At 38.2% G+C, this 72,089-nt stretch overlaps 2 protein-coding genes and 1 long non-coding RNA gene across 6 annotated transcripts in view; 2 read left to right on the forward strand and 1 right to left on the reverse strand.

Moving 5' to 3' along the window:
* Nucleotides 1-2,220, forward strand: part of ECI2 (enoyl-CoA delta isomerase 2) — a 23,930-nt gene extending 21,710 nt beyond the window's left edge. For all 3 annotated transcript variants that reach the window (XM_058034009.1, XM_058034092.1, XM_058034176.1), the window contains 2 exons: nucleotides 730-873; nucleotides 1,680-2,220. In XM_058034009.1, coding sequence (XP_057889992.1) covers nucleotides 730-873; nucleotides 1,680-1,835 — 300 coding nt within the window. In that variant the 3' untranslated portion in view covers nucleotides 1,836-2,220. The remainder of the gene's footprint in view (nucleotides 1-729; nucleotides 874-1,679) is intronic.
* A 10,657-nt stretch (nucleotides 2,221-12,877) lies between these two features.
* PRPF4B (pre-mRNA processing factor 4B) lies at nucleotides 12,878-35,320 on the reverse strand. 2 transcript variants are annotated; one of them, XR_009115227.1, is made up of 16 exons: nucleotides 35,233-35,320; nucleotides 30,314-31,507; nucleotides 27,288-27,461; nucleotides 26,863-27,018; nucleotides 26,050-26,131; nucleotides 24,336-24,546; nucleotides 21,868-21,941; nucleotides 20,517-20,607; nucleotides 20,008-20,155; nucleotides 18,642-18,779; nucleotides 17,292-17,445; nucleotides 16,252-16,366; nucleotides 15,615-15,766; nucleotides 15,075-15,161; nucleotides 13,638-14,411; nucleotides 12,878-13,129 (listed from the first exon to the last, which is right to left on the reverse strand). XR_009115227.1 is itself a non-coding variant. In XM_058033857.1 (15 exons), the coding sequence occupies exons 1-15, from the start codon at nucleotides 35,268-35,270 to the stop codon at nucleotides 14,208-14,210; spliced, it is 3,018 nt and encodes a 1,005-aa protein (XP_057889840.1). In that variant the 5' UTR covers nucleotides 35,271-35,320; the 3' UTR covers nucleotides 12,878-14,207. The 2 variants fall into 2 exon arrangements, 1 of the variants encoding a protein (XP_057889840.1); XM_058033857.1 differs by having other exon boundaries at nucleotides 12,878-14,411.
* Nucleotides 35,321-35,737: 417 nt separating this feature from the next.
* On the forward strand, nucleotides 35,738-42,638 carry LOC131089567 (uncharacterized). Its single transcript, XR_009115256.1, has 3 exons — nucleotides 35,738-37,337; nucleotides 40,200-40,299; nucleotides 42,559-42,638. It is a non-coding gene; the product is annotated as an uncharacterized LOC131089567 (long non-coding RNA).
* The last annotated feature ends 29,451 nt before the right edge of the window (nucleotides 42,639-72,089 follow it).

Consider the following 72,089-nt stretch of genomic DNA (forward strand, 5'->3'; position numbering starts at 1 on the left):
AGGAAACTAATTTATAGTAAAAAGAAAAAAAAATTTAAAAAAAGGGAAAAAACCCTGAAAAATGAAGAGACAGCAGAATCTTTTTTTTTTTTTCCTCAGAACAGCATAAATCCTTTTTGCTTCTTTTGATATCCAACAGAAAAAAATCTGGGTAATTTTAAATACTTATCTTATATTTCATGCATTAATATAATGTATTTTTTTGAGCAGGGTTTAAATCTCTAAAGAGCAGAGCAAGTGCTTCATAGACATCCAAATACCAAGAATAGTCTGTTCAGTGAGACACAGCCTGCCAGTACATGTTCTAGAAATTTTGGAATCACTGCAAAAGTGAACAAACACATTTATGATGAGGTAATTTCAGATTGCAACCTTGGAGCTCTGCTCAAAAAGACATGCACAGTCCTAGTGAACAGTAGAAGCTGTAGGCCAGTCCCTAGTGATGGAGCCCAGGGGTTGATTCTGTGTGAAACTTGCATAACCTCTTCCTTATGGCCTGGAGGATGGGACTGAGTACCCTGCTCAAGCAGGGCCTTTGAAGTAGACAGTGTCTGGAGGTTCCTTAATAATTACAATAATAATAATAACCACCTATTCTATGTTCTTTTCAGAGGGCAGATATTAACAGGCAAGAGAGTAAAATGAATGTGATGTGGAAGCATGCAGCTTCTCTGTCAGATAATTCAAGCCTTGTGTCTTGTTGAATCACACTTTATTTTTTTTGTATAGGCAAGTGAGATGTTGCTTTTCAACAAAAAGCTGACTGCAGCAGAAGCCTGTGCCCAGGGACTTGTGACTGAAGTCTTCCCTGACAGCAGTTTTCAGAAGGAAGTTTGGGCAAGATTAGAAGATTTTGCAAGCCTCCCCAAAAATGTCAGTATTTTTAATTTTTCTCCACCTTGTAAGCCTGTAGCATTCCCATTTCTTCTGCCAAACCTATCCTGTCGCTTGGTGTCACTTCATCCTTAATGGAAATAATGAGCCTCCATATATTTTCCTTCAAGCACAGATTGGTCCCTCTGCTGCTGAGAATCAGATCCTTCTCTTCTACTCTGTCGGCATCTAACACAGTGCACTGTCCACAGAGATGCAGTGGCTGAAAAGCTTTAAAAATGTACTGATTAATCCACCTGTGCAGTGCCTCTGTGAGTGCCTTAGGTGGCTTCTTTTAGGTTTTTATTTTGGCAGTATTTTATATTTAAGAATCTTACCACTGGTTCTGCAATATTATTATAGAGTGTGCACTCTGGGTACTCAAGATGACACTGAGTGGCTTTAATTTTTTGCTGAACTCAGTGTTCCTGCTCCCTAGTTCAGGATTTCCAAGACTACTGAAGTCATGGTTCTTGTGTTTCCTTGGACAGGAGGAGACTGGTAATGTGAGTGGCATTTGGCACTGCAGACAGTTCAGTGGGTTTTGTTTCTTTGGCCCATCTACCCTGATTATGAGCACTTGTGAACAAACTGCTAGTTTGCTTCCCATGAGCCTTCTTCCACCTTATTAGCAGTCTGGGGAATTAAAAACAGCAAATATTTCCAGCAAAAAGGTTGACTAAAAGCTAAGAGATCTGATGTTAATGCATTTGGGTTAGGATTCCAGTGTGGGTTTTGTATTTGCTGAAGCATTAAAGTATAAAAAGAAAACTTACCTTCCCAATGTTCCTCTCTTTCTCCTGCAGTCCTTGGCAGTGTCCAAGCAGCTGTTACGAAGTTTGGAAAAGGAGAAGCTCCATGCAGTCAACAGCAGAGAGTGTGAAGTGCTGACAGAGAGGTGGTTGTCTGATGAATGTGTAAATGCTATTGTCAGCTTCTTCCAGAAGAAATCAAAACTCTGACCTTCACCAGTAGAGTAATTCACCATCTGGCATCACCTCATCATTGATAAACTTCCTCTTCAAATAGTAATTCTTATACCTTTCCATGTGGTATATCAGTTCTGAGTACCAGGTCAAACCTGGTTCCCAAAATTAATACACTGTTATGTGCCTTGGATCCATGATGGATGTTTAGGTTGGGGAAAAAGGTTCATTATTCTGTAGGCATCAGTGATGTTTCTGAATAATAATACTAAAGCAGGTTGTCTTCTAAAGGAAGCAAGAGATTCTGTAGCACTCTGTTTTGATAGCTCTTCAATAAATATCTTATGAATGATTCTTTTTATTTGTCTGGGGCAAAGGAAATACTGTATTAATGAAAAAATAAATAGAAATATTTAATTACCATTGTGGTGATTCTTATTCTTTCTGTGAAACATCCTGAGTGAGAGGGCAACTAGTTCCTGGGAGCCCTGTTAATGTAATAATCTTACAAAAATTCACTTGACTTCACATTCAACTCAAAAGATGTTTGTTTTGAGCTTTGTGGGTCTAATCCCCAATATATTTTTCCATTACTTGCTTCATTTAACTCCTTTTCTGTGGAAAAGTGTGATGTGTTTGCTTTCCTCATGGGAAAATGCAGCCTGTGATAACCTGTTGTTGGATGAAACAGCAGAAACAGGGATGCCTTGATCAGTAGATGCCAGCATACCTCTTACAGCAATGGAAGATAAACCACTGCTCTGTGAGTAATAAGAATAAATCAACATTACTTCTAGGGAATGGAACTCCTGTGTGGTTTTGGTTAACTTTTGGAAAAGTTAAATCAGTGTCTCAGATCACTTGGAAAGTTCATAACTTCTATGTTCACAAAATGTTTGTTTCAAATTAGCATCTTTAGTAATTTATACACATTTTATGGGTGTCTGGTATTAAGAACAATGAAGTCTGATGAATCTCTTTATTTACTCCGTACAACAAAGCAGCAACTTGGGATAATTTCTTCTGAAATGCAGTCACGTATTAATTATATCTATTATAATTAGACTGTTAGAATTATATAAGTGTTCCTGAATGTTCCCTTCCAAGGCATTACTGTTGGATGGTGCCCATTTTCCCAATTGGGGAAATTAGGAAAATTGCAATATACAATAGGATCTGGGTCCAGCTTGGCACAGTGATACACACACCTATTCTCTGCCTCTATGTTTGTATAGAATCACAGGTAAATAATCAAATGGACCACATGAATACCAGAGGCAAGATACCAGCACCAAGCTTCAGAAAATAGGGTGTTCTAAGCTTACACTGATTAGACCTGCAATATTCATTGATTATATTCTTTATAGTTACTGCTAATACATCACCTGTTTGACTAAAAGCACATTTGAGACCAGCAATTAGAAATCCAAAGTCTGTCAGAACCCATAAAACTCTGCCTATAAGTGATACACTCAGTATCTTCAGGCTGCATTATGAAGCCAGTTTTTGTGTTTCTAACATTGAATTTACAGTGAATATCCATAACAAGAGTGCTGTGTTGAAGTGCCTCTCCATTGTTCCAGCTGGATGTGAGCACTTCCATGAAGGTAATGTCATAGATCTCTGAGCTGAACAAGGTCATAAAAGGTTTTCAAACAGGTTAGAATTTATGATGAAAAACTAAGCTATGGTCATTGTTAAAAGGTTTCCTACACCTTTCCTGGTGTAGGAATTACAGACAATTATGCACATTATATAATCTTATAGAAATCAAGAAAAATGTCTACATTTGCAAGATTTTCTTTAAAAATTCTTTTTCTTGGATTTGCAAGCCAGCAAATATTAAAATGCACTCTGTATTGCCTGTAACTAGTACGTAATGTCAATATCAATTGGTATCAATACATTTTAGCCATGAGTAGGTGGTGTATGTTTAGAATGCAACATGCAAAACCTGGGGAGGAAAAAGCAAGCCCAAAACCTTTGTCCTTTCCTAAAATCCCCTAAAATCTTGTTTGTGCAGACCCAACACCTGAGGTATGTTAAAAGCCAAGTTCAGCTCACTGAAACTAAGTTACACACTAGTAGCATGTTAAAATTTTCTAGTGAAAAGATCCAAGGAAAAAGGTAAGTCAGTAATTTCTGAGAAATGTTTTCACATCCACTATTGTTCAAATTGGCTTTCTTTTTTTGCAGGACTCTTGTGGACCTTTTGCTAAATTTGAGATTATCTGAACATCAGTGTAGCATAACAGGTGAACTTTGTTGGCCAAATAAATTAGGTATCCTGTTTTATTTCATGTTACTTGTGCTTATTGTGGAACAAATTTCTGATATTTGAACAAAATTTTCCTTACTTTAGCTAAAATATCAAAAGCAATGACTGTTTTATGCCTGGAAGAAGACAAATTTTTCTGAGCAGGTAAAATAATGTTTTAATAATGATATAAAGTTAAAATGAGTAGTTCATGTCATAGGCACCCACCCAGGCTAAACGGGAGAGCAATGCATGTAAAGATGTGTTAGCACTCGAATTAAATATCAACAGGTAATCACATTCATGTACTTTCTAATTGGAGCACTCAACATGTTTTTATTAATTGATGTCAATTTCTTTTGTCATTAAAGTTAAGAAAGGGCATTTGGGAGGTAAAGACCAGTCTGTTCTAGTAAGCCTTGAGTCTTCTCTCAAGCATGTTAGTCTATTGCACCCTGAAGATGCTTGTAGACATCTAAATATACAATTCATTAACCCCATTATTAGTATAATTTCTTCAGTAGATAACCTTTATTCTCTGCCTAATTGTTGGTTTTAGTTATTGATGAAGTAGGATACAGCAGGAAGGGAGGTTTTGCTTGGTTTTTTGTCTCATTGTTACTGGGCTTTCTCTTCCAATTTAGTTAAGATCCTGGAACTGCAAGAACCATTGCAGTACTTTCAATTTCAAACAACATTTCTTGTGCACCGTGTATTCTAATTCATAGGAAATGTTTATGGAGATTGAGAACTCCAACCTGAACTTTGAATAATCACTTAACTTGTTTTCCCTGAATGTATACACAAATAATGATATATCGAATTTGTATCCCTCACAATAAATTAAGGGTATGAAATGGGTTCACCTTCATTTATATCTAGTGATGTGTACAGTTTAATGTTTTTCAACCAGTAAAATATCTATTGCAGATGTATTTTTTACCTTGTACTTTAGATAAAAGTAGTGTAACTAATTTACAGATATGAAATAAGGAATTCTTTACTTACTGATATGAATGTTAATTTTAAAATCTGTAAAATATTTGCATAGCTTAAAAAAAACAGGAATTAAAATACTTACAGAAATTCCATGGAGTTTGTAGCAACATACCTAAAAGAAGCTAAAAAAACAATTTCTGAGTTGCTGCAATTTGCAACAAAGGAATGTTTTTGCTGTCTCACAGCACTGCTGAATGTTGTTTCATTTTGACATTTAAAGTGATGACTGTAGAACATTTAAAAACTTTTTTAAAAGCATCTGAGCAACAAAAGCCAATTTCTGACATTCTGATATTGTTCCATTAGTCCTCATCTTTCGAAAATGTGTGACTTTACAGTTCTTTTGTGATACAAGTACAGAATGCCATTTTTTATCAAGGTCTGCCATTGTAAAAGAAGTAAAAGAAGCTACCAGGTAAGTACACAAAATCAGTGGAGAAATTTCTTGGTAATCTCTTAAGTAGTAATAGAATCCACAGACATAGAACAAAACATTTGGTCAAGGACAAACAGTATCAAATTGATCTAATTTCCTTCATTAGTGTGACCTGCTTGGTGTGTAAGGGTACAGCAGTGAATGTCATTAAAGTTTAGCAAGGATTTTGTGCTGTTCTGCTCTGCAATAAACAAAACCAGGAAATGGGATCTAAATTAAATCACAGTTGCAGGGTTGTAGAATTGGCTGAAACACTCAACTAAACACTAAGGTTATCAAAGTGAGAGGGCATAGATTGGGATCAGCAGGAAATACAGAACAGTGTGGGCTGGAAAGACCTTTAAAGATCATCCAGTTCCAACCTCCTGCAAGGAGCAGGGACACCTTTGACTAGATCAGGTTGCTCATAGCCCCATCTAACATCCCCTCGAATTTTCCAGATATAGGGGATCCCCCACATCTCTGGGCAACCTGTTCCAGTGTTTCACCACCCTGATTGTAAAAGACTTTGGCCTTAATATCCTGTCTGAACCTGCTTTCCCCTTCAGTTTAAAAACATTATCCCCTGCATAACACAACAGGTTCTGCTAAAAACCCAAGTGTGGTAATGGTATGTATCTTCATGTACTTCTCTACATGTACTTTTTCCTGGAAAAACACAGAGAAATAATTTGCTGCTGCTGCTTTTGCTGATTGTGTTTGGAAATTAGTTGGATGTCAGAGGAAAACATTATTTTATAAAATACGTGGCTTACACCACATTTTAACAATCATGAGATGGATTATTCATAATCAAAAGGATTAATTTCAGTGAAGAAAAGCAGCTTTCCACTCATACAACTACTGTTGTATTGTCTTTTGATGATTTTACTAACAATTAAATTATTGTTTAGCTATGGTGCAGTTAGATACTCTAAGAATTGACCTAATTGCTCTAAAATTGTTACCTCAGAACAATTTCAATAATGATTAACTTTTTAACAAACCTTGAATAGGTTTGTTTCAAATTTAGTTCTTGCTGATCTACCCATCTAGGACAAACAAATTCTGCAATATGAAGTAAGAACTCAAAAACTTCTATTAAACATTTTCCTTTCCCAAACCCTGTCCTTACCTCATAGAGTCTCATCTCTGAGACGTGCCCGCCCTTTGCTCTTGCTGGAAAACATAGAAATGTGATACTGATGGGGTGGAGAGGGGAATTGTCCCAGGTTTTGCCATTATGTGGTGTAGCTAGCGGAGAGCACATGGCCAGGTTTTGGAAGGTTGTTTTCTTTTCAATATGCTTTTGTGAGTGTTCTGCAAACTCTGTATTTTAAAAGACTTAGGAAGAATGTTTATGATATTACATTTCCTGTTACAGGACAAACTTATAACAGCTGTGCCTTCTCCTATAGTAAATCAGGAAAGCAATGGATCTATGTGTGATTGTCTCTGCTCAGTTTGAAACTGGGAGAACCCTGATGGGGGCTTCTGCCACTCTCTCCTTCCCTACTCCGTAAAGCCCTGTGGAAGTCCAATGCCTTAAGGAGTGCTAGGAAAGGCAGATAATATTTTATATCTGTGATGGATATTAAACCAAGAAACCACTAAAAAATTTTTAAACTCCTGCCCCTTGCAAAATCAGCTTAAACCAAACCATGGTTTCCCTTGTGCCCTTCAAGCTTTGTTTTCTTTAATCATTCCTATCACAGACAAAGACCCTGATAACACTTCCTTTTCTTCTGGCCAGTGTATTATCACTGGGGATTCATCACAGGCCACTGGACTGCTCATGGTTGTGGGAAAAATGAGATTGGAGCTAGAACACTTTTTAGACCAACACCACACTGTGGTTTGTGATTTTTAGTTTATTTATTTGTTTATTTTGCCTGGCATCTAGCTGTGTTATGGATGTTTGGATAGCTTTTAATTCACAACATTGCAGCACATATTCTGAACAAGACTCTGCCTCAAATTTCTGTCACTGTGTCACTGAGGGGCAGCTGGGAAACCAGAAGGAAGCCTGGGTGTTGCCTAGATGTTATTTGTGTTTTGTTATCTTGGTTTATGTGTTTGTTCTGTTCTGTGATCAGTGTACTAGAAATCAAAGAGATGATGTGAATCCAGTAGGAACAATACAGAAAAGGTCCTCAGCCTCCTCTATGAGCATGAGAAGGTAAAGTGGGTGTGCACCTTCTTGTGGGAGTCTGGAACAAATCTGGAAGTCAGTTACACAGGATTAGCTGCAGTCTTTGGAGCAGATTGTCTGTGAGATATCCTAAATTGCTCTCAATTTCACGTATTCAACTCCTATGTAATTTATTACAGGAAATGAGGATTCCTGGATTATTGAAAAAAAAAAACCCAAGGAAAAAAATGTTTTGACCTAGGCATTATTTGGGATTTTCATGTAAGCACAGCTCAGGTTTTTTATTAAGGCCTTATAAACATTTATAAATAGATTTTATTTATAAATGTTTATAAGGCCTTAATAAAAAATTACTTACTTGCAAATTACTTGCAAGTAAGAATGGATGTGGTATATTAGCCTTAATGAGCTACAAAGCAATTTGGGTCAACTTGTGAAACCACCCATTTCCTACCCTGTCAGAGAGTGCTGGATGTTCTCTGTAAAAGGAGGAACCTCTAGGCCTAAGTTTGCTCTGCCAGATTTAAGCCTCCTACAGGGAAAAAAAGGATAGGCATTCTGTCACAGACAACTTCTATGAAAAATCCTTTCCTTAGGATTTTTTCCACCTGAGAAGCTGAGAGGCCTCAGGAACAAAATGTAAATAATGATTATCTGCTGCTGTGGAATGCAACAGGTGGATCTGTGATTGGTCTCATGTGGTTGTTCGTAATTAATGGCCAATCACAGCCCAGCTGGCTTGGACACAGAGCCTGAGGCACAAACCTTTGTTATCATTCCTTTCTTTTTTATTCTTAGCTAGCCTTCTGATGAAACATTTTCTTCTATTCTTTTAGTATAGTTTTAATGTAATATATATCATAAAATAATAAATCAAGTCTTCTGAAACATGGAGTCAGATCTTCATGTCTTACCTCATCCAAGAACCCCTGTGAACACTGTCACAGGCATTCTGTGCATTTCAGGTTTAATTTAAAAACTCACAGTGACCAAACTGTCATTATTCTGTATGAAGGAGATCACCCAAAGGAACACTGGTTACAGGCAGTCCTCACGTTCAGCCATGATGCTGCATCCTCATTCCAGAAGCTGAAAGGAACACACCGTTACCAGTTTAACCCAGCTGGCCTAATCTGTCTGGATATTTTTTGAAATTATTTACAGAATTGTGTGTTGCCTTCCTAGTTGACTAGTAGATACTCAAGTAGCCATGGTGTGGAGGTCAGCTTGGCTTTAATTGAGCAAAATCTTGTTCCTTCCCATGGAAAAGCTGCAGCCCAAATGTCAGGTTGTTTTACATGGAATACCTCATCTGGATAACATTTTTCAGATGAGCTTTGTTTTAACACAGGAGAAAGATTTGTAGAATACCTGAGGTGTCCCCTTTACACAAGGAGTTTTGCTATCAGTAGTTAAGAGCTGTTTGGAAAGTGAATATGCAGAATGTCAAACCCAGACTATTAAATAACTTTTTCTTGCTAAGACAGAAGAATACTTAAGGTGGTTACCTGTCTTTTCACCAATGAATTCAACTTCATCCTCTAAAAAACTAAGCTTGTGCCTGATACTATGTCAGATTCTGTGACAGATCTGCCTCTCCAAATGCGAAGGTCTAGTGTAGCTACAGGTTTAAATTGGCTCTCAAAGCCTTGAACATGTCAGTTTCACTAAGAGTCTGTGAAAAGCTCCATTTCCTCTAACAATACAGAATTAGGGTTTTAACACTTACTGGCAATCATGAGTAGTTTCTTCTCTGCCTTCTTGTGCCCAGTAACTTTTGTTATCAACTCCTTCCTTTGCTAATTAGTCTTGCTACTATCAGTCCCTTTTTTCAGGCTGGGTGTACTTCAGGTATCCTCAGGGACCCCGTCTAGTTTCTTTTGTTGCACTCTCACTTAAAAAGTCACTTCTGAGACTAAACCATCAACGGTTTAGTCAGATACAGCCTATTCATTTATCCCTTCCCATAAAAAGCTTAAAATTATTCCTCAGCAACTTAAGCCAATCACTGAATCTTTGTAAATGTTTGTGGGTTTTCATTATTTTGTAAATAATTACCTCATACCTACTTTATAGAAATACCTAGGCCACAACCATCAAAATGGATGTTTATGAGGAAATAATTAACACTGAAGAATTCAATAGATGTATGATGGAAGGAATGCCAAGGTTTTACATTTAGAGTAAGTATTGTCACAAGTTAAAATTAAATTTTAATTATCTACATACTTAAATTAACAAAACTAAGACACAAGTGTAGAACACACATGCTAAGTCTCACTTCTGTACCCACACACAAACATACTTAAACTAATAATGTGATACATAATTTACAAGTTAATAAATGAAAACACACATTCCCTCTCACTTCACCATGCTGCTACTCCCCACCTATTTTTTCCCTTAAAAAGATTAATTTGTAAGTATATATGGCTTCCCTTCACTGCAACACAATCCAATTCTTTCAGCCCCTGACTCAATACAGGTTAACACCTTGCTATAAAAGATAAAAAAAGACACAGTAAAAATAAAAGTGAATTCACATTAAATCTTTGGTGCTGAGGGGCTTCCAAAGCTATGGGAGAGGCAACCTAACAAAAGCTCCATTTTACATGTTCAGGAAGACTTTTCCCAATGCCTCTGATACCTAAGGAGCAACCCCATTCAAAGAACTACACTTAATTTCTAGTGCATTTAAAAGTTGTTAATATATTTCACAGCTTTGCAGCAGAATATGGAGGCAGAACAGAAGACAGGATGAAGGCAAGTTTCAAGCATAGTTTATTAATTTCAAGCAATTGTCACTTCTCAACATCCTCCACCCACATTACAATTTTACACATGCTGTAGAAGATCCCTCTATCTCCAGCAGTATCACAGTCTGGTCTGCCTTCTGTATGGGGGTCAATATACACATAAAGGTTCTTCAGATGTTTAGTGCCACTTACCCTATGTATGGAGATAAAGTATTATTAAAAAGGTTTTAAAGGAATCATTATCTTTATTAAAAGCTCTTGAAACAGTAATTAATTTTTAAGCTAAATAGTATACACCAAGGTAATAAAAACATATTCTAACTCCACAGGGCTGGAATCTTGGGTTTTTTGGAAGGCTTGGAAAACTGAGTCTGTTAAATGTGAAGCTCCTTGTCACCATGAGGGAGAAGGAAACAGAAATCAGCACAGTAGATTTAGCCAAACCTTCTAGAGGTAGGACCTCTAGCAAAGACATAAATTATAAATTTGTGCTCAGGAGGAAAAGATAAGTTATCCTCCCTATTAGATAAGCTGAGAAATTGTTCACCTCAGTTGCACAGCTGTTCTGTTTGCACCCAGCCACATCCATGAATTCAGCTGCCTGTAGGGGCAGCCACAGCTACTCAGAGACCTCAGGCTACAGGGACAGGCACTGCCCAAAACTGGAGAGGGGCCTTAACTGTGTCAAAAGATCCTCAAGCCCAGAGGTGTTTGAAGCCAGAACTAAAGTTTTCTACTGTTGTCAACAAGAAGTATCAGCTGGATGGGGGACTGAAATCCACTTTTTTTTCTAAATAATCCCTGCCAGCTATTCTCTGTGTGGATAATTAAGTTTGACAGAATTGAAATAAATAATAAAACTACTGAAGTTGAAGAAAAAAGCACATCACCTGCTTAAATGTTTTCTGGTTAACACATTTACATTAACCAAATATAATGGCCTATTTTTTTTCCTAAATATAATAGAGTTTGTACTGCTCATTCTATCATTTTAATAAAACTACATTTAAACAGTAGTGCTAGTTTACCTGCATTTAATTGCAATAAAAAAAAATCTCTTCAACCAGAAACAAAACAATCTATGTAACAAATTTTAATACAGCAAGTATGTTTCAGGAATTATCAGTAATGCAGCAGTATTAATCAATTCTAAATTGAAATGCTGGAAACTAAAAGATTAAGACAGAACTAGATGAAGAGTATTTTTCATATCTTTTATAGGACAGAAACCTTTGTTCATGTCTTCTGGTAGCCTTCATCTTCTTTTGAGCTGCACCTACAACACAAAGAACAAGTAAACGAGCAACTTTATGCTTCTCCAGAGCAGCTTAAAACAATTCTGTAGGCATTAAGGGGCATCTTTTCTACTGCTTTGTTTCTGTATCACCAACTCATTTCATTGTTTCACATTCCTATTTTAATAAAGTACAAAGCAACAGAAAGAATAAGCTATTACTACATCTGTGTAAAAGTGCCCTCAGAAGTGCTGCCTCTGTCATAAAAGTGAAAGTTACAGTTGCTGTATTTAACTAGCAAGCAACTAGTGTTTCGCTAAACATGAAAGCTAACTTCTTTCATTTCCTGTATGGAAAAGATACCTCAATATGTAGAAATAGGGAGAGATTGGTTTCTATTAGGGATTTTACAATATAAATTGAGAAGAGACAGGTTGAAGGTTCCAAATAGGTATACAAAATCACCCATCTCCTGCTTGTTTTCGTAGTTAGTTCATTACACCTCCTTGGTGGGGTATTCCCCACCAGCAGAATGACCTGCTTTGTGGCATTTTTCCTCATTCTTGAGTGCACTAAGAGTGCATGACTGTTGCCATTATGTACCTAGATGGATACAAAAATCCTTCTTAGTTCAAAGTATTATAAAGTACGTGAAACCAGTGGGGTTTTCACAGCCTGTCAGAATATATTAATAAAAAAATGAAAAGATGAACTTTTAAACATTGTCAAAGAGAACATTAAAACAGCAGTATGGACCTGCAAAGGTTGTTTCTGTTTTCCTCACCCTGTATAACCAACTCAATTGTCTCAAGCTCTTTTAACTTGTTGCTAAATGTTTATCTACACATGCTGTCAGAAATAACCTTGTTAGGAAGGTGAAGTTGGTGTCTCAGCAAATCAGACCCATGGAGTAGGCGTTGAGTGGCCTGTGACTCGCTTTCCTTTTTTCTCTTTCAGCACCATCAAAAAGGAAAAGTGAGAAAAACAGCACAAACATTAGTTAAAGCCTGAATTTAATCCCATGTCCTACAGGAATAATTTCATTACAATGAAAGCAGACAGACAGTATCTGTAGGGTTTTTTTGCTTTGTTTTTAAGCAGTGATAAGTATATATCCAATTAATATAGCCTACAGTTCTCCCAAAGATCATAACATTTAATAATCCCTTTAATTAAATGATTAATAGGAAATGCAGGGGCGGGTCTTAAAATTACCTGATTTACCATCACTGAAGACAGATTCTTTTAAAAATGGCTACAAATGCCTTGTTCACAAAAGACTTTATTATCTAATGATGCATACTGAAAACATACAGAAATCTGCATGGTCCACTTTACATGCAGCAGAACAATCTTCACTTTACAATAAGTAAGTGTCAACTGTTTTATGCAAGAGACAACACTTTAAAGTCACATTTCTTAAAGAAAAGCTTCATTTACAAAAGAAATAAAAGGTAAAGAAGCAATTACCGCTTTTAAAAAGCAGCTGCTTTGTTCAAGAGTGGAAGGTTTATGCCTGTATTGAAAGACAACATGATCACAAATAATGAAAACAATGAACAAATGAAACACTTTTAGCATAAAGCAGTACACTTTCAAAATGACATACAAATAGTTAAAAATTATGTTGTCTATCTATCCTTTAGATATAAGGTCTTTCGAATGAGATCCCAACATATGTAATTACTAAATGAAAACTCTTCTGTAAGTATTGGTTCTATGTCATAGTGAACTGTATTTAACAAAATGTATACAAAGTCTATAGCAAGTTGATTAAAAAAACTAAAGTAATAAGAAACAGTACACTGAAGGCGCTCTATCCATCAAGTGCGCTCTCTCCCAGTTTTAAATGTGATGAACAGAACAGAAGTTGTAACTATGCCACGGTTGCAATGCCAGAAAATAAAACAAGATCATTTCTCAAACATGCAGGGAATTCTGCCACAATGCTATTGTCTCTCATTTGTCAGTTGTTCCAGTAAAATAACAGCTTAAACACCGGTGATGTTGATGGGTTAGCTTACCTTCAGTGTACTGAAAGTTGTACACAACCTGCTTTAAAAGAGGAGACCATCCCTGCGGGCAGGCTCAAGAAGGAACAGACCCCCTTCGGCACTGACTACACCAAGGGCATGCTGCTGTGGCCTGCACACACACACCTAGGAAAATGTGAATATAAACAGCATTTATGCTGGCCATTTTGTAAAGACAAAAATGAAGCCAAGTCTGCTAAAAACAAATCAACCACCCAGTATTACTGCTCTCTTTTTTTTTTTTTCTTTCTTTTTTTTATAACAGATGCTTTTTTCTTTTTATAATATATACGAACTGCAACCATATACATTAGCATTGTACTTTTGTGCAGTCTTGGCAATTAAAACAGTTCTACAGTGAAAATTTTCACATAAGACACGAAACAGAATTACTCTAACATTTCTAAAAGAAATATCGGCCTTGATGTTAATTCAAATGTATCATTTCTTCCTCAACTTTGCAGGGGAAATATTTATGTTTATATACATTAATAACTGCTGTGAAATTTCTTCAGTCTTTGTATCTTAATTAATCAAACCCTTTGAACTTCTTCATCTGGTTTAAATTTTCTCCTGGATGAAGGCGTGCTGCAGAGCCTGGTTGATGCTAATCCGTTTAGCTGGGTCTAGCATTAGAATCTGGTCCAACAAGTCCTTCAGCTGGTGCACTTTTTTACGCTGGTCTTCAGGGAGTCGTTGGCACCCAATCAAGTCTGCTAATAGGTCCTTGGTTGGATTAATGGTGCTCATAACAGTTACCTTCTCCTACAAACATAGAAATGGTAGCCTTGTAGAACAGAAGTAACGCACAAACCCCTTATCCATCCCTTCTACAGAGCTTCAGCAGCAGCTTTTCAGCAGGCTTGTCTTGTAACCGAGCAGCAACACCCTGCCCCCACATGGCCTCACAAAATCGTCATGTGCAGAGAAAAGAGTGGAAAAAACACTGTGGAGGGGGAGGCCACAAAAACAGGTTCACACATGAACCTAACATCCCATAACTCAGAACATGGAAAGTTCCCATATCTGACCACTATTTTATGATTCTTAGATATAATATGTCAAAATGATATACCAAAATTAATAGTGACTTCATACAATATAACCATATCATACAAAATGTCCTTCTACAAAATAAAGACAGAATTTCTTTTATTAGTAATTTAAGGACAGATTATATGGAGATACCCTGTATATCTACCAGATTCAATTTAGTTTTCTTAATTGTGTTCCTACATCCTAGGGAAAAAAAAATTATTTGGCCATTTTATAAGTATGTAATCTGTCCATACTGCTGCAAAAGGACTTTCTAACAGCTTATAAAATCTTGTTTTTAATTAGGAAGTCAAGGTACATTTGAAAGACCATGTAGTAGGAAAGCTTGGAAAAAGTGATGGGTTAGTCAACACATGGAGGACTTAGACTTACCCTTTCTGTCACTTTATCTACTTCTATATACATAAAGTTGAGATTTTGATCAAAGTGCTGATCTTTGAACACACCTTTTCGAATCATCTGGAAAATGAGGAAGAGGCAAGAGTTTCAGCCAAGTTCTCTGTGTCTTACACATTTCACAATTAACATCAATGTCTATTAATTTGCTAACATAAGTAATTTAATACTAATTTAAAAAAATACCAAAGGACAGGAAGAGGTGTTGAGATTGAATACAAAGATACAGTTCAAACCCTTTGAAAAAGGACACAGTATCTTTCATTGACTTACGCAGGTTTTTCAGGTCAGTGCTTAGAAGGTTTCTGTTTTCACTTTATACTTAGTCTATGAAAAAGAATCTGTATACTTTCACTTCATAAGATTTTAAATCAGTATAAATTACAGTCAGAGCAAAGTCTAGCATTTACTGTTAAGAAAAAATATGTATGATAAGAAACAGAATTCCAGAACAAAGACTGTATGTTCTACTGTACATTAGAGCAGTTTCATATATTAAGTACTTATTTTTCTTACCTTGTTTGGCATCTTTCCTTTGAGATCCATGGCAAGTTTCAACATATGATTATTGGTTTTGCCAGGAAACAGTATTTTTCCTGTATAAAGCTCATATAATGTGCAGCCTACAGACCACATATCTATACCATAGTCATAGATTTTTCCTATAACTGAAACAGAGGAATTCCAGTTAATTCCATACAGGTAGACTTTGATATAATATCACAAAAGCAGATAGATGAAAAAATTCTGATTTTTGAACTATATTGGTGCTGCTCTTCTTGGGAATAAAAAGCTACCATAAAAGAAGGACATAAACATTTTAGCTTTTGAAGTACCCTTATTTCAGGAAGGGAAACTTTTACCTAACACCTAAACTGATCAGCTTTAAATTAGCAAAATCCAAGAAGTCAGAACAATACCTCTAAATTGAAACATAGCTATAACCCATCAGAATGACTTCTCACTGAGCTGATCACCAACATACATCAAGAGTCACACGAACGTGCCTTCAAAGTCTGAATTTTTGACAGCCATTGTATTCTCAGAGTCATGTTTTGCTAAGACTAGAGAATAAATTCAAGTCAAATTTTCATCTGCCAATACTGGCACTTGCTGGCAAGTGATAGATGTAGCTAATCCAAAATGCACTTACTGATTTCTGGAGCTCGATAAAATCTACTAACTAGATAAGGTGTGATGTCGTTATCTGCAACATGTGAAGCTGAGCCAAAATCACAAAGCTTTAGTATCGTTTTAGACTCGTTCACCTGCAAGTTAAACATAAATATCCATTAGCACTATTTGTGGACAGAATTGATAACAGAACTGTAAAAGTGACAACACATTGAAGTCAGAGACAGGAAAAACTTTCAGGCTTTAAACTGGAAGGTCCTTCCTCTCTATATTCTAAGAAAATTATAAAACTTGCTCAAAATGAAAGTGAGAGTTAATGTCTTCAGATCCTACAAAATACAAAAAAAAAAGGTCAGTTTCATGTACTTTCAAGGATGTACAAAACATCCTTGCTGGACCCAGATTTCATTCCAGGTATTGAAATTTTATCGATTTAGACTTGCAACTCCAGAACCCAGAGTACCACTTATAAAACAGTGTATTATTCACATCTCATGCTTACATAGATTTTACTGCTGAGATCGTAATAAGAAAACATTTTAGATAAATTAAAAATCTGAGTTTGTTACAGGGATGATGTCCAAAGAAAAACCAAAGGAAACCACTGGATTCCTCTGATGTAGCTCTCATGCCCTACCAGAAAAGAGACATTAAAGACCTTTCCCCATCATCTCACTCACATCAACAAAATCTCCATTTCAGACTCAAACAATCTGCTTCCATTTTGCAGAAAGCAAGAACATCTCTCAACTATTGATGGGAAAATTTGAAGGGAAATTTTGAAATAGTTCTCCTGTGAGGCAATGTCCTGCTTTGGAAAGTTTGCTTTCTATAAAGACAGAAGGAGATTAATGATTGTTTGAACAAGATTTTAATTAGATGCTGTGTTGTATTCCTTTCTTACTATTTATACCACAGTATCATTTTATATCGAAGTGTGGACCCTTAACATTGTCAGTAAATTTGACTTCATCTAAATTAACAGAACTATATGAATTTCAAATACTTCATTTTATGCTACAGACTATGCAAAAAAAGTTTTAATTATTTGCTACTTACCAAAATATTATCTGGTTTAATATCTGCATGTAGGATATTGCATCTTTTAAGAAGTTTTAAAGCCAGGAACAATTGCTGGCTGTAGGAACGCACAGCTTTAATGTGCAGTCCAACATCTTTCCCGTACTTCTTCAACACCTCTCGTAAATTCATACTGTTAAGGGAAAAGGGGGAAAAAAATAATTGGAAAGAGCTTGACAGAAAAACTCCTAAACTCTATGACAAACTTGAACAAACCAGTTAGCTTTATGTATTTTGGAGAAATGTAGCATTTAATATTCCACTATGTGAGCTACAGAAATTGAAATAAAAAGGCTGGTCAGTCAGATCTGTCTTATGCTGTGTAATTACTTACTACACTGGACTTACTTAATTCAGATTATATCTTTAACCAATATTTATATGAGAGGATTTATTTGCACACAAACAGAATTTTCTTAACAACTGTAAACACTTTGTACTAATTTTCTCCAGAAATAAATGAAAAGGAAGCACACAAAAGATAAAAGCTGAGATTTTTCTGGTGACCTAAGCTGCAGGTAAAAAGACCATCATTCCAGGACAAAAACATAACTGGACATAAATAAGGTAAAAGTGTGTTATCAAGACAGTGTAGCACAAGAGAATATTTTGTTCTACAGCTTATTAATGAAATATGATAGTAATCTCACAAAATTTGCATTGTTGTAGTATATAACTTATTATCACCCCAAATATGGCAAAACTTAAAATATGACATACACAAAAAACTTAGGATTTGAACAACTGATGTCTCTAAATAGGAATGGGGACTAAGGCAATTAATATATCTGAACATAAAACAGGCAATTAATACATCTCATCATAAAACAATATCTACAATCAACCTGTCACAAGAGCTTAATTACTTGAACAGAAAGTGAGCATGCAAGAATCACTGTAACAACTTTCTCCCTAAGGCTGTTACTGTATGTGTACTCTTTACAGAATATACAGCATTTCTTCAATCTCTCTGGGAATGCATCTTAACACAAACACTTAAAATGAAGAATTATGAAAACTAATAAAAATACTGACATAAATCATTAACAGCAGTACTAGAGAGATGAACCATCTTTAGTACATTATCTTGTTTCAAATATTTTCCAGGCAGAAAATTCACAACAGTGCTAAAAATAAATCAGAAATAGTCCAGTAGTCTGTGAATTTGTGCCCATAGACAATTTTTTTTTTGTTTCAAAGTTCCTTGCATTCTTGAATCTTGGCACAAGACTCAACAAGCTATCTCAACAATAGCCAAAACCAGACAGGTAAAGAACATACAGTAGTACTTTACCTTTTACAGAGAACCCCAAACATTTGTCATCTTACCTGAGTGGCTCAAATACCAGACACAGATGTTGTTTGTGGTAGAAATGCCTGAACAACCGTAGACAATGAAACTTGTCATCAGGATCAGCATCATTGAGCTTCTTTAAAAATTCCAGTTCTTTTAGGCCAGTTTTTTGCCTGAAAACAGAGAAATGTGACTCTAAAACAAAATCAGTTAGATTCTAATATCTTTTTAAATCTAAACATTCACTTGTGTGGCTATAATTATCCAGGAATGAGAAGTGTCTTGTCAATACTTAATGTACCACAGCTGAAAAACCAAAATCACAACAATGGTTTGCTGTCAGTGACTACACACTAGGTAAGTTTATTTAATTCCTGGATGTTCACTGTACCTTTGCAACCTAATTATTCTTTCCTCATTCTCAGCTGCATCTAAGGCTAAAACTGGATTTTGTCCTGTAACGTGACAAATTTCAAACATCATCCACTTGAGAAGTTTACTTGTTTAAAAAACTGCTTCAACACATACAACAGTATTAAAAGACTTAAACTGAACTGACAATGGATTCAATTACACATCCAAGCTTATTACCTATATAACTCACCAAACTAAAACAGCTTATCAACCTCCCTTTTGCCTTTAAAACTTTTCTGGATACTTATTCATGTAATTAAAACAATTCCGGTTATACACACAGTAAGACAACTTCTAAAACTTCCAAGGTAAAATAGATGGAAAAGATTTTCATTTAAGTTGTCATTAACAGAAGAGGACACAAGAAATTACTGCATAAATACTGCAGCAGATGGTGAAAACAAGTACTATGGACAAGTCAAGTCCTCAAATGACATAGTTTAAGAGATCTTACTTGTTAATGTTCACTCATTCTGAAAGACCTCTTATTTTTGTACTTCAACAGTGAGAGTACCATCTCTTTCTATGTATTTTATATACATGCAAATGTTTAGAAAACATACAAAAATAATTACATCTATGGAGATCTTTTTTTAAGTTGCAGATGATTGACTGGGATCCAACCCACAGCCTGCCAAATAGATTTGGTCCATCAAAATAAAATTTTTACACTTCACAACTCCCATCGCAAACGTAGGGCTCATAATTAGCTGTAACCTTGTTTCTTGCTATCACTGTTCCTTCAGTTTTGCAAATGAGAAAGTGCCTGACAAAAATGCAAATAGCCTTCTTCCTGTGATAGCTGTAAAGAAGTGTGGATACATAGTCTTGAAGGGCTTCCCATTGTCTGGCTCATATTAGCAGAAAAGGCAGGAATCACAGCTGTGATCTGTTACTTCACTTGAAACAGGGAGATTCAAATCACACCATGAAAAGCTTCCAACTGTTCCACATGCTTTATTACCATCAAAAAGCCCCATTACTTACATAAGTTCATTGTTCCTGATGATTTTCACTGCTACTTCTTGGTTTGCTCTGGCCATGTCCCTGGCTCGCACCACGTTGCTGAAGACTCCCTGACCGGTGTAACCATAGACATTGTAACGTTTATCCAGAACTTCACCTATATTAACACCTGAGGGATACAACCAAGCAAGTTCAAGTTATGAGGGATTAACATAATGGACCTTTTCAAGAAAAATGAACCACTCTCTATCATTACAAAATATGAGGGCAAATAGCAAAATCCTTTAATTTCATGGTGCACAATGTTTTGTATCACCTAGCTTTGTGGAAATTATGGGGAACAAAGGGTAAGTCTCTAAGTCTGGAGTCCTTTCAAAACTGAGGTTAAGACCTGCATGCTTGTTTCATCCATTACATTACACACTCAGAGAGGGATCTGGGATACATCTAGAACAACATTTCAATACTCTCTGAGCCTCACTCAGCACCCTCACTCTACCTGTCCTTGCAGACAGACTAACACAACTTACGGTAATAGCCTTCTGCATCTGTCCAGTTATCCCTGAGATTGGGGTTTTCTTTGAAGTCTTTTCCAAACCCAGCAGCCCTTAGACGAGCACTCTGAAATAAAAAGAAAAGTAACAGCTTTGCTTGTGTGCTCTCTATTTTTCTTTGATGTTTACTTCCCAAAGCCCTTTTTCCCTACTGAAAAACTGCTCTCTCCACAATACAAACACACTTATCTTGCAGGAGAGAGAAACAATGTTATTTACATACCAGTATCTAAAGACTGATGCAAGGAAAGAGGATGAGATCCACCAACAAAATTATTATTATTATTAAACATAAATGGGCAAAGTTTCAATTAATACTCACAAGGAATTTATGTAAGTCACGTCAGAATGCACATTTTGGACTTGTTTCATACTATTACACATACTACCATAACACTTCTACAACTGCTGTTGACATCTCTTAACAGACTGGATAGTATTTTAACCACAAATTCAAAACAGTGAGTAGTAAAGTTTATCTTCAATTGAACAATAGCTTCTGGAAGAGGGAGCTGCTCACTTACAAGCCATATAAATCCCCACTTGTAACTTCTGACCTTTTAAAAATGCACCCTCACACACACACTACCCTTCAAGTATTCATCTTTTTCCAGGTCAGAGGGATACCAGAGTTATACATAGCCTGTGTTATATCTGCCAAAACAATTCTCCAGTTAATTTTGGTTTAAGTTAAGAAGAAAGTTCTTTAGTTATTTCTCAGGGTTGTGCATCAGCTACAACACAGAGAATTTATAGAGAGTGGCACATAAAGTCTCGAAAGTAGTCACTGGACTGCCAATATCTGAGGGTCACTGCAGCATATTTAGAGAAAAGCTAATGAAAAAGTGTTAAAGTAACACCAGGAAATGTATCTCTTCATGCTAAAAAATCTCCAAACAAACCACCAGATTACTCCAACATAGCATCATTAGCCAATTGCAGTACTTTACACATTTTTTAATTAACCACACATGAATCTCTGGAAAAAGCTCATATTTAGAACATGCAACATGGTAACAATAATAAAAAGTTGAACTTATAAATAGATTCATGTTTTTACCATGTGCCATTGTATTCAAACAGCAGGTAAATTCCCCAATTGCTAACTCTATAAAATTGCCACTAATTTCAGCAGGTTTTATTTCACTGAAATATTAATTAGGAAGCACTTTGCCTGCTTGGCTGACCAAAAGATTAAGAACATACAAGTCACTTAGCAGCACATGCTTTTCAAATCAAAGTTCTCACAACCCTCAAGTGACAGTGACTCTAGCAAAAATCAAGCAGAAAAAAAACCCCATACATTTCATCTCCAAGAATTACCTACATCAAAGTATGCAGCAAACATATCATCTGATTCTGTGAACATATCGGGAGCTAGCAGCTTCTTCTGAGATGAACCTTAAAATGAAATTCAGATTACTCAACATGAAAAAGATGTCAAATGATAATTCTGTTGCCAGTATAATTTGGCACTTGGTATCTTTACAACATAGTCTAAGATCAGTACATTGGCAAACAGGTAGCTCTACTAATGTTTCTAGCAAATATCATTTCACATTCTAGAATATAAAACTCAGACTAGTTATGTTCTTCAAACAACTCAAAAATTTATATCTCTTTAAAAAACTATGTGCAATAGCTTTCAAGTAAACATAGCAGAAAGTAAAAACTACATACTTACATGCTCCCTACAAATAATGACTATCTATATATATGTATAGAAAGAAGTATCAAATTACTATGTGTCTACATAAAAAAAATACAGTCATGTTTTCAATACACAAGTTCAGGCTTTTCTGCTAATCATGAGATATTTTACCAAAAGCCAAAGTTGTAAAGCCCAGAAATTCTTTGTTTGGAAAACATTTTCTCCAACCCTGCTAAAAAGGACCCAGTGTACAGCTTTTTGTCAAACACAATGTTTACTACTGTGTTAAAGAGAAACAGTTTTGTTATGGGCAAGATAATCCCTTTCTCACCTTTTAATCATCTTTAAATCCCAAAGATATTTTACTTGGTTGATAAGATAAAAGCAAAGAAATATAAATTAAGTACACATTAATAAAAGCAAGCAAACTTCAAACTATTTCATTCATGCACACATTATGGCAGCCCTCCATGAACATGGTAAACTGGAGACCCTCCCTTCACTATGCAGTGAAGAAAAATAAACAATTAATTCAGCTCGGAGGCTTCAGGTCCTGTGATGCACAAGCCCCTTCCACACCAAATAACCAGACTAAAATCTGACAGCATAAAAAATCATCCAGCATGCTGATACCACTGTTTCAAGGTACAGAACTGTCACCTGACACTTATGGGGAGGCAGTTTATACCACTCTTTTGAGCTGCAGACTCTCCTAGAAACTTCCTCAAGCTTTCCTTAGTTCCAGTTACCTGGACTAGGCTACAATGAGTTATTGACTAGTTTCTTAGCAACTTACTACTCTGGCCCTATGAGAGGTCAGGATAGAAATAAAAATTTACTCTTACAGAGGAAGATAACCCACTGGTTTCAGCTGTTGTTACAGCCACCTCCAACCCAGAATCCTACCACCCAGATGTGAATGTAACTTTAAAAATCTTTTTTACATAGGGAGAATGTCTAGGTAGTTAAGACTTAAATTTTCATATGCTTTAATAGACAAAATTAGAGCAGCACATGCTTTGACAAAATAGGAAAAACACATTGTCTATTAGACATCATAAACCTAGACTTGTGGTATGCAAAGAAAGCTCTATAACAGTTCTTTTCACTAATGTTGCAGGAGAACAATCTGAAAATATATGGCTCAAGGGAATGCCAGGATAAACTACAGAGCAGTACAGCAGTCCCAAAAAGATGCAGCTTTATTACTCTGAAGAGAAGCATCCAATAGAGACAGTGAATTTAGCCCCCAAAGACAGGTGTGGCACAGGACATGAAATACAAGCTAACTGCAATTCTCCCTCAGAGGGGCTGGGCAGGCTCCACAGCCTCATTAAACATTGCAACTGCAATTAAACTGTAGAGAGAAACCAGAGCACCTTAAACTAGCTCAAATAGAACCACACAGCAACTGCACACACCTCTCACTACTTGGAAGATTTACAGTAATCCACTTTCAAAAGACAAAAAAAAAGCAGCACACTTTCAATACTACAGGGTGTGCTGGGAGATCTACCATGCTCCTTTTGCTGCAGCTGGCAAAAGGCAGGTTTTTATCAAAACTTATTTCATTTCAACATGGCTGTACAACAGAGTACATGACAGGGGGAAGAGAAAGAAAATACCCATTTGAGCAATTAGCTATGCTGCTAAAATGGACTTACTAGCAATGGCTCTCAAAAGCTTTAATCATTCTAAATTACTACAGACCCACCTACATTCTTCTGTAAAAGTGGCTTTGACCAAAAAAAGGTATAAAAAAGGAGCCTAATTTCCAACCCTCACAAAATAAAGTCTAGGACTATACTAAGCTTCTAAGAAAACAACTTGTCTGAGTGAAAAGAAAAATTTGGAAGGGTAATTCTTAACCATATAGACAGATATCCTTGTCTGCCCTTCCAAATGTAATGCACAAATTGTGTTAAGAGTTACCAGAAATGCAGAGAACGTATTCCACTCATTTTATCCTTCTTAATGAGGAAGCCTTATTTTAATGCTATGTTTTAAGCACCATAATATTTGCAAAAACATGCACAGACTCCATCCAAAAAGTCAATCTACTTCCTAGTCTGGAAGTACATAAGTAAACTAAGCCAAGTGTCTGAGCTTTCATAAATAGCACTAGAGAGATTTCAGAATCTTACCATTGTTCTGTTCAACTGTCATGAGGTTGTGCTTGGCTTTCACTGATGCCTCAAATGTGTCCACATTTTCCCGTTCATACTCCTTAACATCAGCAGCGACTCTTTCTAGGATGTCGTCAGGAGAATTGGAGCGGCTGCGCGTACTGCTCTGAGGGCTGCTCGGTTCAGACGGTACAGATATGTTACTGTCTTCTGTCTGGCCTTTGTATTTCTAAAAAGAAATATAGTTTTTAATCTCACTGTTTGTTACAATTTATCACAATTTAAACATTTTCATGTCCACCCCTTCAATGGTTTGAGCTTTCAGCTGAAACATTAATCTTTGCTTTCATAATCACCTATGTCTATAAAGACACAGATTATTTTCAGAATGTCACAATGCATCACAGTCCAGACCATAAGACTGAAATATTAATATGTGTTCTTTAGGTTTTTATATTTCTGTAAAAACAGATTATTAATGAATATTAACTATTTAGTTATGCACAAAAAAAAATGCGAGCAGGAACAAATTTATTACTAAACGATCCTGGCACACAAACACTGAAATACAGTCTTTGATGAAAAATTACCTATTTTATATCCTACATTCTAGAATATTTCCCAGTTTTATTAGTGTTATGGTACAGAAAAGTAGCCTTTAGATTCAGTTTTTTTAATGTGAACTATAAATCCTATTTATTTATTTGTGTTGAAAAATTTCCAAAGCATTAAAAAACTTCAAACATCATCTTTCCAATTTTTGTCACCCTTTGGTACTATGAAGTTATACAGACCTCACCTCCTATCCCAAAAGGTAAAAATCAAGATGAAGAAATGCTGCTACCACTCAGCTGTCCAGGTTGAACTATCAATCATACAAGCAGAGGTTTTTCCATTTAGGGAATTCAGCTCTGCAATTTGCTTCCAGCCAGCACCAACATCAGGTGTAACCAGTCTTTAAAAAGAATTTATATGGTTTGGCTCAATCATAGTTCTGAAGGATTTTACAATGGGCTTTGCATAAAACCATGAACAGTATTTTTAGGGCTATTTAAAATAAGCACTACATCAAAGTCAGTAATTTTGTACATGATACTACATAAATACACCACAGCATTTTGCTTGCTATGTTCTAATTGTGTGCCAAATCCCACCTTTGAAAAGAGATAGCTGACTCGTACTGTACAGTGACACCTCCTCTGGCCACAGCTTCTTTCAGGGGTTTTGATCACATATTACACTTGTGATTTGTTACCTTGTTACCGGAGTATGAAGCTCATGCAACTCACATGTACTTTTAGGGAGGACAGCATGACAGTGGCTTTACGTAATTTTGGAAATTGACAAGGACAACTTCTACTTAAAACAAACTGACTAGGTTAGGTTAATTGATATACAACTTACTGTTACACTGATGTTATTGTATCAGTGATACAGCTACGGAGAAAACCTACAGAAAAAGGTAACTGAAGAACATTTTTAACTTGTCTTAAGACCATCAGAGAATGTTTAACTGTAGCAAAAAATGACTCACAGAAGAGTCACTTCAGTTTTAAAAGCAATGCTGTGACAATAGAAGCATAGAGTTTAAGAGAGACTAACATTTACAATGAACTAACTGGAAAAATACAGCAATAGGCATTATTATTGCAATTCAGCAATAGGCAAAGAGCCTTCCATTACTCTGACATTTTACGCTAAAAACACAGAATCAGTTCCTGTAACCATGTACCTGAACAATTGCTTGTCGCTGTAATCTCCTTTGTCTTATCTCTGCTTCTTCATCCTCTTCTTCCAAATCAAAGTCTTCAAGACTACAAAAATATCATTTTTTTAATATGACTTCATAAACATATAATTATCTATTGAATTTTACCAAGTGCACTTGCTTGGCATATAAAGCACAGAATATATTAAACAATAGCTGTTCAAATGACTCAGAAAGCTATGCAGCATATCCCACTGCATATATTTACATTTCCTTACAAAGAAAACTTATCTCTTGGTATCTCACTGAGACTTTCTACATTCTATTTTTAATTGTAAACAATTAACAACCCTCTTCTAAAACACAACAAACAAAAAATCCTTGTTCCTTTTCACTGCAGCATTTTTCCTTAATAATTTCATTAAGAATGCATACTCTTACACAATTAAATAGGCAGAGGTTTAGGAAATATAAACACAACTTGCAGATAGCAGTTAATCCTTTCAGCTATTAAAGCTTTTCCTCAAGCAGTAAGCTTTAGCAAGCAGGCCAAAAGTTTTCAAAAGATCCTGATCAGGTTTAGGATCCTAAAAACCTAATGATACATCCTCCCCACAGGTCTGCCCACTAGCCAACAGGTTTTGGTAGTTTTTGCATATTCCTAAGTTTTTCAGATTCTCACAACAGTAATTGGACAAGACTGCAAGTACAAAGACATAATTATGGTTTTAGGTGACAACTCAAACCTACAGCATCAAGATAAATGTTAGTTCATTTTTGGTATCAACGGAACTGCAGATTATAAATAATCAGTGTAAGTCAGAAATATAGTCTTACTTTTCATCAGATGAAGACTCCTGTTCAACTTTCATGCCCTCAGAAAGACTACCTTTAAATTTGTCTTCTTTAACTTTGCTTCTGCTCCGACGTCTATGGCCACCACGTGACCTGGACCTCCTCCGAAGGCGAGATCTACTTCTCCGGCCTCTATCCCTGTTTGATAAAAACAAGAGATTTGGATTTTGGTCTGGGGGATTGTTTTTAAGAAAAGAAGGAAAATCCTTCCAGAAAAGTAAGACATGAAATGATTCCAAGCAACGAAACAATTTCATTAATGGAGGACAAAATGAATTTAACTGTGCTAGCACATATTAATATGGACAAAAAAACCCCAAACATGGTCTCTTTACACATATGATGGCAATCCTTATTCCTCCTGTAATATCTTACAAAATACACTTAACATCTCAGGGTGTCCTTACCTCCTCCGAGGAGATCTGCTCCGCCTCCTGGGAGATCGGCTGCGCCGAAGGGGCGTTCGAGACCTCCTCCTAATGGGGGACCGAGATCTTCTCCTGGATGGGGACCATCTGCTGGGTGGGCTGACATCCTTGGATCTTTCACGCCTGGACAAAATGTCATCCCTGGTCCGTGTTCTTAAAACAGAGGAAGAGAGTGGTAGTAAAAATCAGGAGCAAGCTGAAAAAAATAAATTATTCCTTCTAAAAACTCACTTGAAAATTTTACTGCAGGTGAGGGACCACCAGATGGGCTTCTGAGGGAGGGATGGATAAGTAGCCAGCAGAGCTGGCTGCCTTTCCTGTGTGTCTCTCCCCACCCTGGGAAGTGTGTGCCCATGCAGAGCTCTAGCTCAGGACAAGTCTGGAAACAGCTCATTAATTACTACCAACAAGCTAAGAGAGGTTTTAAAACAAAGCTTGTTTTTAGCTCTTACATAAATAGTGGCCCGTTTTCACATTTACCAGACACAGTACTGAAACAATATAAACCCCAGACTCTTATTCTTGAGAATTATTTCACCAACTTCCCACCATGCTATTGAAATTTAGGCTTAGGATCATGCTATTTCACAGGACTGACAACAATGTATGTTTCAATTTGGGCACTACAACTGCATGGCTTCAACATTTCACACATTCTAAAACAGCAGATGAAAACTAGAATTCTTAATTAAAATCTAAATTATCCCTTCTCAAATTAAAAAATAATTCAAGTCTGATACTATATACACTCCTCAAAACATCTTTATTCTTGCCTAAACAGATTATTCTCATAATTATTCAAGGAAAAAAAAAATCCTTGATGGGATTATAAAGCTTAACTGCATGACAGCAAGAGGTCAGTTAAAAACTAGAAAGAATATAAATTATAAATTTAACAACTACTCCTACAAAGCTGCATTAGCAATCGGAAAATAGTTTCACCCTATTTCAAAGGAAATGTTGCTACTCTATTTTTTCCCCCCTCTTTTTTCTTTTAATTAAGTTGGAACAACTTGGAATAACAGGTGTTATATCTCATCAATGAACAAAATATCTTAGGTCTGAAAGACTAATTCCACTCATTCTGTGACTTTTTTTCATTTGTTTTGAGACTGCTACATCCATTTCAATTACCTTAACTAGAGACAATGATCAGACATACAGAACTGATGCAAAATAGTAAACAGTGAGGCAAAAGGAAAATTTATGCGTATGCAGAGTACTGGCAGTTTCTACAAGGAATTACTGCACTCAAATGCTGGAGCAGGCCAATACCTTTAGCCCAATTAATTGATATTATGTTCCTGTGAACAATATTACATAAAAAGGCACAGGATGAAGAGTTCCAGGCTTCCTAACAGAGCCATTGTACTGCCAAAATCTAATCACAATATCTGTCACAAAAAATAAATTAGTTCAGAGATCACAAGGGTGAGATAAAAAGTGGAAGATGATTAAAAATTCATAGTAACATCACATAATGAGTAACTTCAGTCAAAGATCTGAGAAGTGTCTTACAAGATTAGAATACTGGAAACAAACTTGAAAAATGAAATTACAAGGATTTTTGTTTTTGTTAAAACCGTTCATTAATGCTCCTGAAATTCTCTGGCAGTTTGAGTAATTACAAGTAGTTAAACCTCGAACACAGGTGGAATTAATTTAGATGTCTTACAAGGAAAGATTATTCCTGCTGATCTGCAAACACCTTCAGCAGAAAATATTTTAGTAGTCCCCCACTCACATGCTGCTCACCACGCAGTTACAGAAGTATGACTTTGACAGCAAAATTCTAGACACATGCATCACTTGAAATAGGTGTCTAGACAAGCAATTCAAGCTGGCTGCAATGCAAGCTGTCAAGAAAAATGAAAACTGAAAGATGCAAAACGTTGCAGAGGAAAAGTCAACTACTATGCCAGAAATACTGAGTGGTTGGGCCGACACATTCCTGATAAACTGAGAGCATTTACAGCTCTCGCTTGATCGGGTTAGCATCACTGGGGCCACTCTCCAAAGCACCCAAAGATACCCCAAACCCGAAACCAGAGTAACCACAGTGATTCAGGCTGAAACTTTCACATTTTTAGGTGCCTATTCTCTAAGCTTTGTGGTTCCAATTCATTCTAAAATTCATATTTCTTAGTTCTCAGCCTGGGTGAAACTAAACGCCCTGATACAAAGTTTTAAATTATTTATTGTCCACTGCTGAACTTTTCTAACTCTTAAACTTCTTACAGCCAATGAATTAACTTCCAAAAACGTGTACACTCATATTGTTCTCTTCTTGGAAACTCATCACCCAGGCATTATTGGCATTCAAATTTCAAGGTAACTGCTTTCATAGGCTAAATCTTTTTTAAAAAATGCCAAGACTACACCAATACATTAGTTATCCATCCTCCTCCTTTAAGTGTATGCAAAATATGATAATTACATATGGCAGTCCAATAACAAAGCAACATTACCATTCCCCTAGCAAATCCACAGTATTTTGAAGGAAAAAAAACAACTCTGAGAAAAATATCTTGATAAAAAAATTGGCTTACTTTCACACATACTGACACTATCACAAGGGCTTTTCTTGAGGGGAAAGAGGGTTTAATTACCCACTTTCAGCCAACACTAATATGTAACACTGAAGAGGATTCTCACTCCACAGAAGTTTCAGAAAGCAACAGAACTACTGACAAAGAATCAAAATAGTAGCCAAATTCTGATTAGAAAGAAGAATAGTTACAAAACTTGTTCCCAGTAAGAGCGTGAGCAACAAATAACTTAGCACTTTAACAACCACAAGATGAATTTGCACCTCTGACAGCTGGGAAAAATAGTCCTAAAAAAAAAACCGTGAATACATACGAAGGAAGCTCATGATATAATGTACTATCGGAGTACCTTTTTTAATACCTATTTTCTGAACAAAATGAGGAGATAAACTCCAAACTAGAAGATAGTTCATCCCCTAACACACTTTTGCGGCGGCTCATGACACTTTAAGTTACCTGGGAGAAGAAAGACGCCTCCTTTCTGATTCTCTCCTTTTTCTTTCTGCAGATCTGCTCCTCACCCTCCTAACGGGAGAGCGGGTGCGAGAGGGGGACCTGCTCTGTTTCGATCTCCGGTCGTTGAAGAGAGGGGATCTGCTCCTTCTGGACTTCTCACGCTGCTTGGGAGACAAGCTTCTCCCCTTTGGGCTGCGGCCAGGCCGTCTAGGGGACCTGTTTTCTTTCCCTGAAGAAGCATCTTTAGAAGGAGATTTAATTGGCTTTTTTTCTTTGTCAGTCTCTGATCTCCTAGGTTTTCTATCTTTGGACCGTGATCTTCTATCTTTGGATTTGCTTCTTAGTTCTGCTGGAGATTTAGATTTTCTACCACGATCTCTGCTTTTGCTTTCATTTACAACTGGAGACTTTCTGCGGTCTCTTGATTTACTTTTATCATCAGCCTTATTTCTATCCTCTGGAGGAGACTTAGACTTTCTGTTTTTCTCCTGAGATCTCCTCTTAAGTATTGGAGACCTAGATTTCCTTGTCTGATCTTGAGACTTACTCCTCTTATAAGGACTTTTGGATTTCCTCCTTTCTTTTGACTTGCTTCTAGTAGTCTTCTCTTTTACTCCATCAACTCCTGCCTTGGATTTCTTTTTGTCAGATCTGTGCCTAGTCCTTTCTTTTGATTCACTCTTACTTGATTTCTTGGAACTAGTTTTATTGTCCACAGGTTCTAATTTCCCCTTAGTATTTGACTTTGCTGTAGGTCTTGTTCCATTTCGTGCTTTTTCATTAATCTCCCCCTCTTCTTCAGATCCTGACTCATAACCTTGTAATATTAATCCCATCCCAGACTGGACTTTTCCTTCCATTAATTCATTTTCAAGTTCAGCTTTCAGCAATGCTCTTTGTTTCTCTAAGTCTTCCAGAGGAGCCAAAAAATCAATTTTAGTTCTTTTAGCTGGTCCATCTTCTTTGTCAGAGGCATCAGCCACCTCTTTCCATTTATGTTTCTTATGTTTGTGTCTGTGTTTATGTTTTTTGTCCTTGTCATCTTCTGAAGAATGTTTGTGTTTCTTGTGTTTACTTCGGTGTTTGTGTTTCTTTTTTTTGTGTCTGCTGTGCTTGTTCTGAGGTTGGTCTGCCTCTGACACTTCCCCATTTTCTTCATTCACACTTTTCTCCGATGCCTCAGCATCCTCAACCCTGCAAGAAACAAAGAGATCAGTACTATAAACTCACTGTAGTCCTTTATCTCATGTTAAATAGACAGCCTTTTATGACAGAAACTAACTGGCATTTATTCACCTACCTTTGGAGAATTAAAAATGTACCAGTAATTTAAGTAAGTTATAAGAGCAGATACACTTCCTCAGGAACAGACAGCTATGGCTGCACAAGGAAATAGTACAGAAGGAACAGACAGCAAATGCACTGACAAAAGTGTGGATGGAATCAATGCTTATACCTTTACATTCAATTCTGACCCATCTGTTAAGAGCATACACAGTGCTGAATATTTATTTGTCAGTACTACACCATCATCTGTGTCACCTTCTGCTCCACTCCAATGCCTAACCCAAGCCATGCTTTTACAAGTATTTTCAAGTGGAAGAAAACAGTTGGGCTACAAAGATCAAAATTTATTTCAAGGTATGATGCTGACCACCTTATGAAACTTTCTTGCAAAATCTCATCCAGAGCTGACTCTCTTAGCTGCAATTCTTTTCTCTAAGTGTACACACCTGTTAGAAGTTCAAGAAATGTTCTTACAGATTTATATTACTTATGCAATACAGGTAACACTGCTGAGGAATGGGACAAATTAAGGAAGTCTAATTTCCAAGCAGCTTTCTGACAGTATGCAGCAGATTAGTAGCTTCAAAAAAACGTGGTAATCTTGACACCTGTAAAATGCCATTGACCAAAACTGCTGAAAATAAGTCTACAGCAGGTTATTAAAATAAAGACATACAGTGTTTCTTCTAAGAAAAATATTTTCAATTAACTATCATTTCTCCAAATAGTAACTTTAAAAAATATAAAATTCAGTCCTGATGTTACAGATTCCCTTGTATTATCTTCCATAGCCACTGAAACTGGCTTAGCAATAGGGGTTTTTAGAGTGTTCAGCAAATTCCTCCCGATCTCCTTCACAACATCAATTAAGTTACTGTCTGTTAATACAGACATTTGCCTTCTGAAATATCACAGGTGCCAGAGTTCATTTCTCTACAAACTCACCCCATCTAAATAACAGCTTTGAAATTTACTAGTTGCCACTTTAATAACTTAAACGTAGCTCTTTGCTGCATACTAAGCCTCATTAGGTGAAAAGAAATCCCCCAAACATGACAGTCAGGAGCAGGGGGTGAATGTACACAGAAATGTGGAAATTATCTTCTCAGCTCTACTGGTGTCAGTTGTTTCTGAAGAATATGACCAATCAATCATCTGATCCAATAAATGTATCGGAGATGTTCTAAGCCAGACCTAAAGGAGAGCATCTCACTGTGAATTTGATTAGTGCCTTCTTAATTAAGGACAGGATCTTCAAGCAGTGCAAATTTACTCTCTCCTGCCCGAGTTAGGCAAATTCCTGTATTAGTAAATAAAGCTGACTTTTCTGCAAAGTACACTAAATTATTGGCTAAAATTATTTTTTAGAACTCTAGTGCTATGAAATGAATAATGTCCAAAAGGAGCAAAATAAAATATTGAGAGATTTAACTCAGAATGCTGCTTGTCTTTGATGTTTAAACTACTACTTCTGTTTATTCAAGGCACACAGCAAGGTGTTTTTCTTAACTGCTACCCCCTGACACTCCACACCATTATGATAAGAGTATCAGAACAAAGGAGGAAAAAGTGGCTTAAAAAGAGCTTATTTAATCTTGCACTTGGCAATATAAAAAGTTTTAAAAGAAGCAGCATTAAATGCAAAACTTCTTCAACTTGGATTAGCCATCCTGAGCAAGACTATCTGTGACATAAGTAGGGAAATGTAACAAGAAGAATTTTAAGAGAACTATGTGCCCTTCAAAATTTCTTTTAGTTGGATCCAGTATCCTGTGTCAGTCCCCAGTTAGCACATTAAAAGTACTTCAAGACATTATAAAAATATTAAATACAATACAAATTACATGTGTTCAAGCTGTTCCAGGTAAGCCTTCCTTCCCTTAACAGCAGAAAGCAATACCAAAATATTTAGGAAAGTTATTTTGCTATTGTATTTCTTTTGGAGTTATGCAATAACCTCGTCCTAAATTCTGGAAAAGCCAGCTGGTAGCTAAGGTGCCAGACAAGACACATCACCACAGCAGCATCTCAGGCCACTACAGGCTGCCAATACAGCTGCCAGCTGTCTTTGTAGCTCAACAATAACATCAGGCTGATTAATGTGCAAGAAACAGTTCAAGTTTTCTTCACGTACAGGGAATACATTTATTTCAAGTAATTTCATCAAACTGTGGATAAACTTTTACTTCCACTCAACGCTTCAGAGATATAACGACAAGGATGAAAAAGCCTTTTCAGAAGGTGATGAGGCATGTCTACATGCTTAGGTGCTAATGGCTTTAAATAGAGAGAAACTGCGACATGAACTTGTTATAGCCCTACTTTTTCCTATTTTTGAATTCAAGGAGAAGAATAACAGGAAGTTCACAAGGATGTGCAGCGATTTCACCCATCTCTTCCTTCATACAGGAGCCCTATCATCAGCTTCTACCTTATCACTTAACTTTCTACAATACTAAACGCTATTCTCCATGAGCATGTGTTTTACACGGCTCACATATACTCCCACTGCTTTTCCTCACCCGTTCTCTACTCCCAGGATAAACAATAAAATCAAGCCTCAAATCACAACTTTTAAGGAGAAAATGACACAGAAAGCAGTTTATATGGCTAAAATATTAATGCAGTAAAGAGGAGCGATAGAGCAAGCCTTATTAGATCGTTAACTCCCCGCAGAATTTCCAGAAGATTGTGTTCACTCAGGAGAGTGCGGACAAGCCCAAACCCCGCGGCACAAACCGGGGCGCCTGCAAATCGCACGCCCGGGAGCCCCGCGCCGGCAGGGAGGCGGCAGCTCCATCTCCGTTTCCCAACGGGAGCCGCCGCTTGCCACTCATTTCGAGGGCTGGAAGGAGGGGCTGGCGGCAACAAATCACTTTCTGCTTCCCCCAGCACGGGCACTTTCCACACCGCGAGAGCGGCCGGGGCCCGGGGGAAGGAGGGAGGGAGGGAGGAGGAGGGTTCGCCGCAGGGCGGGCAGCGGCTCGGCGGCCCCAGGGCAGCCCCGCGGGCCCGGAGCCCCCGGCCCGGCTCGGAGGGTGTGTGGGGGGTGTGCGCGCTTTGAGTGCCGTGGGGCTCCCGGGAGCGCCGGCCCGGATCGGCCTCAGGGATGCCCGAGCCCGGCGCGCCCGGGCGGGCAGCAGCGGCCTCGCAGCCACGCGGAAGATGCGCATCCCTCCGTCCCACGTCCCCCGCAGCGGCGGCAATCCCGGCTGGCCGGCGGCAATCCCGGTTCCCCGCGGCGGGAGCACCCCAGGGCGGGAAGGCGCACGCGGGACTCCCGGGGACACGCGCCCGCCGCCGCTTCCCTTCCCCCTCCCCCCGCGCGGCCCTCCCGAATCCACGGGCCGATCCAGCGCCCCAGGCCCCGCCGGGCCGCCTCGCCGCGGGCCAGCGGCGCCTACGGCAACCCCTCTCCCCCGGCGCGGCCGCCTTCCCCCGTCCTCCTCTCCACAGTCCCTTCCTCCTCCTCCTCCCTCACCACTTCCACCCGGGCCGCTTCTGGTCGTCCCCGTCCCGTATCTATGTCCCGCCTCCCCAGTCCCCTCGCCCGCGCTTCTCCCTCCACCTCCCTCCTCCTCCTCCCCTAAGCTCCAGGGCGAGCAGTCTCCCCCCCTCCAGCCGGTCCTTACTCGGGCGGTCGCTGCTCGGGCTCGGCCGCGGCGGCCATTTTGAACTTCCGAACTCCTTCGCTGCCGCCGCTGGGAGGGGGCGGGGGGAGACGCGGGACCGGAAGTGAACCCCGCGCGCGGGGCCGGGAGCGCGGCGGAGGCTCCGCCCCTCACCCCGCCTGTGAGGGCGGCGGCGGCGGCGGCAAGGGAGCGGGAAGGGAGCGGGAAGGGAGCCGGCTGGGAACCAGCGGGGTTGGATGAGGTATTGGGAGGGACCTGAGACAGGGGAACACGTTTCCCAGAGAAGCTGTGGATGCCCCATGCTTGGGAGCGTTCGGAGCAGCCTGGTCCCGTGGAAGGCGATCCCTGCGCATGGCAGGGGGTTGGAACTGGGTGGTTTTTAAGGTCCCTTCCAACCCAAGCCGTTCTGTAATGCTGTGGTCCCGTAGAAAGACGTCTCTCCGCTTAATTTGCCTTTCCCGGCTCGGCCTGGCTGTGCCGGGCTGAGGGAAGGGCTCGCTGGGGTTCGGGGCTGGGGCTGGGTGCGCTCCGGTGGCGGCTCCTGGGCTGGAGGGGGCAGGTTTCTCACCAGCGTTCTCGCCTTTTAATATAAGTATTAGATTTAAAATCACTCCTGCCTGTCTGCTAACAGGAGGTGTTATAAACTTAGCACAGAAATCTCGTACCGTTGCTAGCCTGTATTTCGTTTTTAATTTCAACAGGTAATTTGAGCAGTCATTTATGGCATCGTTTTTCTCGTGCAGGACTCTCACTTCTTTGAGATAGTCGTAAGATCTGCAGGCATGCCCAGGGTTGGAATCTGAATCTGCATGGCGCTGCTCCCCAGACTGTAGATAAGACACTCGAAATCATGAAGTGGATTTTATTTTTGTCTTCTCATAGATTCACAGGCTATACCGAGTTGGAAGGGATCCACAAGGATCCTCGAGTCCAGCTCTTAAGTAAATGTCCAGTACAGATATTGCACCCACCGCCTTGGTGTTACCAGCTCCATGTTCTAGCCAACTGCAACTTCGGAAAATTAACAGATTTAACTGCGAATATCCATGTGTTCTGTCAATGAACCCACACATCACCATAAGGACATCACAACATCCCAGCTGTATGCTGCTCTGCTTGAGGATTTTGAAGCCCAGATTGCCTGGTCTGGTGGAAATATTTCTGGTGGAGATACATAGGTGCAAGCTCTGCCATTTCACAAGCAGGATCAAAAGTAAGATCAGGAAACCCCTGGCTCAAATCTGTGAAACTGATATGGCATGTCGAATTTCAGGCTGCCCTAAAATGGACCAAGGTAAAAATGAGCTTTGGAGATGAAAAGAATAAAAACAAAGAAAATCTTGCAAAAAATTGCTCTCTTGTTGCCTGTGTGTCAGATGCCTTAAAATAAGAATCCTTGCTGTTGTCACATGAGCTCAAGCATAATCCTCATGCATCTCACTCCTGTGAAATGAACACCTTGTTTGGAGAAGTAGCAGCTTATTTCCTTGAGCAGGAATTTCCTATAGCAGCTTGAGGAACCCTGCAGTGCTGACTTCTCTTCCATATTCCAAGAGAAAAGACAGACAAACCCAGTCTATGCCTCTTAGCCTCTGTCACATTTCCTGTGTTAGAACCCAGACATTTGCTGGGGAAATAAAAAACCCCTAAGGCTCAATCAGGGTATAAACATAATGGGAAAATCAGTTGAAAATCCAATTGGAAGCTGGATCTAAAGGCTCAACTCACCCTATGGAAGAGGCTTGTGCCTTAAAGCTGAGTTCTGAGAGAAAACAGCATTAGAGCCACAAGATGCTGAGAAAATCCATTTAAAGGGTCATGATGTGGATCATGGCTTTAAATGTGTTTATTGTCACATGACTGAGTAGATCTTAATGGAAAATGATTGAAAATCACACATGTGGGTAAAAGAAACCTGCCAGTGCTTCGTCTGTGAGAGTGCTTTTATATCACTTTATGAAGTGCCTGGAAGGTGCACAGAAACACCCCTCAGAGGAAACCTCATCTCAGTGCACATCATCTGAAACTGAGCAGATAAGCAATTTTCAAGTAGCTTGCTTGGCATTATCAGGACATGGTTATGTGCCCACACAGTGATTTTACCAGTAAGTCAGATTTTATTTTTTGCTCTCATCCAATTGCCTCCTCAGCTTGAACTTATTGCTGCAAATTATTTTGTTTGGTCAAAATGTATTGGAGCCTTTCAGTATGAACTGTAAATGCTATTATCAGAAGCTACTGTAGAACTCAAATCATGCTGGTTTGAGTAAAGAAAATGTAAGAACTGTAAAAATTCTAAAAATATGTTGTAAATGTTCACATTTTGATGATGTTCATTCTGCAAAATCCTTTCTCATTTAATATTTTGGATTATGACTATTTCTATGAGTAGTTGATCATTATAGTCCAGCAATTTCAGTATTAGTAGCTTTTTAATGACTCTAAACATTTCTGTGAAGGTACTTCTATCTAGGTGAATGCCTTTTAGCTCTGAGTTTGGTGACATTTCTTATAGCTAAATATTATCTCCATTGATATATGAAAGACCTTGAATAGCATAATCTGTCTCCTAAATCACAAAAGAACATTGTTCCAGTACTCTAGTTCTGTTCGCCTTTGCATTAATTACTAATGTCACTTTGGTACCAATTACACTTTTTTCCTCATTGCTTAAATAATGCTTCTGTTAGTAATTTCAAGTGCTTTGCCCTCCATAAAACTGTGCATTTACTGCTCACCTTCATGTTTGTAGGTAAAAATCTTGAATGACAGTGCACAAAGGTAGTCTGGGCATTTTTCCCAGTTTAACCATTCGGTGTTGCGGGTGGTTGCAGTGATTAATTGACTTTAGCAAGGTTGCCCTGGCTGCTGCTGTGACATAAACCAAATTCTTGTTTCGTGGGTTGAGCTACTGCTTTGGTTCTGATTGCTCAGAATGGCCAAGTGAAAGAACAGGTGATTGTGAAATAAGGTGATGGCTCATGGGTGTGTGCTGGAGTTTGTGGCAGTGGTCAGGTAAGGAAACAGGCAAGGTTAGGAATGTGGAAGAATGTGGAATGACAGGGCATCTCGTGGTTACAGCCAGGCATCTGTGTCATGGTGCAGGATGTAGGTTAGATTATGAAGGGTTTTGATGGAAAGGTTTAGATTGCATTACGTGTTACACTGTCTGGTTTTGATGCCTTTGTTGTCTTTGGGATACATGGGCTCGTTCTGAGGTTTTTACTGCTTGACAGGGCAGGAGATAGAATTTTTTAAAAGGTTATAGCAGAATTCCTGGAGGAAAAGTAATTGAGAAAATGGCAAATTTTAGAACTGAAAACAAACCAGGTTTTTTATTTGCTTCACAGTGAATTACAGTGTCCCCTTGATTGTGACTGTAAGCCAAGAACAAGGCTGCAGTCCAATGTAACTTTTTCTCAAAGGGGGTAGGAAGGAAAGCACATGGAAAGACAATTGAAATGCACAGTATTTCAAAACAGAGATGACTACAGCAGTGAAAAAATTTATGAGTGCTTATACAAATTGTTGGTTTTTTAAGTGAAAGGAGAACTGCTTTTCATTAACAAATTATAAATTGTCTGTTGAATATTTTCATTCCTTTTGGGTGGGAGGTGTGGGGATCAAAAATCCATCTTTCTTACAACTGTAGTGAGAAAACCTGGGACTGGGATTCCTAAGATGCTCTTTTGACTATTTCCGTTATGTGTGAGGGCAATGAATTTTGAAGGTTATATTACTATTCATTGCTATGTTAACATGCAGAAGTTTGCTTAATTTTAGCTTCCTAGTAAAAAATCTAAGAGGTTAAATACTTAACAATGTTTTTAGCTGTTGATAGTACTGTGGAATTGCAAACATTTTATATTTTTTTCTGAATATTGTTTGTATTTTTGTGATAAATGTGAGCAGAGAAAACCTTTCTAAATATTTTTTAACACCATGCTAATTTCTATACATTTTTGAGGTGCAGAAGAAACAATAAAGAAACTAAGAAATTTCAACTTGCTAATGTTTTTCAGATGTTTCATTCTAGTAAAGGAAGCTTTAGTGTAAAATTATATGAAATTGTTTTCTGCTGATTCCTTGTGCTTGTGGAGCTGATACAGTGAGAGCATTCCTGTTGGTATGAGAATGGTTTTTGAAATAGTTTTAAACACAGCTTTTTAGCACTAAGCTAGTGTTTAACTTAGTATCAAGTTCTCACTGTAATTGCTAATGTTTTTTGGTTCAATATGTTTGTTGTAGCTTTTAGCCTACTTGAAAGCCTAACTGGTTAGTGGAAAGCAATATACAAATTGAATCTTAAATCTTAAAAAAGAATTCAGAAGTTGCTGTGAAGCTGAGTCATTTTATATTAAAACCTTTACAAGAAAGGTTAGTGGTCTCAATTGCATTTCCCTTTAAACAGAAATCCTCTGGGCAAAACCTGCAGCCTCCTACCACTACTTTCTCCAGACCAAATTTAGCCTGTCAGCAGATGTGCTTAGAAGAAAAGGGACGCATAAAGTGTTTTGTGTCTGCCACTAAAAATAATCCTTGAAGCTCGGGTATTCAGAGATATCTGTTCCTTCAATATTTTTCATATGCTCCATAACTTACAACAAAATAACTCCACTGCAAGTGCATATTTTGCTAACTCATTTTTAATTGTGGTTTGAAATCTTTGAGAGCTCCTTGTTATTATGTTTTGGCTTGTTTTGGTTTTTGCTCTGTTTTGACACTTTTGAGTGCACTAGGCATTCTTAGAGCTGAGCTGACCTTGGATTTGCTGCCACAATCTCCGTGGTCAAATTATGTTGTCATAATCAATAATTGCTCTTTCTTCTTTAATGCTGTGCATCTCAGCCAAATTTGGCCTCATATTGCCTAAATAACCACAAAATACTTTAAAACTGCATAGGAGTTCAGTTTGAACATTCATGTTAATAACTTTAATGTGGATAAATGTCTTTCTTCTATTTTAGATTAACATATTTGCTCTGGTTTTAAGCTACTGCAACAAACCATGGCTTTTAATACAGCTAAGGAATGGATCAAGGCCTGCAAGCATCTGTGCAAGCACAGGTACTGTTTCTAACTGTACTGAATGCAAGATGTCAGGTTTTTTGCAGTTGTTTATTTCTCTTACAGTTGTTTTTTTCTCTTTCAGTGCTAAATATTTGTGTAATACAAGTGTACATACAAATATATTTGTTTTAATTGATGGAAGAAGGCTTTAAAACTCATTAAGATAGATTAGAACAGTGATTTGAAGGGCAGGGAGGAAGGATTAGGGACTTCTTAGGGTTTGCTTGAGAGCACTCAACAAGGATCCCCATCTTTCCAAGGCAGTAGGTGGGCTGGGATGTGGCAGCTGCATTGAGCTTGCAGCTGAGCAGCTCTTACATAGGTAGAGGAGAAAAGGCAACCTTCAGTGCAGGAAATCTGGATGGCAGGATGATGGGGGCTTTGAGTACTTCTTAGGTTGATCTGAGTTTCTGGTGGGCTCATTTTGGCATTTGATAGTTGCTAGGTTGGATAAGTAGCTGTTAGTTTAAAAGGAAATTCTGCCTTGTAAAGTTAGTAGCAGCAAGTCACTTCCCTTGTCAAGTGTTGCTTCATCTCAGTGAAGCTTTATTTCCATCTGCAAGAGGTAGAGATCCTTGCTTCATGCAAGGAAGACTCTATAACCTTATCATTTTGTTGTTTGTTGTGTTGCTAAAGTGGGGTTGGGGATCCTGGACTGCTGAGAATGTCAAAGCTGAAGGATGCTTCATGTCTGAAGCTTTTCTGGCTTTAACTTTATGTCAATATGGCTGGAGTAACACCAGAATTGTAATACTCTTCATGATGACCATCTAGGTTCAATATTCAGTTTAGATCTATTTTTACCCAAGGGTTTAGACTCTCTCTGATTTCTTTTTGGACATTTCATGATGTCAAATGTGCAAATCAGCCAAAATGATTCAGCCAATTTTCTAGAAGGTATATGGGGAAAACTTTCTGTTCATGTTTCCAAGTGGAACCTGCAAGACTGTGGATACCTTTTATTGAAAAAGCCCTAACAGTCCATGGCTTGAAGGAAATATATAAGCATTCTTCAGGAGGTGTCTTCTGTTAGAACAGTTGAAAGGCCACATTCCTGATGGAAAAATCTGTTGAGATTTGGCCTTTTCAATGTCTCTGAAAAATGCAGTGAACAATGACAATACCTTACTGCAGGAAGCTAATTGTGACAGACTGTTTTAGGGAGGCAGGGACAGGAACTAGGAAAACTTTCCAGTTTCCTTTGGCACTTTGCTTGCAAAGGTTTTTAATTGTTTTGTTGACAGCATATAAAAGTTGTTGGCTACTGAGCACCAGTGGGGCTGGAAAACCTGTGAGATGTTGCCAGAGATAAAGACAAGATGAGGAGATGAGCTTAAGTAGAATTTGGTGTGTTAGGAAAAGTGAAAATGGGTCATGGCAAAGTGGGCAAATAGTAAAATAATGGGGAGTCTCAGAAAATGAGAATAACATGGGCCACAGTTTAGTCTAAAGTGAACAGAAGGATTTAGTCTCAAACATGTGAACCAGCATTAAATTAACAGGGTGCACAGTCACTTCCATTTAATATTGCTGCCATTACTCAAATGACAATTAGTTGAAGCATCAGAGGGTTTTGGGGGTGTGTGTGTGTTTATATATATATAAAAATTCCCCAATGTGAAACCTGGCGTTAATGTTTTAACTTCTTAGGTATTTTGATTCCAAAAATGAAACCAAAAACTTGTCGAGTGTTGAAAAGAAAACAAAATCACAAAAAAGAGAAGAAATTAAGAGAGCTCTCAATACAGGTCAAAAAGCCAAGCACTCATCTGTGTGGGTGGGTATACTTGCAAAATCTTCAATTTCCTGATTTGCCTGTATGCAAATTTCTGCTCCCAGTGATCCTTTTGAAATTCAGTGTGTAGAATGGGTAGTGCTTCATTAGCCTTGCTTTATTCTTGAGAGAGCAGAGTAGATATACAAAAACCAATGAGATTAAGGTTACCAAGGCAACTTTGATGTTTGCAATTTAACTTTAATTTTGGCAATATTTAATTGTTATTTCTTGTCTTAGCAACCTTAATGAGTTGAGGCTTAGAGTTTTTTAATACAGCTTTTATATTATGTTGTAGGAAATATGTAGGGAATTTACCTTAATATACTAAAATAAATGAGCAGAAATGCTGTTTGCTTTAGCAGTAGGTACTGCTGTATGTTCTGAGCTACTAGGTTCTACATTGCTATACCCCATGAATGGGCCATACAGTGGCTACATAAAAGTTCACATATTTCTTCCTTATGTCCTGTGACATGCAGACCCTTCAGAGTTACTGGCTTCAACTCCCTCACAACATCCTTACATGTGTTTGTGGTATCTTGACTAAACCATGCTGGTGCACACTGAATTGGAGAGTCAGGTAAGTGTTTGTTTATGCTTGAATACAGCACATGAAAAAAGCAATAATATTCTTAAATATTGTTTAATCTGTACATGGTCACAAAAGTGGCAATTTATCTTCCCTTTTCTCTTAGTCACTAGAAACTCCAGAATCCAGCAGTATTTGTAATCTGATGCTTGCTGTGTCATCATATTAAAAGGTGTAGGCAAATTAATAAGTAAGGCTTGGTGACACTGGGTGAGGAAAAAGTCTTTAAATTTTTCTTTCTGTAAACAGCTGTCTGCTGAAACGTCTCACATGATCAAGTTCTGCTTTTTACAAATTACCTTCAGAGTTGGTACTTCTGTTTTGAGATTGATTTATTTATATAACAGCTAACATCAGCTTTTATATCTTGTTTGTAAGCTTTTGGGAGGATGGTGAAAGGACAATTTTTGGTATTTTGGTACTTTGTTGCTTGTACAAAAGCAGTAATATACAAACTATGTCAGCACCAAAAAATGAGTCAAATTAAGTTATTCTGTGCCAAATGATACTTGCATGGTTGAAAGTATTTAATTTACTCTGAAACAAACATGATCTTCTCAATCATGTAATGGGCTTTTTCCCTCATAATTTTACAAAGTATGGTGTATATATTTAAAAGTGTATGCAGCACTCTATTTCTTAAGGTTATGTCTTGGTTTGACATTTCACTGATCTTTGTATTAGTCTTAACAACGTAATTAGCATTTTATGTTATTTTAACAATTTTTGGATATTCATGACATAATGAAAATAAACTCCTTGTAGCATGGTAGCTGTATTATGTAAAAAGGTTATTGTTCTTTATCTGCATGTATTATGATCACTGGAAGTTTACATGAGGAAGCTTAGAAAAGACATGAATGTTAGAAATGTGCATTGTAGGATAAATTTTTTATATGTTAAAAACATGGTAATCTACTAGAACAAAGTGATTCAGGTCAAATGAGAAACCTGAAAATCATGTTTCTCCTTCCTGCATTGTCACTTTTAAAAAGGAAGGCATATTTATTGTCATGGCAAGTACACGAAACACAGTAGTAACTTCTCAAATGCTGTCATTTTTATGATTATAATTTGTGCTTACCTAATTTTATTTTTACCTTTTGTTGTTCTGAGCAGCACTTCAGCAATTTTATAATGCAACTGTGCATCCAGTAATGATAATCTGTATTTCCAAGATGTGTGTGAATGGCAGTTAAACATTTCTGTAAATCACTTGCCGATTCATTCTATTTGCAGTATACACAAAAATAAAATCGAGCAGTTCATTCCTCAAAGTTACTTAAAAATTACTTATCTTTAACTTGCATCTAATTTTGCCCTACAGGTTAAAAAACCCCCAAACAGCACAACAATGAACAAACAAAAACCAACTCAAACAAATTACTTTTCTTGAGAAGCTCTACTTTATGTCTGTGTCACAAACATAGCACAGAATGAGGAGCAAGGTTTATGTTCTCCACAGCTTTGTCTTTCATCACCTGACATTTTCATATCTCATTTTTAAGTCTTTCCATGACTGATGCTACTATAAAATATTGGTATCGTGTATTTTGGGGTTCTTTTTAAATTATTATAGGTAACTTATTTCTTAAATGGCAATCCAGAGAAGAGTTGAAGGAGCATATGGAAAATTTCAGAGCTGCTACCACTCTTTTGTTTTCATTTTGGGATCAAGTATTCAAAACCAGACATCAATTGAGAGGACATCACAAACAAATCTATTGTGAAGAAACAACAAACCCACAAATGAAAGAGAATAAAAAAGCCTGAAGATAATCCTGTGTGTTTCAACAAAAAAGCAACTTGAAAGAAGGATTGAAGCTAATTTAAGTGTAGCATGTACAGTAGGTATGATCAGTATTATAGCAAAACTTGCTATTTTATTTCTTAGTTGCAGAATATTTGGCATGTATATTTATCTGCTGATTTGCTTACTTACTTTTGTAAGAAAGTTGCTCTATGATAGGCTAAATAAAAATAGCTGCCTCCTACTTGGTTTGTGATATTACCAGTCTTTGGAGTAAATTAAGCATTTGCTGATCAAAAGGTGCAGCCAAGGTTTTCTGCTGTAGTTTGTTACAGGCAATAGCAAAGTACAGCCCCTGAAACAGACTCTTTGAGGAGCCAAGACAAATGCTGTGAGACTTCTTGGAATTCTGCAAGTTAACTAGGTGAAAAAACAGCTTCCTTTGGGTCATGGCTGCATTTTTAAGAGGACAACTAACTAAAGCACCAATTTTATCAGTTAGTGTAAAATTCTACTCATCTGCACTTTTAAGAGTTAACATCAAAACTTTGCCTTACCTCAAGTATATCCTTTCTCCCTAAGAGATTTTGAGAAGGCATTTGATGTTTTCCTGTTATTCAGAAAAGATCTCTTTTTCTTTCATAAAGAAGATAATAATCTCTACCAGCCACCTGTCCACGAGTTGACATTACAAAATATTCTGATAGCTTTTCTAATATTTAGGTAGAGAAGCTTGAGTACATCTCTTTCTCTAAGTTTTTTCTAAGTATGTACATTTGGCTTGGGGTGTTTTCTCTTTTTGTTGTTGTTTATGGGCATACATGTCTGTTACATTGTCAGAAAACATTTTTACAATAGTTTAACAAAAGAAGTCACTTTCTTACTTTCACAGTTGTGTACCATAAATTAATTCAAATCATAAAAGCTTTTCCCCCAAACGATTCTTTATCCCAACTGTTTTCTAGAACTTAAATAATTGTCTATACTGAATCTGGCTTTCCTCATTTGAAGTTGTTATTGCTCATGTGGAAAGAAATAAGTGCATTGGTATAATAAATTGGTATAATAAAATGAAAGCAAAAATGGAATTTGGGTTCAGCTAGTCAAAGGTCTAATTTCCTGAAGTGGGCTAGAGCATTTTTGTTAGTAAGTAGGGAGCAGACCAGTGTGCTGATGATATACCTTGCACATAGGCATCTGCCTTAGGGGCTTTTTTAAAATCAAGTAGTCAGTTAACAGAATTATCTCTGTTTTAAGTGGCAGAAGTATAATGTTAAGCACTTTACATTGTTACAGCAGTTGCTTGTGGAGTTACACTGGAGTATGACAACCCAAATTTTATCTGAGGTTACATATGAAATGTGTCAGACTTTTACAGCTCTGTTTTGAAAGAAAAATGAGCTTTTATGGACTGGATCTCTGGAGCTCTCCCTGGAAGAGGGAGATTAAGAATTTACTTGAACTTTTCATACCTACTTCTGACTCGAGTTTTGCTTGACTTTTGTACAGCAAAACGAACTTCATGTCAACACTGTTCATTTCCTACAGTCCCCCTGAGGTGCAAACTCATAAAACTGGCATTGGCTGTAGTCCCAGCCTGCAGCTGTCCCGTAATTCTTTCCTCTCAAGGCCTTGTCCCCAGGGCAGAATGGGATCTGTTGGGAATCACAGCCAGCTCAGTGGTGTGTCCTGCGGCACACATGGAATAGCTGATGGCAGAAGGGTGTGAGGATAGCTCTGCTGTGCTCACTGTGACTGAGAGCACAGGCTGTGCCCTGCACACAGCTCCAGAGTGCCAGAGCAAGCAGCCTCATTTTCTCTTTGTCCCTCTCGTTATGCCCAGATTAACAGATGCACATGGGAAGTATATTTTAGAGTCTATGGATACTGCAAAACTTCAAGGAATTCCTTTAAACGGAGAAAGATCTGCTGTCAGGTTACCAGCAGAGTGTTGGACTTGGAAATCCAGCTGTGTTCCTGGCCGTGCTATGGCGCTTTGTTTGTTTTCCTCCAGGAGGGGGCAGCAGATGAACAACATCAGGGGCTGTTTCTTAGTTTTCAAACGCTTTCCAGTGTCCCCCTCTGCCTGTGAATTACAGCAGGGGCTCCATAACTACGGGAGGGTTTAAAATTATAATTCCTACCTGTTTGCTACGAGGACAGCTGGAATGTGTGAATCGGAAGTCTTCATTCTGTTCAGTGTTAAGCAGTAGAATATATTCAGCAAAATCTATCTCAAGTTTATAGAAAGGGCAGTTCAGTATTGAGAGTTAAGATTTTATGACATGGCAGTGGGTGTGTATATATTTTAGAGGATAAAATAACCAAGCAACCCAACCCCATGAGCTTGTCAGTTAATGTCACCTAAGTCTTACTTAACATCTTTCAACTACTTGTTTTCTATCAAGTTACATATTACAAGTCCAAATAATGTTTTCATAGTTTTATTTTCTGATGAGAGAAAAAAGACCAAGAATGCACTGAATCTAGTGATGCTTTTCATTCGTGTGTAATGAATGTGCTCATGTACATTTTGTGCTTGTGCATTCTGCTGACAGAGCATGGGAGTTAAAGTCCTCAATTCATGGCAGTGCTAATGATGCTAAAGAATATAACCAAATTTTATTGCATTATTTCAGCCACAAAGTGCAGGTTAATCATCTAAAACATTATGGAAGTGTACAATATTACTGATTGGGAGTATAGTGGAGTCTTTATAAACTGTAGGGAAAATGCTGATTATTACATACCATTGTGAATTTCTTGAAAGTGTGTGGCTGTAATTCTGTTTAAGTTACAGATCAAGCAGTTAACAAAGAGCCACAGAGAGAGAGCAGTCGAGACTTTCAGCTGCTAAATTTTATCCAGTAGTTTATATAAAGAAAGAAAAAACATACTGGCTTCTGTGACTATCAGCTGCTGTAATCAGCATTCACTGGAAAGAATAAACTAATTCCTAACAGGACTGATTCACTGATGGATTTGCCTTGATGATTTTCATTAAAATAGTGTTGTAATGCATGTGAGACCTTTATGGAGCCTAAAACTTTATCAAGTGACTTGACTTTTTCTTTTCTGGTGATTTTCCTTTTCAAAGATTACAAATGTTTAAGAGGAGAGGAGGAGATAATGACAAAGATTTATTCAGAATGGTACAACTTGCCTTTCAGAGTTGCCTTTCATCTTAAATCCCACTCTTTAAATCCCAGATTTTTATATATAGGCTTTATGGTTCCACTGAAGTCACTGATTTAGCACCTTCTATGCATCAAACACTTCAACAACTCCCCTGAGTATTTAAGTTCCCTCATGCAAGTCCAGGGCTTTTATTCTTTGAGCAATGTAAGCTTTATTTTTCTAGTGCAGGAAAGATCCACACAAATAACTGAGGATGAAATTCCCTTTTTCTTCTTTCTTGTTTTGAATACTGTTGCATAAAATAACTCTATGATTCATTCTTGCTTTGTGTAGTAATTAGCAAGAAGACTTTCACCAGTAGAAGTCTTGAGCATAGTATAAATTAATTCCATAGTATTCTAAAATACTTGATTTTCTGAGTGTCTGGACTTGAACTGCCTTTGCAAATATGTCATTAAAATAGCTCTGATTTCCTTATAGAGTGTTTAAAGAATGAGTAATCCTGTTTATTACATCTAATATATGAATGTATTGCATATTTTTGGGAATAGTATTTACTCAGTTATTAATTATTTACAGTGTGTTTTGAAAGGACATTGTTTCCTTTTGCTGGAAAGGTCCATAATCTGGATAGGTGAGTAAGCACTTTTTAAATCTGCTATAGTTGGTTTTCACAGGACAAGGATTTTAAACTTCTATGCTCGCATTCTCTCATTGAAATGATTGTGTTAAAGATGTGATTTTAAAGCATAAAGACTTGTGCTTGAATTTGTGAGCAGCCAGTGCTTCCTTTGTTCCTGAGGTACACTGAGGATGGTGAGGGGGATAATCCAGAAAAATCAATGAATTTGGGATAACAAATCGGTAATCTGCGTTGGCTTTTTCAAATGTTTTATCATTTCCCTTCCAAGGAATTTTCTCTTTGTATACTAGCACATACATAGTTTTCATATGGAGTTTTTTTCCCCCCTTTTTAAATAAATTCCATTTGTAGGCCTGCAAGAATAACAGGTAATATAGCAGATACAAAAGAATTCTAGAAAACTTTGGTGGACCAATCAATCATCAGAATAGAATAATCCAATATGATCGTGTTACATTATGCAGTATTGGCTGCTAGGAATTTAATTCAACACAGCAAACCATGGCATTTTGGGAATATAAATAAATAATTGAAACATAATAAATGGAAGTATTTCATTGTATACAGGTCTGATAAGAATCTTTGTGCTCTTACCTTCCCACAGTGGTATGAATCTTTCCTAACTAATAGCTTTAAATACTGATGATAAAACACATTAAAAGCCTAAATTAACACAGCAACTGAGAAATGTAATCCCTTCAGACCACTTACACAGGAAGAGTAGGTGATGATTTTCCAGCTGTGACAGAGTTCATTTCCTTTCTGACAGGAAGCATTCTTGTAGTTAGCTTTCCAGAAACCCATGGGAATGCATGCTGGCACCAAAGCCCTTCATTGGGAATAGGGAACAAGGTCTCTCTAACCCAGCAGGTGCAAACACAGGTGAATTGCATGGATGTCCTCTTCATGTTACCACTTGTGTAAATTGCTCAGGGAGGGAAAATAGTACTCTACTGTTGAGTATTGAGTGCTCTGCAGGAGTGATTATTTTGTGACATAAAAAGGATTTCTAGAGAAAAAGGGTATTTTTCCCCTGCTGGTAGTTTTCTCTCTTATGTTGAATATGCAAAAACCAAACACTGTGACCCTGATTTAACAAAACAGGTGAATATTTAACTGATGGTTTTTAATGGCAATTTGGGATATTGATCTTTAGAGATATGTTTGATCCTGGTTTAGAATTTTTGTTCAGAAGACACCTATGTAAAGATATAAACACTGCAAAGACAAGGACTGCTTGTGTTCCTGCCTTGTTAACTGGAAAGGGCGTCTTTGCTAGTTCAGAGGGACATGGACTTTAACCACACCTCTTTTTTTTTCTCTTCTGCTACTCTACAGCCAGATTAGAAATAGGAATGTCTTCTCAAAACTTCTAAAATCAACTTGCCAATATAGGCATATTTGAAGATTTTCAATATCATAGAGTTGGGTTTCCACCTTGACTACATTCCCTTTCACTTTCTGGAAAGCTCCCTACTTCAGCCTTTTGTTTTGAACTTCATTGAACCTCTGTCAAAGGCCCAGTCTCTGTGACTGATGCTCTGACAGTCTTTCTGACTCAACCAAGTGATTTGTTCAAATAGACTTGGCATTGCTGTGGTTATAGTAAAGCCATAATTCTGAGGATTAAAAAAAAAAAAAAAAAGGCAGTTACATTACAAATTCTGAATTACACAAAAATAGTACCTTGTAGTACTATCTTCTTGGAACTGTGTTGTCATCTTATTGCAGGAGTTCCGTACTGTTGTCTCCTATCACAGAAGTTTCATGTGCTTTTGATATTTTCTCGTGGACATCTCCTCTGAGCACTGACTCTTTCTTCTCCACAAAGGCGCCACCCCAATCTTTTACAGCACTCTTCTTCTCATTGGTTACAGCTGTGGCCTGTTAAAGTCAGGCCTGTTCCTAATCTTTGATAATTGGCCCAGCTGCAACTCCTTAGGGGTAAGATTACTTTCTGCACTATCTTTATTTTCTTATATTCTGTCCCCCTATAGAACTGTTGGCTCCATTCCATCTTGTTGGTATTTAAAAAGTGAAGCTTTCCTTCTTTCTTCTGAATTGAACATTTTACAGGATTAGAAAATAAGGTTAAGTGAATGCATAGGATGGAAACAGGCTATGTTGGGTTAAAGCTCTCCTAAAACCTCCTACTTGGGATGTGCAGTGAATGGATGGACAGGACAGTGGGAGCCAATTTGATGCTTGTGATAATGCTTAAATAAAACAGCTTGTGGAGAACTTGTCCTATAGGACCTGGCAGCATAGTGGATGGGGAATATCCACCTTTGTCCTTAGTGACAAAATTACCTTTCCCTGAGTTGAAGAAAGGAAACACTCTGGCAGTCACTTGGCAGGAGTGTGGCGCTCCAACACTGAAGTGCTGTGGGTGGTGCTGCATCCCGGAGCCGTGGCATCACTCAGGGTGGCACAGGAGAGTAGGCAGATGCCTGGCAGGAAACCTGGGTGTGAAGGGGGCTGATAGACATCTCTTGCTACTGGGACAGATGGCTCTCAGTCTCTGTGGTAGCAAGTGTGCCATGTCTTCAGAGACAGACGTTTGCTCTATTAAATATTCTTAACTTATGTAGAAGCCAACTGACAGGCCTTCAAAAGTTACAGGAGAAGGAGAGTGATGGGCAAAACATTTTCTGCTGGGAGACTGGGCAGTATGGCCAGGCACTGTTAATGGTGTTTAGATGCATAAATAAACAAGTGTCCAAACCCCTGCAAAATAAATTAAACTCTTGCAAAAAAAAGAAGACAGTCACCACTGAAAAGAAAATTGCAAATCTTGAACTACCTCCTATTCCTTGTTATGCTGCTATGTGACCAACAGCAAGAACATGTAACTAGTTTTAGGAAGCTACTTATTACCTAGGAAAATACAATTTGCTACCTTGACAGCTGCTCATGAACATGATGTCAGCCTCTTCCTGTTCATTTCCCCATCGACAGTTGGAGGTAAACCTAAAGAATGTTGGCTATGCAGGGCTCATGCAATGCATTGACTCTTGGAAGATAACAGTGGTAGAACTGGTACAGGAGAGATGCTTGTAATTATGCTGGAGTGAAATGCTTGAGGAGAATTGTTACTTGATTCTTAAAATATGTTCACTTTTCATTATTTATTTTAACTCAAATGTTTTCATTCTTTGTTTTATTTTTGGACATAAAAATGAGAATTGTTTTGCTTACGTGGGGCTTGTCCTCTATTTAACTCTGACCATTCTGTGATTCTGTCTCATTTTTTCAGTCTGTGCTTTCTTCCTGATTAGGTTCATTTCAGGTTCTCCACTGTAAGACTAATATTTCAGAATTTTCATACAAATGTGAAATTAAACATTGTAAATTAGATTTTGTCAGTGGGAATGTAAATGAAAGGGGTGGCCTGTCCTTTAAGAACATACCTCTTGATGTTTTTGTTTTTGAAAGTCATTCTTTTCCTTTGTATTTGTGACGTAAATGTTCTCCTTGATGGCTTTACAGAAAGTTCTTTGTGTTTTCTTCATTAAGTTAAAATTATTGTACCTTAATGTAATTTCCTATTGCTTTTTGAAAATTTCCTGTTCTGCTACATTTCCACTTTCTGGAATTTGTTTGGTTTTAGCTGGTGGCATAGAATACACTTGAAGCTGTCCCTCTGAACTTTGATTCAGAAGAAAATATCAAAACTCAATTTGGAAATGGTTCTGGCCAGTCTATCTTGGTTAGACTTGTGGTTGAAGCCAAATTTAGATGCAGTAGGTTTGCTGCTGGCAAAACAGACTGCAACTTTTAAGTGCCCAGAGCAGTGTCTAAGATCATGCTTCATTAGCAACAGGATCATGTGAAAGATGAGCTGTGGCTTGGAGGATGTGCTGTAAATGCTGATCCCCTGATACTCTCCTGAATTTCCCACACACTTGGCGTTTGCCTGGAAGATAAAGCATCCTTCCTATTGCTTTTCATTTCCTGGTAGGTGGGAAGCTTTCCAAATGTGAGTGCTGCTCTTGTGCCACTATGGTGGCACTTGCAAACACATGCAAGTGAGAGGCCCTACAAATGTTGGCTGAGCTCGTAGAGTTGGTAAGTGTAAATAATCCCTCTGCCAGACAAATTCTATAAATCTGCTGGCTTTTAAAAAATGCCAAAATCCCACGCTTTAAGGTATGCACTCCTACCCAAGCCAAGCATTTACATATATTCCTGTTGGGACCTTGGCTCTGTGCAGGCTTTTTTGCTTAAGGGAATTGCCTTCTGGCTCTTCTTTACAGCTCTCTCTGTATCTGACTACCACATAGACCCTGCTGGAACATGAATGGAACACTAATGGGATAAATACAAAAATATCCAGTAGGTGACAGTATCAGTGCATGTGTGTGAAGGGGTACTGGGGCAGGTGGTAGTAACTTACATTAAAAAACCAAAAACGTGTTCATTCACTAATTTTATGTCTTAATTTGGTGGTTTAGGCTCACTACGCAGTTTTTTCACTGATTTGTCTGCAGCTTCGCTTGTTGTGTTTTGGTTCCACCGCCCCACCCCGCCCCCGCGGATTGAGGAAATGATCGCATTCTTGCTGGTGCTAAACACATCTCTTGCAGTGTTGGCAGGGCGTGGCTTGTGATAAGTGGGAGCACTAGCTGATCCTAGTAAAGCCGAAATACATGTTCCAAGTACGTACCTAGCAGCCTTATCGGATGTTTAAATGTTACATTCATGTCTGTTTAAACTCTTTACACTAAATACTCTTTTGTTTTCAGTTTTTTTTTTTCCCCTAAAGCTGAAAGATTTAAACTAAGATAAGCTATTGTCCACGAGTTCACTTCTTGAGGTGTGCAGTGGTTGGTGGAGAGAAGGTTTGATTAGCTTGGATTTATTACTTACATAACAAAAAATATAATCTATTCTGGTTCTTTAGCTGTCATAATAATGGTAGGTCTGATTACAAAACTAGTGCTGTGTTTGGAGAGTCTTTTGATGCCTTGACTGAAGTCTGGAAACACATTTATCAAAAGTGATAAAACACCTTGGGTTTAAAGTAACCTCCTTCTTCACCCAGAGCTTTTCAATATCTGGTCATGGAATAAAAGGCTAAAACACTTTTTCCTAGCTTTTGTGGCAGGTGGGCGGAAATGCAGAATTGTAAACATTTTCCAAGTGTTGTAACAAAAAATTAATTAAATTTATGTAATGGAATGATGACTTACTGACCTTGTTACAACGATTTCCTTAGTGATTGGATACAACTTAATGACAGGGAGCTGTACTCTTTAAGTCCTGTGCTACTAAAATTCCTTTTAAAAGTAAGCCATTCTGTAATATCTGTCATGGTATTTTGTCTCTTTTTGCAGTATTACTTTAGAAGCATTTTTTTTTCATTTACTTGTAATAAATCGGTCCTTCTTATAGAGACCAAGCATTTTGCTGCTTGCAAATTATCAATGTGCCTCCTTCCATGAGCCTGCTTTGCCCTGTTAGGTGCATGTTAGCCATCATGATTCTATAAACCCTTGCATGCTCCACTTCTGCTGTGAAACTGGTTCCCTTGGAAATGAATAGGATTTTTCTTTAATAAGTCAAAAACTTATAATGACAGTCTATGAGATCAGGAAGTGAATAACTCAACTAGTATTCATTAAAGTAAACAATAACACTGTCTAGAAGTACTCTTTTGTTGTATGTGAAATCTGTACTTAAAAAATATTTAATTCTTATCTGCATGATGTTCCTGACCTAAATAGTTGGGATGTTTGGAATTGCCACTTGTGAAAGACACGGCCTGAATTGGGTAAATACAGTTAAGGCTGGGGTTTTGTTGTGTTGCTTTTTTTTTTTTTCTTACATAGATTATTTCAGGTCTGTGTTGGTCATAAGATTTGTAAGCACAATGGAATGTAACACCCTCTACTTCTGAAATTATATTAAAAAACACAATAAAATTTAAGAATACTAAAGAAAAAAAAAAAAGCAAAAAAAAAGAAAGAAAAATCAAGACAAACCTCACCCAGTCCCCAAGTGCACACTTTGCACCCACACAAAACCCATTGACTGATTCAGTGGGCTGTGTTCAAAAGTGAGGTGTAAAGAGCAGAAATAACACACAGATCTGAGTGTAAGCAAGACTAAGGATGGCATAACTACTGTGATGAAATATGCTGAAAAGTGTAATCTATAAACCTTTACAGTATTCTCATATAGTTAATGAATAAATAGAAAGTGTTTATTGATACTCAGTTAGAAAAGAGTGAATCTTTACATGTGTTGATACTTGGACATATGTGTGTGAGTATGTGACTGGGCTGTTCACAATGATCTTTTACTTTAAGGCTTTTGTCTTCTCAAGAGCTTAGAGCTGTGTAGAAGATGGGATGTAAATTTGCTTGAGATATTTGCCATATTAGTGACTTGGAAGAGGCAGATGACTGCTCTTCTGATGGCACAGAATCAGACAGGTTCACATTTTTTGTAGCTTTGCTGTCAAAGACTGCAAGAAAATTTCCTGAAAATTCTGTGTTTCTGATGATAGTGGAGATGGCAAGGGTTCTGTGCTGCTCTAAAGTAATGTATGGGAAAATGTTTCATCTTTTGTATAAATCTTAGTATGAAAATGCATTTTTTTTTGTTTGCTAGATCAACCAATTAAATTTTTTGTTAGGTGTGAAGGAAAAGGAAATATGCTTTCCTATTAAGCATACTTGTAAGGAAGTCTTGGGGTTTTTGTGGCTTGTATTCATGTAATAGCACCACCACCCTACAGGAGAGGTGGCCTTTGAGTCCTAGTAAAATATCAGTATTATACTTGAATATCTGTATGTAGGCCTTGCCCTGGTAGGTGCCAGTTGTTCTTGATGGGCTGCAGCTGTGATGTCCTTAATTGGGTGGCAGCTGTGGCCAATGAAGATAACTGGGATAAAAGGGGGTGGGCTGGGTGGTCAGGGAGAGCCTTGCAGGGGCCCTGATGAAGAAGCAGGAACAACAGTGCTGTGAAGAGCTGCTTGTGAGAAAACCACCCAGAAGGTATGGGACTCTAGAAATATGATAACAACAATATGGTAACAACACCACCCAAGTACCACTACTCCAAACAGAGAAAACCCATTAATATTGGCATCACAAGCCATGGGGTTTTTAAACTAGTATGGTTTACTAGCCTAAAAATCAGTCTAAAAATTAAGTTTAGCACACTTAATTGTTTAATCTGACCTCTTTGTGTGTCCCCTTTTATACTCTTGGAGAATGATGGGCATTCCTACAAGACATCATAATTTCTTGTGAAACATCACTTAAATATGTGTGTTATTCACCTGTTAGGATTTCTTACTGCCTGCCTACACTTAACTTTGCAGTGGAATCTTAGAAGGTAATACACCAGTTTGCTAACAGTAGGTGTATCTGCCTAAAGGTGATTTTTTTTCAGTGTCTTACCTTGTGGGTCTGCAGAGTGCTGCCAAAATAAATGAATTCTCAATATTTATTGAATGCAAACCTTAAATTCAGAGAAGTTGATGTTACAAATTGGTAAGTTTGAGAGTCTCACTGTTTGATGTTAAGTCACAAGTGCTGAGACTAACCCACAAGTCACAGACTAGATTCTCTTGTAACCTGTGTACAGCTGTATTCTTGGCTGGTCTTGCATGAGGAAAGCGCCAGAACTCAAAGGTTTAGGCTCTAGATTTGGTATTCCTGAATATGAAAAAACTGAGGTTTTGATTAGTATCAGATGATAATTACACCGTCTCAGGGTAAGATTTTGACCCATAGTAAATGTGTGGCAAATCTCACATTTTAATATAGAATGAATCCTTGACAGTATTTGTGTTACGGTTAAGTTCTTTATTCTGAGGCATGTCCTTCTGTCATAATGCCAAATAGGTAGAATGTATGACAAACACAAGTTCAGAGCAGTTTGCAGTTTTCACTACACTGAGTTGGAATTATCTGCACACGCAAAAGTGTGCAGCTCTGAGGTAGCTAGTTGCATGCTGGAGCAATTGTATCTGAAGGATCTCAATGCATATAGGTCCTATTAAGATGGAAAACTAAATTGGAACACTTCTGTTTGTAGGAGTTTAGATTTTCTTATTGTCTCTGTGGACGTTCTATTTTAAAAGAACAGATACATCCACAGCCGCACAACTGAAATAGAAATACTGCTGAAAACATGGTGCAAATACTACTAACTGACTGCAGTAGTAGGGAAAAAAAAAAGGTGAAAAGCATCATCTTGCTTGTGTAAAAGGAGAGGCACTTTAGGTGTAGAATCTCTCACTTGGAATGCAGCCAAGCTGTCAGTGAAGTTGCTCAGGAGAGCTGCTTGGGGTTAGCTCTGCTGCTGGGCAGAGCCAGATCTTGCTAGGGATGGCTCGTGCCCTGACCCACTGTTTGAGTGTTTTGGATTTGTGAGCACTACAGCTTGAGACTGATAGGCTGTGTTTGTGCAGTGCTCACTCACTGCTGGTGGTAGTCATAGCTGAGATAATTCTGTTTTATCACAGCATTCAGAAGAGCTTGGACCTTCACACAAGCTGACATCACACTGATGATGAGGTGTTTGGCCGTAGTTTTTGCTGCTCTTCTTCCCCTTTCTCTGTACTTTCAGAGAAGTTGACAAACAACTTCTCTGAAAATACATTAAAGAAATATCACCTGAGTTCAGGAATCTCATTAACATGTTTCCGGGCCATCTTTACCCTCAAACCACTTCCTGTGGAACATTAGGTTCCTTAACTAAACCCCAAAGCATTCCAGCAAAGGAAGAAGTTGTTGGTGTTGTCAGGCTTTTGTGCTGAAAGCCAGGGGTTATATGTAAGAAAAGAAGAAATGGTTCTTATGTGGCAATTAAAAGCACTAAGAGTGGTCTTTCCAAAGTGCTTTGCAAGGGGTATGGTACAGGTGGTAACTCCAATGCTGGGAGGATTCTGGGATTTGTCCTGTCCAAAGGGTGAATGTGTTGATTTCTGTTCTGGTTTCCTCTTGTTGATGCATTCTGCTTACTTACAAATCAAAAGCTTGACATTTCAAGGCAGGATCAGTTGAAATGTGTCAAAGCTGACAGTGAACCTTACAAGTGGTTTCTTCTTTTCATCTTTCATTTTTAATACAGTCTCTATATAGAACAGTAAATGATTCAGGAAAATGTACTGATGCTGTAGCATTCAGTGGAGTAAACAAAATTCACTGAATCTCTCCATGGTTACTTTTTATAACAAAATGAGTATATTATCATAAACTTTTCCAATGTTGAAATAAAAATATAAACTATTAAAACATGATATCAAATAAACTTGACTTAAAAATTCAGTGGCTAAGTATACCTGAATCTTATTTAGCCAAATAGAAATTGCTCTTTAAAATGGTTTTACTCTAAGACTCCACATTTATTATTTGACTGTGGTTTAAAAAAAACTGTGGGGATAAAAAACCCTAGTATCACAACTTTCTACAAGACAGAAACGCTGTTCTCTGAAACACAATTGTGAAGAATGTACTACTACAACAGGATAAAACTTTTCCTTCAGGTAAATTGTAGATTTCTTGATTTACAGGAAAATGTTATTTAGAGGCTTATGTGGAGAGAAGTTACTGGCAATTTGTAAGTAGAATGTCTATGAAAGAATTCAAGAAAAAAATTAAGAGAAGAAAATTGTCACTGTAGAAGAAACTGGTAAGCATCCCCATTCTCATCTTCCTGTTGTACATTTGGCATAGAAAAGGTTGGAGGTGCATACCAAACATCAATACTTTGTCCCTCTTCTTCTGAAATAACAGTAGTTGAACATTTGCAACTGAGTACATACAGTATTACTAATGGGAAATGTTTTCTTTCCTTAAAATACTGCCATGTGAATTGTATTAACCGGTTTGCACAATAGTCTGATGGTTCTTTAACTTGAAATTGCTTGAGTGGTAAGTACTCATTTATGACAACAGCAGTACTTTATTCTGAAGGATTCCAGTGGCTTTCCACTGCCTGCTCTGGGGTAATGTTTTGATCCTTGCTGGTGTTGGGCCCAGAGGACACTGATGTAATGTGTTGGTTGTTTAATAGCACTTAGCAGCAGCAAAGGGATGCGAGGGAGATGTAGCTATGTGGAATTTAATTAAACAAATTGGAATTCAGCCAAAACTCAGATCAACAGTCCCAATCTTGCAAAGAGCACAAAGAGACTTGTAATAGTTGGTAAGTGAACTGAGCTTTCATTTTGGTGTCACCTTGACAATTGTGTTGTAAGGAATCTGCTTTTCTAGGGAATTTATTTAGTAGTGTTGTGAAGAATGGTCTACCACTTACTAAATTACAAGTAATGGCAAGAGATTATTTCTGGCAGCATTCTGCCCTGTTTTTACATCTTTCACATAAGCACCAAGCATTTGAGAACAGGCAAGAGTAGATTGGAGTAGCAGAGCTGCAGGTGTAACATGCTGCAGTTGCATGCCCACTAGAATTTTTAATATGCTGGGGGGGTTTTTTCTCATTTTTTTCCCCATTGTTGTTCAGGAAGGCTTTATAGTAAGCTTGATAAGTTAATTAGAAAGGGGACCTTGAATACAAAATAAGTGCTCTATTTCTTTTTTGTGTGTGTGTGTTTATTATCCTATTATAAGAAGGCAGAAACATTCAGCATTAATTAGTTTACTGAAAAGACTGACTGCTGATAATAGGTCTTGTATATACAAGGTATAATTTATGGAACCAAATTCTAATCTGTTCCTTATCCCAACCCCAGAGAGCATAGTTATTCTGAAGTAAAGTGAAGGATTTTGGTATGGTAAGTGATCTTTCAATTTGAATATGACAGATTCTATCAGAATTCTTTGCACTCTAGAAAAGGAAGAAAATTTTGGTGCAGAAATTAATAATTTTGACATATTTCTGGTTTGCTTTTTAAGACATCTTGGAACAGCAGCCTTTTATCAGAAGTTAACACACTTTGGTATTTGAGGAACAGCTAGTAGTGGAAGTCTGATGAGGCTTTCATGTGTAACTATCACTGAATAATATAAAATATTTTAAATGTACCTTGTTTACTAATAATTATTTTCTAGTCAAACTGCAAAGTATAGTAGAAGTCTTCCAAGTCTGCTTCCGACTCCAAGCCAGATTTTTCAAGGAATATCTGAATTAGTATGCTTTATTTTCTCTCTGTGTAATCCAGCAAAGAAGGTGGTGGTGGTGTGCGTGGTTCTTTGAATGTCAGTTTCTGTGAGTCTGAGAGGACTCTGAGAGAAGTATTAGGGTGTTAACTGTGCTTCCTCTTGAACAAACTGGTCCTTGCATTCCCTATCCTTCCTACTTTGCTGTCAGGAAAGACCTTTCATAGAGCAGTATCTCCACAAAATGGAGGCACAGCATAGGTTAAGGGCTGTGGTAGAGCTGACAAAAGACTCTTGTGTTATATTCAGGCAAAGGTTCTACTGCTATAAATAATGCATGTTTTGACTGGAAACTTCGAATGGAAATATCCCTCTCTGAAGGCTCATTGATTTCAGTATAATCTCTAGGGGCAGATTCTGCTTACATGCTGAACATGCAACACATTTCCCAAATTTGTAGTTGGTTTTCTTCATCAGCACTACCTGCACAAGTGAGCCCTTTCCTATAAATTAAGGTAAATGTCATATCTACATAATCATCTGGGAATTTCTGTCACTGTGTATTATAAAAGTTGCATGAAACACCATTACAAGATAGGGTACCCACTAATGTTGAGAATTCTAATATTGTATTCCGAGAATTACAATATTGGTCTCCTTTCTTCTTGATTGATATTAATTGGAGGGTGCACCATACCTATTAAATTTGATTATTCGTAGGAAATGACTTTCAAAGAAGATAATGAACATACATTTCTTGCCAGATTTTCCTGGGTTTAATCACACTGTGCCTGATGTTAACCACAGGCCTAGGCCTCCATGTACAGCCACAGTGGCTAGGCTGATACCTGGCTAATGTATGAATCTGGAACTGTAATCCTATCCAACAAGATGGGCACAACTTTTCATGCTATTTTAATTAAATTGATTTAAAACCACACCTTAAGGCCTCTTCTGAACAGAATATCTTGCTGACTCCACTAAGGGTGTCTGACAGTCACCAAAGTGGTGTCTAAGTGTGTGAAGGCTAGTAGTTTGCTTTAGGCTAGGTTGATTTTTTTCATTAATTTGGATCCTTTCAGTTTGCATGCATTCATCAGTCTTATTTTGAACTCATTTAAGAGTGCCAAGATGAATTTTGCAAATTATATTAGTAATTTATAGATGTTAAAATAGTAAATGAGCTCCTGCCACACAGCTTGCAGAATTGTAAAAAAAAAAAAAGAGAAATAGATTGGGGTGGCCAATGATATTTTATTGCTGTCCCGTTTTGGCCCCCAATCTCCTGTTGTTTGTGGTCAAGCCTGAGCAACTTACACCTAGAATGCATCTAAGATGGAGAATTTAGGAATGCAATAGGATTTAGGTGTAGAAGTCCTGAGTGATGTGGAATCCTTCCAGAAGAGCGTGAAGGCTGATTTCAGACAAGGCTGGAGGAACACAGGACCCCAACCTCAGAGTGCCCATAGGAGCCCAGTGTTTCAGCATGGGTGTGTACTGACGTGAGCCAGGTGCCTTAGAGTGCTGTCCAGAAGATGCTGACATTGAGTAGGGAGCCTTCAAGAGGCAAGTTTGACCACAGGACTGGCTTTTTAGCCCCAGTATTCAGACTGAAGTACCTCCAGCTGGTCATGATTAACTCATCAGCTCTTAACTCTGCTTTCATCGCTGGAGTTTCCATTGAGAAGAGACAACCTGGGAAAGTCCTGGTGCCCCTACTTTAATTTATTTATCTCTGTGAAGATACTTTGTCATGGTTCAGAAGACTCCTTAGCACAGTTAGACAATGTTTTGTATTCTGAGTTTCCTAAGAGCGCAGAAGGATTAAAACCTCTTGGAAATGGGGATTATTAAGTGCTTGTATGAAAGTGTTATTTATGCATGAGGAGCCCAATTTCTGTTTCAGAGAATATTCAATTATGCAGTATTAAATGGAACAGGATTTAGGTCACATCATTCAGTGTAACATATCTTAAATGTTATGTTGGATAGACTTTCTCTATTTCTCTAATGGCTAATAGTGACTGGATTGCTCTGTTAGCAGTGGTTTCAGGTGTTCTTCTAGCTTCATGGTCAGAGCCCTTCCTTTAGGGGTGGCAGAGGTAACATAAGGCAGAAGAAGGTTTTTAAGTTTTTTCACTGTGGCTTCAAAGTAAGTCTGGGGCACAAGTCAGGCAAGGAAAAACAGTTCTGTCTCAGATATCTGAGTCTTTTCAAAGATACCTGTCCTCTTTAGGACAGTGTTAGAAATAGAGAAGAAAAATTACTTCTTTCCCTTCTTTCCTTAGAAGATTCTTCTTGAAAACTAATTCACGATAGCTACAAAAGCTTAAAAAGTAGGGAGGAGAACCAGATAGAACTGATCAAATGTGATTTTTGTTGAAGAACCAATAGTTTATGCTATTATATGTAGTTAACTCTAAATTCTGCAAGACACTGCATTGTATTAGTACATTATTATTTTCTGGGTCATAAATATACAGGACTTAGTGGTATATATGATGTACACTCTTGGTTTGCATTGCGCCTAAATCAGTGTTTCCAACTTCACATTCCTGTTCCAAGGTAATTCTACATATAATGGGTAATGTAAGAGACCAAGAGGAATAAATTGCTTACAAACAGAGCAGCAGTGTTGGCAGAAAATATCTTGAAAATATCTATGGATTATGTTTCCTCATTTACACTGTATTTTCTAAATAAGCAGCTCCCTGTGGACTCTTAAACACAAAAAATATGTGCTAAGAGATGGCTTGTGAAGATGAACCAACAGAGGTAGGGTAGGTGAAAGTCCAGTGCTGTAAATGTATATTCAGCATTCTTTTGGGTTATTGCCCTGATATTTCCACACCCTCTGAGTAATATGGTCATACAGCAATGACAAACCACCATAGCCCTGGGAGAAGGAAGCTCTTTTTGTGTTCCCAGCCAGGCATATGCAAAGGTATGCCCATAAACTGCTGCTGAAAGTTTATGCTGATCGCATCTAATTGGTGTTAATTTATTCTGGTCTGAATTGTACCGAGTAATAGCTGTTAGCAGGCGCAGAAGAATTTTCTTCTTTATAGGTGGTGATTCAAGCCTTGCTGAGGAACAGAGTGCGCTGCTGTACTTATTAGTAACTCTCATCCCCGAGGAAAGGGATCTGTAGCACTCCTCTTTTGTGTCATGAAGAATACTTTGGCCAGAATTTTAGTGTTCTTGCCAGTACGGGTTGGCAAGAAAGCGTGGCTCCCTGTCCTCGGCCCTGCCACTGAGGTGACACGTACTAACAGCCCCTGTCCAGAATGAGATTGCTCAGGGAGTTGTTCCAGTTTTTTGCTCCTGACGCACTTGCTGTGGAACAATGTCTCTCTCTGGCTCCCAGTTTATAGTGGTGGGTGTGTCCAGTGTTAGAAAAGGCCGTGCACTGGTAAATAGCTGTGTTACTGTTTCATTGTCCTTGTTCTTTCTTCGTGTGCAAATACAAGGAAGCAACAAGCTAATATGATGTTTTAACCTAATACTAAGAAAACTTTACTTCCTCTGCCACAGTCAGTGCAACTGGCCAAGGCACTTGATTGTTGTCTGATTTTCGGAAATGATGTCTTGGTGGTTGGAATGCCCTTTCTTCACTTGCCAGCTGCTGTGTGGAGGTGCCTCCATTCCATTTTCCTGTGGCAGCTTTAATTTCTTTTCCCTTAATAGAAAGTGAGCAATGCAGCACACCTTTCCTAGCGTGCAATTAAACCTGTCTTAGTCACTGCTGGCGGAACAGGCAGAAACAGATCTTTTGACAGAAACTGTCTCTAATTAAACTGAGTCAAACATGTCCTGTTGCAGGTTTGAGGAAATCTCTTCAGGGAAAAAAACCATGCTTGCTAAGGATGGACTTAGCATGGCCTTCCTTGTATTGTACTTTGCTTCCTGTAGATGATAGATATGGTTAAATGCTGGTACCATTTCTGCAAACAATGACTTTACTCCACACCCTGCTGCAAGAGGTCACAGTGGCTGCAGCTGATTCTTCCCAACCTGGTGTCGTACTAACTTCAAGCTTTTCTGGAGCCAGATGTGTGATTGAGCTTTGCAAACTTAAGTGGCCTAAGAAGTAATGCATTCCACCTAAAATTAGTACTTGGATACTTTCTAGAGGCAATGAAGACAGTATTTGCTCCTGGAAGTAATCAATCCCATTCTGGTTGGGGTGGTGGGGTAGCAAGTTGCTTGTTTCCTAGGTGTAGCCACAGCAGGAATTGTTTTAACAAGTTATCTAACATCTCTGCTCTCTGCAAACCCAGCCTTGCAAGAGGATCTGGCATGGGATCCTTTTCAGTTGTATTTTCAGAAAAAAAATTAAGTGCTGTCAATAGTCAAATTAGTTATTACAATTCCTTTCTGCAATCATCTGAAAATCGTAGCGGTATTTCAAAAAGACCAGTCCCTGCAGTCTCCTGCTCAATGTGGAATTTTCATAAGTAAAAGTCGTATTGTCCATCCTGTTTTTCTCTATTATGTTTTAGAGAGCTACTCAGACTAAGATTGGTGAAGGAATTCAACTAATGGTAGAGCTGAAGAAAAAGTAACACAATGGCATAGATTTTAAGGCCAAAAGAGGTCATAACAGCAACATCTCCCAGATAACTTTTGAGATAAACGTGGACTGAATGCTATCTGTGGCCACAGCAAAAAATTGCTTTTTTAATGGTCTCACTTAAGCAATTTCATGAACAGCAAAGCTACTAAAGCCTTGTTCTCAAAGTGTGTATATGCATGATGCATGTCCTCCCAAGGGGATTCTCTGATGTCTAATTCTGTGTTCTGTTCCTCTGTGGAGAATAAGAGATCCATGGGTTAAGAGGATGTCTTCTGTGTTAAGGACTGGCTGGGCTGTTTGATACCTTTACTGATGATCTGGATGAGGGAACTGAGTCTACCTGTAGTAAATTTGCAGACAACACCAAGCTGGGCAGGAGTGTTGATCTTCTGGAGGGCAGGAAGGCCCTGCAGAGTGACCTGGACAGGCTGGATCAATGGGCTGAGACCATCAGCGAAGGTTCAACAAAGGTCAGGTCCTACACTTTGGCCACAACAATTCCATATGGAGTTACATCTGGCACTGGTGAGGCCACACTTTGAGTATTCCATCCAGTTTAGAAATCCTCACTACAAGAAAGACATTGAGGTGCTGGAGCAAGCCCAGAGAAGGACAACAAAGCTGGTGAAGGGGCTGAATCACAAGTCTGATGAGGAGCAGCTGAGAGCTGCGGTTGTTTGGCCTGGAGAAAAGGAGACTCAGAGGTGACCTTATCACAGACTTAAGCCATGCCAGGGGAGGTTTAGGTTGGACATTAGGAAGAATTTCTTTACAGAAAGGGTGAATAAACATTGAAATGGACTGCCATTCCCATGCACAGGAAGGTGATGGAGTCACCATCCCTGGAGGTATTTAAGGAAAGACTGGATGTGGTACTTTGTGCCATGGTGTACTTGACATGGTGGTGTTTGCTCATGGGTTGAACTCAATGATCTCTCAGAGGTCTTTTCCAAGCTGATTGATTCTCTGTGTAATTCTGTGATCCTCTCTCTTTTTACAAATTCTTTAAGCATTTCATATTTAGCAACCCCCTACCTTTTGTTGAATTCATTAAACTTGGCTACTGGGTTCCAGAATTACTAAGAGGCACTGGACAAGCCCATGTCTATGTAGAGCACAAAGCTAAGTTTTGTTTTCATGGGAAACTTGGCAATAAATTTAGACTAAGGGGTGTGGTGATGAATTTTGAGAAATGCCTGATTTCATAGTGTGGTTGACCCCAAAAAGCACAGAAAAGTGCCTGTGTCCGATCTCCCACCTGGCATGTTCTCTGTAGTCCATTTCACAGAATTCCTGATAGACAAGACATGCCTTGTTTTTATGAAAACACTCTATAATTTGAACTTTAAAAAAGGAAGTTTACTACTTCATTTCATAATAAGTCTTACCAATAGGTCACAACTGAAATGTTACTTATTTCTAAATTGGTGTTATTTTTTTGCTTTAACATTTTGCTATTGATTCTTACACTGCATTTTCCTGCTAACTTAAACAACCCTTTGAGACTAGCTATTTTTTACAATGAGGGGTGTGTGTGCTGTAATTGGATCATTCATGATTTTGTTTTTTGATAAATGAAGCATAAATTGAATTCTTTGGCCACCAATGACAGGGCATTTTCTCTAGCCATTATGTTCTAGCTCCTCACTCTGTAATTACAATCTATGTGGTCAAAAACATTTCTAAATGAATTGTCAGATTCTGGCTATAGTATGCTTTCTAGCTGGCACAGATCCTGCAGAAAGAGAGCAATATCCAGTTTCCTATCTGCTTTGCATGATAAAGTAAGGATGGCAGCATCAACTAATTTGTTGGGGGGTTTTTTTGTTTTTTGGGTTTTTTTCCACTATGGCTGGGAAGATGCTACTTCAGTAAAGCTGTAGAATGAGCTAATTTGAAGTTGCATTTTTATATTTATATTTAGTTTTCCTTTTACAACTTTTGCATTCATTAGCAAGCATTTGTTGAACCATGCTGTTCCTTTGAGATCCTCAAATGCCCTGCTCAAAGCCAAGCACTGTGTGCATTCAGGAAGATGTTGGTCTATCACTACATGATTCCATTTTTCTCTCTATGAAGAACAATTTAGATTTATTATTGCCAGCTGTTTCTTTCTACAGTGTTGTGCTGTGGCTTTTTCTCATTAGTGATTAGTGATCCTGATTGATTCAACTCCTTGCCCTGCACAGGGATAGCATCAAGGCTGCTCTGTTATGTTAAATTGCCTGGCAAGCTAGCATCACAAAAGATTTAAAACTGTAAGCAGAGCATGTGTTTGACCAGATTTTGCTCTTTTATAAATTTCCTATGAATGAGTTATTTATTTATTTATTGCAATAATAATAAACAAATGTGATTAAGTTTCCAGCCTGTCTCAGTTTTATCTAGTGTGGTCATCCTCTTATGATTTTCTTGGGTAAATGCTTGCGCCAGTTTTGTTTGCTTGCCCCTATCTAACACATGAGAGCATCATCTCACTGTCTGCTGAAAACCTCTTGCTCACAGCGAGTTTCATGCAGACACAGTAAAATGCTTAATTCTCAGTCTCTGAGAGTGATCAGAAGAGTCAAGTTAACCATTTCACCTTATGGCTAAACATTAATTACATAGGATGCACTAGTATCCTTTTTTAGGAAACATTTTAACCTCAAGCATTCAGTGATTAGTGCTGGCAGGTCATTTTTTCCTGTGCTGCTGCAGAGCAAAGTTAAACTTCACTGGCTGCAGCTGTGCCTCTCGCTGGGTGATGAGTTGGTATAGGTTTAAGACAACACTACTGACAAAATGGATGGATTGAAAATCGGATTCCTCTGTTGTTACAGAACAGCCAGGCTAGAATGAAATGGCAGTGGTTCAAGCTCATGCTAGACAGACCATATGGTCCTTACAGTGAAATGAAAGGGTGTTGCATATGTGTATTGCTAGGCATAAGGACAACAGCTCCAGCTTTCAGAACTGCTGGCAAGAGTCCTACATAGAAGAAATGTTCCTTTCCTCTATCCCTTAAAAGTCATTTAGGAGTGAAGCCAGTGTCCTTGCCTGTCTCATGCTAGAGCAAGATGTGCTAGGAAAACATGCCTCTTATAAAGAAGTGGACATCATTAATATATTTCAATTATATAGACAACTAAATTCTGAAATGGTCAGCTGAAATCACCACAAAACTATCAATTCTGAAATACAGGGCTGCAGAGATCTCTTGGGTGATTTTGTCTTACCCCTCTTCTTCCAGTAATTAAATGAATGCTGATGAATTTATTAAATTCAGTTTTGAAAGTTTGTCATTTTCCTGCCCTGTTGTTCCAGAGCTCTGATTCTCTCCTACCTTAATTTTCTAATTCTCACCAGAAATTCTAGTCTTGCTGGGTGATGCCATTAACAGCATATTAGATTTTTGAGTGAAATACCCAATTGTTTTGTGTCTGGGAGAAGAGTTTGAGATGACAAGTGTCTTGAGTAAAAAGTGCTGGTTGAAGACCTAGCTGGTGACTTAAAGCTGCATAGTAGAAACAATTTTTCCAGAGTGCAAGTGATGAGTGAGCCAAGTCATCAGGCAAAGGAAGTAAACCCCCAGCCTTCCAGGAAATCTACTCCTAAAGGCTTTTTCCCAGCCTTACAATTTGCGTGGCCCTACTGAGTGCATACCTGAATTGGTAGACCTCCATAGGAGATTTTCACAAATCCCATTGTCTTTTATGTGGTGCTGTAACTAAATCAGAACAAGGATAAAAACAAATAGGCTCAGCTGTGACTCAGGCAAGGGGTAAGTCAATGGCAATGCAGTCACATGCTAAAGCAAATTGCTCAGGCTGTGGGAAGTGTATCTCTACACCCATTCTCACCCCCCCCTATCCTTACCCTCTCTTTCATCCTCTGGATCTTTCTCTTCTCAGGTCACAGTGCCATTAGTTCTGGGGCTGTGCTCTGCATACTGGGTAATGGAATGAAGTGTGTGTGCCTGTCAGAAGGCAAATCTCAGAAGGTTTGCTTTGGATTTGCTTTCTGACTTCTGGGTTTAGCTGTTGATGTCATTTGCTAAAAAGCAGAAAGGATTGAGCCATGAACAATAAGGCATTTCCTTCTGATTTTTATTTTCCTTTCATGAAATGCTTTCACACTTTTAAGCAGAGCATTGTTTCTGCATCAACCCTGTCTGAAATTGTGTATTATGCTGGCTGCCACCCAGGAAAGAAAATAACTATTTAAACACCTCTCCGTGCAGTGACAACTGAAAAAATTGGGAGCTACTATGCAAATCTGGAAAGTGTGAGGGTTGTATGGCTTAGTGGTTTTGTCAGTGCTGCCAACGAATATAAGGGCCCTGCTAGCACTGTGTGTATGAGGCAGAGGTAGTAGCAAGTCCACAGAACCAGAAGAAACTAATATCTACCCCAAACTCTGTCACTGATGAGTCTCCCAAGAGAGTAAGAGAAATACAGTGCTGCTAGAAAGGGGTTTAGTAGTGTGAGAAATGGCATTGTGTTGTGCAGTTTGACTTGCACAGTGTCGGTTTTTGAGGTCAGGTCTGCAGCTGGTATAAATCATGGCAGTGAAAACAAATGTTGATGCTAATTTCCCTTGTAGTTTTTACTTCATTTTTTTGTAAATCATATGACAATTGCAAAACAATTTGAGGCAAAAATCCTGAACACTGTGATAATTTAAGCAAAAAACCCCACATGAATCTAGATCCATCTGCAAACCACTCAACATTAGTGGAAAGTAGTTCAGAATTTGGTATCACAAGTACCAAACACTGCAGCAGCATTGGATTTAGAGTTAAGTGTCTTCTGCTTTTACACAGATGTAAATTTGGATCATATCCAAAGACATTAATTGGCTTGCACTGTTTCTGCACTGGTGTAAGGGAAGAGAATGGTCTGCACTGGAGTGTCTGGGCCTCTCCTAGAGAATCACAATTCCCTCTCTAGGAAGGGATCTATGTTACAGACTTCTGTTGACACAGCAATATGAGCCAGGAATACAAGAAGGTGTCATCTCTGGCTAGTGGAGCCAGGCCAGGAAAATGTCCTAATACAAATGCAATTGCCCCAATGAAACTATTGTACAGTTACAGGGTGACTTTCAGAAGCGTTGCCAAATGCAGTGCTTCTGCAGCTCCTGAGTTACATCTGCACAAGGGATGCTTTGCTGGGTGCTTTGGCTGGAATGGTTACTCCAGCAAAGCGTCCTGATAGTATAGATCAGATACAATCTTTTAAAACCTGCCTTCTTTAGCAATTCATAATTAGTAAGCTTTAGGCAAATGGGAGATCTGGGTTTTAGGCAAACTGTGGAAGACAGGTTACAGCTGCCCAAACCAGCCTGTGTTACGTAGTACCTGTGAAGCAGTAATTACAGTCCTCCCTTGCAAGCACAACATTTAAGAAAAAATTGTGGTTTATTTATAAGCTGAGGATACGTTCTTTTGGGTTTGAGTTTTGTTGTTGTTGTCTTGTTTGTGTTTGTTAGTAGTGGTTGTTGTGAAGAGATACCAGAAGACATCATAATAACAAGGGAAGTAGAAATGTTTTGCAGGGACTTTAAATTGTAACACAGTGTTTGGGTTTGAGTGATGAGGGAAAAGCAAAGCTGCATCTGATTTGGATATACATGTTTATCCTGCAACTAACTCCCAGGGCTTTCTTAGGCCATCCATGAAGCCTATCCCAAACCCACATACCTCCCCGGGAGCAGCAGATGCTTCATGTCTGAAAGGGCTCTGTTCTGTCCCATTTTTCTTATTTATGGAGCCTTTCTCCTGATCTGGTGATCTTTTGCCTGGTTAAAAATAAATGGTTTGAGAAATGAAAGAATAATAAACAGGGCTAATAATAATACTAAATGAGCAGACTCTTCTATTAAAGAAAAAAATAGAAAAATCTAACTTTTTCTAGCTATTTTCTTTATTTTAGCAACATGACTTGCAGTAATGCTTCCAGCACAGAGATTCTTAGAGAGTCATAATTCTTCTGCTTTGTAATTTGTTGTGGTTTTGGATAATCTAGGCATTGTTGCCAATGGCAGAATGGTGAAAGTGGGACAATTTTGTTTGTATGAGTACACTAGCACTTGCATTCATCTCTGGCTTATATGTGCCTGGAAGGATTCACATCTCTCCCCTCCAAGTATATGGCCTCCATGTGTTTGGGATTTGTTGTTACATTCCAGTCAGTGCAGCATAAATCCTTATTAGGTGGGTCATAATGATTCTTACTACTCAGCTGGGCATGTATTTGATAACTTTAGTGCTTTGATAGTAGAATTTGGAACTAGCTTCTACTGAAACAAGTAATAAAGCAGCCTTTGAATTTTTAATATCTCTTTTTGCGTAAGCGAAATAGTTCTGTCCCTTTGCGCTGACTTGTTAAGACATCTCCCTTAATATGTTGCCAAATTAAGATATTGCAGAGAAAAATATTGGAAGAGAGCAAAAAAATCTCTACAGCCAAAGAGCAAGAGAAAGAAATTTCTGTGTGTATTATCTGAAATGAGGCTGAAAACAAGAGAGGTATCACCAGGAAAACTGCTGCCGTCAACACTGCTGGGAAGAGCTGTGGTGAACATCTGGTTCTTGAAGCTCTGTTGCTCTGCAATACATCTGGAACACTTAAACACATTTTTAATGACATGAATGCAAAATGACGGAAAATAAGGCTCAGCAGTTTGTTTTACTATAACACATTAAATTATCCAAGGGTCCAAACCAGTGATGTGATGCGCCTTCTCTGAAATCATCCAGTAAAAGCAGACAAGAAAAGTGACCTATTTCCAGATGGACTCCCACAGATCATCCACTGTATGTTCAAATATTTCATAGGCAAGCACACCAGCTTATGATATGTAGGGTAAGCAGTAGCAAGATGATTAGCTCCTCTTACTCATCCAAAACTATAATCTTGGCTATGTTTCAAAAAAAGTCTTCTTTAGAATTTCTATGATGCATCTCTAAAGGAAGTAGCCTTTTGTGGGGATGAATTCTGATTTTAGCCTTCAAGTGTTCTTTTTGTTGTTACAGTATCTCTTGTGAGAGCCAACTGAAAGTGATTTTAAAATTATTTCGTATGGACCATCCACTGTGGTTTGGTATCTCTTGTGTTTGTAATGAGATTAGCACTGCTGAAGGGTTTTGCATGCCTATCACAGGAGACAAATAAGCAGTCTTCCAAATAACAAGGGAGATCTTTAAACTTGAAAAAGACAAGCTTTCATTATGTCAGAATGGGCTTTGTATAAAATGTTACAACTCCACACAATTATTACAAAAAGGACGTTTTTTTTTTTGAAAACTCGAGACTTCCACCTGAATCTTACCCATTGGTCAACATGGTTGTCATGCTACATTCAGAAAGCCCTGCAGAAATAATTTAGTTTTGAGAGCTAATATGTGATTCTGGCTGCATCACAAATATGCCTTTAAGCCAGAGCTTACTCATAAAAACTCAAAAATGCCTAAATGTACATGGTTGAATTTGCTTCTTTCCTGGCATGAAGCCAGCCAGCCTCTTGCTCCTAGTTACCACTGCTTAGGAAGATGCTCTTTACTCAGGGTGTGGTGAGGCACTGGAGCAGGTTGCCTACAGAAGTTGTGGGTGCCCCATCACTGGAAGTGTTCCAGGCCAGGTTGAGGGGATCCTGAGCAACCTGTTCTAGTGAGGGGCATCCCTGCCTGTGGCAGGAAAGTTGGAATGGGGCTCCAAGGTCCCTCCCAACCTAAATAATTCCATGATTTGTGGCAGTGATCTTGGGAATTTAAGCCTCCAACGCAGAAGGGCATTTTGATATCTGAGTGAGTTTTATGAAACCAAATAACTGTAGAAGTTGGAGATCTTTTTTTTGCTGTTGAAGTCTCTAAAATCTGATTTACTGTCAGCCTAGAAGGTCCTCTTTTTACCAGAATTACTCCCTGCTTCGTCATTGATGGTGAGACTTAAATACAGGTTCACTCTGAAAATGTAAAATACAGGGCATAGCTTAGTAACCAGCTACCTGTCACTGTTACCAAATCTCCAAAACCAAAATAAGACCTCTTTACACCAATTTTTCTGTGTTAAAGAGGGCATAATTTAGTTAGGTGCCTGGAAGGCATGGGGGATCACTCCTCCTATTGTGCCCCCCAATTTGTACAAGCATGTTGCTAATTTTCAGTCCCTACATGCATATTATAATTTGTTTATTACTGTAAAAACCCTCTCCATATTCCCCAAGTTCCTAAACCCAGTCTTATTTTGCTGT

The sequence above is a fragment of the Melospiza georgiana genome, chromosome 1 (assembly GCF_028018845.1).
Source record: "Melospiza georgiana isolate bMelGeo1 chromosome 1, bMelGeo1.pri, whole genome shotgun sequence".
Classification (NCBI taxonomy): domain Eukaryota; kingdom Metazoa; phylum Chordata; class Aves; order Passeriformes; family Passerellidae; genus Melospiza; species Melospiza georgiana.

Excerpts from the sequence above, each read along its gene's own strand:
- PRPF4B (XM_058033857.1), bottom strand. The coding sequence starts at position 35,270 with ATGGCCGCCGCGGCCGAGCCCGAGCAGCGACCGCCCGA. Across the intron at positions 21,942-24,335 it reads GACAGTTGAACAGAACAATG|GTTCATCTCAGAAGAAGCTG; the intron begins GTAAGATTCTGA and ends TTTCATTTTAAG. Across the intron at positions 20,608-21,867 it reads TGTTTGCTGCATACTTTGAT|AGTGCTCGTCTAAGGGCTGC; the intron begins GTAGGTAATTCT and ends TTTTTATTTCAG.